The following is a 52,386-nucleotide window of genomic DNA, read 5'->3' as shown; positions in this document are numbered from 1 at the left end:
ACAACACCAAGTTGGGCAGGAGTGTTGATCTGCTGGAGGGCAGGAAAGCTCTACAGAGAGATCTTGACAGACTGGATCGATGGGCTTGGGGGCACCGGTATGAGGTTCAATAATGTGAACCAAGTGCTGGGTCCTGAACTTGGGTCACAACCACCCCATGCAGCACTACAGGCTGGGGGAAGAGTGGCTTGAGAGCTGCTCAGCAGAAAGGGACTGGGGGCTGCTGATTGACAGCCAGTGGATATGAGCCAGCAGCATGCCCAGGTGGCTGGCCAAGAAGGCCTCTGGCATCCTGTCCTGAATCAGGAATATTGTGGCCAGCAGGACCAGGGAAATGATTGTCCCGCTTTACTCAGCACTGGTAAGGCCACACTTCAAATCCCGTGTTGAGTTTTGGGTCCCTCAACTACAGGAAGACATTGAGGTGCTGGAACATGTCCAGACAAGGGCAGTGGAGCTGGTGAAGGGTCTGGAGCACAAGTCTCCTGAGGAGTTGAGGCTGTTTAGCCTGGAGAAAAGGAGGCTTAGGAAGGACCTCATTGCTCTTTACAACTACCTGAAACAAGGTCACAGTGAGGTGGTGGTCGGTCTTTTCTGCCATGTCTCAAGTGCAAGGATGAGTGGAAATGAACCTTCTCCACCAAGGGAGATTCAGATTAGGTATTAGAAAAAATACATTCACTGCAAGACTGGTTAGGCCTTGGAATAAGTTGTCTAGGGAGATGGTGGAGTCAGTCTCTGAAAGTGTTCAAGAGGTAACTGGATGTGGCACTTGGGGATCTGATTTAGGGGTGATTATGGTAGTGTTAGGTTGATACTTGGACTAGATAATCTTGAAGATCTTTCCCAACCTTGATGATTCTGTGATTCTCCCCCTCCTCACCACTGCCAGGTCTCAGAGGTTAGAAGGAAGAGTGTGTTTCCTCACAGGAAACTTCTTGTCTGACTCTACTGGAGATGCTGGAACCCACAGTGCTTAGAGCTGCCTTTGGAACTTGTGAAAGGGAAAAATAAGACCCCTTTCTTCTGCCATCTTTCTAGAGTTAGAGGAATTTCTCAGAAAGTTAAAGCAGTTTGGTATCACAAATTAATCATCCTTTTCTGCCAAATTGAAATGGAATACTCCATGTTTCTTCTGGCATTTCCTTCACCACCATAGAAAACATCCACCTAGCCGTGCTGTCGAAAAGCCTTTGTGCTGAACATCTCCTTCAGTACAAAGGCCCAAGCTCAGACTGCTTTACTGTACCTGGTTTGGGAATACCCATCTCAGGGGGTTATGAGTATTTTCTTCAAACATTTGACATACTGTGCTGCATGACCTTCTCCTCAGCAAGAAACCATCTGTATGGTCAAGGTGGACCCACTGCTGTTATTCACAAGTAGAACATGTTTGCCCTGGAAGGTATAAGATAGAGAAACTTCAGATGTAAAATTCTTCTTCATTAACTGGTGAAGCTGGGCAGACACGATCATCCAAAGAACATGGAGCGGCTCTCAAGGACTGTTTGTGATGCTTAGTGGGAGATGCTGATGTGAAACAGCTGGAAGACCATTCAGAAAGACAAGGCAGTGACCCATCAACTGACTCAAAAGTATTGCACATGGCAGACATGGGCCTTCCACTGGTGGCTATCTGTTTAGTCTTACTGACAGTTTGTTTCTGTGGGGGAAGAGAGTCTTCCAACTCACTGCAAAATCCATTAAGGGCAGAGTATGCAGAAACCACAGACAGGTCTGAGAAGGACAGCTTCATCCCTGTATCCACATCAGTCTCTTGGGCACCCTCCAAGTCATCAATGTTAAGTTTGGGGCTGCATTTCCATGTTTTTAACCTGGTTGCAGTTGACCCAGTATTTAAAAAATGAAATGGTTCACTGAAATGAAATGTCTCTGATGCTGAAGAGGAGTTCACTGTGGGCAAGCAGAACAGAGACTTGCTTCGTTGAAATGACCATGAAATGCTGGAGGCACTGCTGGATCTGCGTGTGAAGTCTCCTCCATCACTATCTCTCAAGTCCTGCTGGGAGAAACCAACATAATGACCAAGGCCGTTCGCATGATGTACCTTGTTTTGAGCCATTTCTTGTGCCTGTTCAGAGACAGATCGGTGGCTCTGAGAAGGAAAGGCTGGCAGAGTGGTGAAGTGGGAATCTGTTGACACAGATGGATACTGTTGCTTGTTCTGCTTTGCAGACTTCCTACACCAACTGCGTGCTTGCTGCAGACGGGAGAGGGAGAAAAGAAGATCACATTAATACAGAATTGGCAGGTTTACAACCATAAAGTCTCCGTTGCTGGGTTGTTACTACAAATAATTACGGAGCAGACTTCAGTCAGTATGCTTGCAGCAAATGTTTCACTTCAATAACAAAGAGAAACCACCCTGCCAAAATCCCAAATATTTACATAACGAGCCTTGAAGACAACAAGAATAAATGCTAGAGAAGCTCTGCCTTGGGGTCTGAATTACGCTAGCTTTAAATTCTCACTTCTATTGACTTGTTCAGATTCATTCATATTCTGTCTTCCAACATTACTGCCTTAGTGGACAGGTGAAGAACAAAAATGAAGAAATGGAAGATGTATGTTACCATAATTATAATTTCTCATTTCTTCCTTACTGTGTTCTTTTTGTCTTCCCCTCCGAAACACCAAAAAAGCCTTCATCAAAAAGCTCATTCTCTGTCTCCTCAACAGAAATGTACTACTTCTTTCAAATTTTTCTAGTTTTCTCTTTCACATCTGGTTAGCTGAGGAATGTGCCCTAGAACCCACTTGCTCTGTTAACTAGCTCTTAATGACATTTTGCACAGACATGTAATTTGCTTGCAGACACCTAGACTGAAGACCTAAACTGATGATTATGATCTGAATCTGGACCTGAATCTCAGTCCTAGGACAGTATTTGAACAAGAGAAGCAGCTGTGACAAATGGGGAGCCAATATCCTTCTCCACAAGTAGCTGGAGGTCAGGTGACCTTCCTATAGTATTAGACACTGACATGTGTGGGAACTGAACTGTGCTCAAGCAATCAGAAGGTTTTTCATCATCCCATTTGTTTCAGTGAGGCTTTCAAATAATTGCCTTTCAAAAAGTTTAATTTAAATTTTTCTTACTGGAATTTCTCACATAATACAAAATGCTTGATCTCTGTTACAAAAGGGACAGAAACTAATGAGACAAAGTGCAAGATCATACTCTTGAAAATAAACAATAATCTCAGATATGGGACTTGTCAGTTGGAAACAACAGAAGAGAGAGAAAGAACTCAGTGTCCTCCTGATCACTATGTGTTACTAAAGTGACCACGCTGTGACAACATGACATGGGGCAGTCTCAAATGAGTTAAAAAAGTCTTAATGCACTATGGACAACACTGCTAAGGCCTCATCCAGAATGCTGCACATGACTCAAATCATGCCTATGTGAAAAAGAATAAACTTGAAATAATAAAAATAGAGCCACAGGAAAAAAAATACAATGAACTATCTATTAAAAAACTGAACCACAAACTAATAAAAGGTTTCTAATAACAACAGAAGGGGAAGAGTCTTCTGGGGCAAATAATGGATAAAGAGTGAGCTTGTTCATTTTAGCAAAGAGATTATATGACATGACAGAAAGGCCTGAGACCTGGCAACAAAGACGGTCTTTTGTATCCCCTGTCTCTAAAAAACTCCATACATCACTGCTTTTAACATCTTGCTTGTGCACATCACATTGTCTTAGTGACCTAGATCTGTCCAAACCATCTTCTAGTTTTTCCTGAAGCAATGTCAGAGGCCAAAAAGGATCTTCACATCTGCAAAAACTGTTTTGCTCATTCAAGATCACTTATCTAGAGATTTATAGGACAGTCAAGCAATAAAAATTCACTTAGATGTTGTAGATGAATATGTATGTATATGTACACATATATACATATATGTTATATATATGTCTCTGTGAGGAAGTATGTTATTCATAACCTATGTCTGGTTAATATAATAAGCTGTTTTCCTTAATGCCATAAACAATTAAATGAATTAGTTAAGAAATTAAGAAATTGAGTATAAATTAATCAAATAAAATGAATCAATTGTCAAAAAAACATTAGCCAGAAATCACTTTAGACCTCTACACACAACATTATTTTATTTATGCAATAAACCAGCCAATTTGTTTAAAAATTACTCAGCAAGATAAAAGGCTTCTGTCCATGAAGAAAATATTAGCTGCCTCTTAAAGGAAGACAATTTTTGGATAACCCAGAAATAAGAATATGACATGCTGAAAGTACACAACCAGATCACTGCACTCTTTTAATGGGTTTGTCCAAGAAAACACTCCTCATTATATTTTGTTTGCATTAACCAAAGGTACTACTTTTTGTTTCTCTGCAGTAGCTCTGTTATCAGATATGCTACATGAACTCAATGACCCTGCTTGGTGAATCAACAGAAGCAGTTCCAGAACACTTCTACCTCCAGGACAGAAAATCATGGATTGCCTCACCATGGCTTGTTTTTATGCTATTCTTGAGATTTTGTAGACTTAGTTGATAATTTGGCAGATCAAGCATCCAAAGAAACGATGATTCACTGGCAACAACTCAGACAAAACTGCACCTGAAAACATAAGGCTTTTGGGAACAGATCTGTACGTGCACTGTGGAGAGTTCTGTGGGCAGTACAAAAGCCATGCCTTTACCTTGTGCAGACCATACCACCTGTCTACATGTATATAAGGCAAAGCCCGCAGGCGTCCTGAGTAGAATTTAGTTGTCTAGTTAATACAGCCAATGGAGTATGGAGAGCAATTCAGCTTTCCCTGAAGAAATTCTTGTGTCTGGGTTAGCTGAATTGCTTTCTATGTCCTTGGGCTGCACTAAGTACATACCCACCAACTACAGTGAGAACACAGATTGTAGCTGACACAAAAATACCTGAAGGTAGACATCAATTTTAGGTGTCTATGTTCTGACGCTGAACCAAATCCTGCAGAGATGACTCCTGTGTGTTTATTTTTTAGTGTATAGAGGAGGCATTTTGCACACTATTAAAAGTCTCATCTTTAGGTGATGGCAATAATTTCTTATTTATTGACACAACTTCCAACATGTGTTCCAAAGAAGAAGGAATTTAATTTGGTCTCTCAGGTCACCACTATCAAGAGATAGTTGGTCCAGTTCAGTTGTGTGATTGTGTGTATCTGCTGTATCCTGCCTGGCTGGCAAACACATACACAGGCCATTCCATATCAGGGATGTCAGTGCCTGGGAACATTTCTGGGCATATGAAATTTATTAATACAGGTAAAATCTTAAGCATTTTGGGAGTAAAGCATGGATACAAGAACAGATTGCTTTGAGCTCTTTTTATTATTTCCAAACCCTCCAGTTTAAATCAGCTTGTGTTAGTTCTGGATTGTAGATATGCAACACAATGACTAGAGGTGCAACCGAATTTCCAGGACTCCGAAGGATGCTAACCTCAGGCATTACCTAAGAGGATGTGAACCAGAGGGCGATACCAGGCTAAATGGATAAGGTGAATTAAAAAATCCCTGCTAGAAACCTTGCCTTCATGTAGGAAATTTCTAACTGAAATGCAGATAAAAAGTGAAGACTCAAAAGAAAGGCGAAATGCACTTCTAAGTGGCAGCACTTAGAAGGGGCAATCCGACCCAAATAGGTTTAAGTATCTGGCCTAAAACTAACAAGAAAATCTACTTTAGGTAAGACATTAGTTTTAGTTTTGTTATTTTAAATTTTTTTCCCTAGCTCTTTTAATGTTTCTGTGGTCAGATAGAGGCATTACATTTTATACAAGGTATTTGCTGTTAATCCTGATAATGGGTCACAGGTTCTGGTCAAGCCTGGTTGGCCTGGCAGGAGGTAACGGTGGATCAGTGAGGAGAAGGGGGCAAGTACAGCCTGGCTTAGGATGGCTGCCTGTAGGGCAGGTCAAATGACATCATTAACACAGCTTATTTCTGAACAGCTCTGTTTATAGGAGAAATTGTTTACCTCAATAATTTTTTTTAGATCAGTTAAGATTTAGAAGACTTATTTTCCCATGCTGATCTTCTTCATATGGACATAAAAAAGAAAGTAATAGGGGGTATTATTTTCATACTTTCATATTAAAGCAATACAACTGAAGACTTTCCTGGCTGTGAGAATACCAGGCTGCACAACTGTACTACAGGTAGTGCGTCACAAGCACCACCTCATAAAATACTAGTGAAAAAAGATTACAGGCTAATCCTATATCGTAGAGAACTGGATTACATGGACTAATAAGACTTTTCTATATCTACATTCTCTAACTTGTCAGAGATCATAGAGAGGATTCAATGATTTAGCCAGGATTAAAACTCAGGCAAGACTAGTTCCTAGCCCTGTGCCAAGGCCATTTGACTGTGCTCCCTTGTGCCACCCTGGCACAGCACACCGAGTGCTGCATGCAGTCTGTGCATTCATGTGATTGCTCCTCTTTAGTTTTTTGAGGCTTCTTCCACCTCCTTAAGCCTGCCATTTGGCTTTGGGAGCAGTTGTACATTCTTTAATTTTGTGAATTCTTTTCAAGTCCTCATCTTCAGCCTTCTCACAGCTTGCTCTCAGCAGTGCTTGTTACCTCTCTGCATCCCAGCAGAACCATGCCTGGTAAAGCCACACTGCCTGCAACAGGCACAAGTGCCACAGAGATGCCAGAGAGGGACTCAGTCATCTGAAAGGACAAAGAGACAATCCAAAATGACACGTTGATTTGACTGAAGTTCCAAAGTGACACGTTGGTTTTGGCTGAAATTCCAAATACAGGGAGATAGATTTGTCAGACCTTGCCACAAAGATGCACTACAAACCCGGCCATTGACTGCACAGATTAGCTCTCTAACAGAACAGATTTTTTCATCAGGCGCTAATCTGCTGCTCATTTATAATCTCTGCACAAATCTTTGTGAAGCCTGGAGGGATTTAGAGTCTGTGTTTTCCAAGGGTCTGCAGAAGAATTTCAGGATGGATATCCCTAAATGCAATAAATAACTTGTGGCAAACCTTGCAAAAATGCACTTTCGCCTTGGGCTGCCTGGACCTAACAAAAAAAAAAAATCAGTGAGTGTTCCTGAAGTCTATTTTAAGTTATCTGCTTTTTAAGAAAGCAGATAGAGATCTCCTTAAGTATTATCTGCATTAAAAACTGCCAGCAAGACTCTGCTGAGGTCAGGACCCAGCCAGCACAGCAATGACATCACCATCTCGAGTCCAGATTTTGCCTGCCTTGCTCCACAGGAGTGCGATGGTGTTTGTTTAATTGTATTAAAACTGGTGGAATTGATCCAGGAAAAAAATCAACACCAGAAAAAATGGCAGAGGTAAGTCTTCAGTATCATCATGACATGTCTTACTTGAAAGTAAGACTTGAAAAATGTATTTAGAAGCACAGGTTATCAAAAGGCAAAGTACACAAATTTAATTTAAAATAGAACATGTACGAAAAGTAGCTTGTAGTGTGTTTACAAGACTAAGAAAGGTGGATGCTTTGTAACACAAGATATATTCACTCTCAAGAGTTTTTCCTGGATGTACAGAGTCATAAGAGATCCTAGTATGCCATGAAACATAATTGAACTAATGCAAAAAAATAAAGTACCTTAGGTTGAAGAAAAAAACCTAAAAAAATTGACTGATTCACTATGCCCACCCACAAGCACGTCATTAGCATTAAGAGATCCAAATACGTATGTCAGAAAAGTGAAAGGAAAAATAGAGTAAAAAAAATTTAAAAATAGGAGGCTAGTATTAGACTTACAGATTAATTAGATCAGCTTAAGGCACCTCCCTTGACTGAGTCAATTTTGGCTCCAAAAGTCTGTCCTTTTCACCAGTTGCTAAAGAAACTAAAAGTAATTTTTGCAAAAGTGCCCTGTACACATCCTTGCTTGTCCTAAGAGTCATAGAATGGTTTGCATTAGAAGAGACCTTAAAGATTGCCTAGTTCCAAGCCCCCACACCATGGGCGGGGACACCTTCCTACTACACCAGATTGCTCAAACCCCCATCCAAACTGGCCTTGAACACTTCCAGAGATGGGGCATCAACAACTCCTCTGGGGAACCTGCTCCAGTGGATGCTTTTTCTTGTCATTCTTCCTCTCTGTGTTCAGTTCTGCTCTATCTGCCCTATTAATTCAAGGGAGCTTGAAGCTCTTCTCTCACCTCCATTTTCCTTCCTGCACACTAAGCTGTTCTCGGTAAAAGTGTCCCTTTTTTGCCAGTTTTCATCTTTTTGCGTTCTCTGATTCTGGTTTAGCTGTTCTTCTTTCTCTTTTCTACTTACCTGTAGTGACTCCAGACTGTTAGTAGTGTGACTGTGTTTTCTTTCCTTTACCTCCCAGAATCTGCTTTTGATAATGGTTTGAGTAACACAGATTACATGATTTGACTGCATTTAAGACTACATGTGTACACTTATTGTCCAATCTGACTTTTTGTTAATAATTTCAAAACTCATGCAGCCATTTTCTACAGAGCCTGTTGACACTTCAGGCAGACAAAAGCACTTCAGTTTTCCGAATACTAAATAGCTGTATGCTTCCATAAGGGGTATGACAGAGGTGCCATAAAGCCCAAGGCCCACACCTAAAATGGTAGCAGATTTGACTAATGCTCCTAGAATTCTTACAAGTTTTATCAGGGTCATATAAATGCTGGATGACCATCAAGACACCTAAACTGGAAAGGAGGGGAAGGAGAGGGAACACTGCTTTGTGGCAGACCCAGCTGAGGTCTGGAAGGGTTTGGTGGATCAACTGAAGTAAATACAACCATGACCACACTGATCTGAGTCCTAAACTTATATGGAAAATTAAGTGGACCCTGAGCCTCCAAGATTTGCCTCTCCTTAGCCAAGATAAGCTTGAGAGGCAGACCATTCCTCATGCTGCAGAGGAGAGCTAAATGTCTCTTTTAGTCTCAGTTGGCGCTGGAAGAGGAAAAGCTCTGTCCAAACCTCATATCTGGTCATTATTTTGACCTCATCAGGTCAGTAAGACACATCCATGCTGCCCATGTATCTAAGAAAAGGTATTTTCTGCATTGTCTGAGTCCTCTTGACCCTGTTCCATGCTTCAGTTATGGCCTGTCTTTGGCACTCTGTAAGAAAGCACTACTTCTTCTCCTCAAATACATGATTATACCACTTCTCAACCCAAGATTACATTTGCCCAGTACAGATAAGAACATTAATTCAGCAAATCAGCAAAAAAAAAAATCCCTCTATCTAGAAGCAGTGATAAGTTAACATTTGCACTATTGTTTCAAGCGATGCTTTATAAAGCAACACTAGGCAGAAAACAGAGAATCCATAAACTGCATAGGTTCATTAGCACAATAACTGGCTTACAATGACAGATCTGACTATTTTGTTTCAGGCAGAACTACCACAGACTGGTAACAAACTATATATTTCTTAGGACTTTTACTAGTCCTGGCAATGTTGCTTACTTTTTGGTGCTGAAGAGGATTAAGGGGAGCAGATTCAGCAAGAAATTGGTTATTACATGGTGAATCAGATGTCTCATCCTAAGTGTTTGATCTATGCTCCTATTTCCTAGGGAGACTGTCTGGCATTTCAGGAAGGCACAGCCTTCTTGTAGGTCCTGAGTCTAACCTGGCTGGACGTCTTTCCTGGGTGGCTCAGGTACCCTTTGGAATATAAAAAAGCAGTATGCTTAAGTGCTGAGTCACTACCTAGGTGAAATACTCATATATGCTGTTGTCCACCTTCCTCCTGAATAAGTCTGCATGTTCCACCTCACGCAGAGTAGCTAGGAAATCCTGCCAAAATATTATTTTACTTTTCCTACCCTACCCAAAGCTATTCTCATAATTTAAAGAAGCCATCTGTGCATTTTCTTCTCTCCACTCACTACCCTTGCTTTGCAAACACACATGGCCAAGACAGTCCGATCACTTATTAACCTTTCCTGCTTCCCATGTTGCACTGCCAGGAGTACAAGTTGATTAGCACTTCAACTGTCTCTGTGTGGATTATGCCCAGAGGCAGCCAGGAATCTGGACAATACCTACAAATCTGACAGCATATTCAGTATACTGGTCTGTGGTGGATTCTTAACTACATTATTTACATATTCTTCCCACTGCTCTGACAAGAGCTCCCCAGAGTTCCTGCTTCTGGGCTCAGCAGCAGTGAAACAGTGTGGGTGTCTTTCCGTGGGATGCAATCATGTTCTTAAGCCCTGCTCCTGCAACAGCCAACTGAAGCTTACCCTTTTACCTCATCTGGTACATAGGTGCACCCTTGAAGCTAATTTGCCAACATGGAAAAGCTACTGTGACAAAATAATTCTGAAGGGCTTCCTTACAAATGAAGGAATGGTTTCTGTGGCATTAAACAGATTTATTTCACCCATGAATAACTTTGTTTTCTCTTGCACTGACTTTATCTAAGCCCCTTGATAATTGCATTTGCAAAATGGATTAAGAACATGGATCAATCTATCTGGTAAGTATCCAAGTCCCTGTAAGGACACTAAGAAAAACATGGAGGTCATATCTTGTCAGCCTAATTATGAACGTATATTCAAACTTCAAATACTGCCTGCAATTTAATAGGGATGCAAATCTACCATTTTTGGTATAATTTTAATTTTAATCCATAAAAAGGTGTGGTATCTGTATAAAGTAAACAAAAATTTCTGATGATTACTAAGTACCAACAGATGTGCAGACTGAAAGATACTGTGAAGTCATTGTTTGAGTTCATATAACTGGAAAGAAGAGAAAGTTATCACCAATGCTGTGGCATGGATAATATTATTAATAGCAGCTCTCTGTAAGAAGTCAAAATGTAGTCCTGTCAGTTTCAAAGGTAGATACTATAACTGCTATGAATTTAGAATGAATTAAAAGAATATAAGGAGTTCATGGATCACAAAATCCAGTGTTTCCTACCACCTATGATCCATCATTTCCTTCTCTCTAAATGACAATCTCACCTTAAATTAAGTTGCTAACTGCTTGCTCCTGCTGGGTGGCTGTTATGTAGTTAGCCACCAGTTATCTACAACTACCAACTAAAATCTATTTATTGACAGTTTTTTGTTCTTGTGACAGAACAATCATTTAGTGAAACAGCCTTTTCCTGTTCCTGCTGTTTACCTTAGCTATTTTCCAAACACAGTCCGAGCTCCCTTTAGACTTACTTTGGCTACGCTTGCAGGTACCTAAGTACAAAGAGGAGGTACCTAAGTGGAGCTGTAGAGCTCCACTTCTGATTGTATAGACTTGCTCGAAACCCATATACCAGGACCTTGTTTGCATGAGTTTATGACTGTGTAAGTTAGATCTAAAGTCTCTGTTTTCCTTCCATGTTGCATATATTAAACTTCTTTTGCTTCAGCACAATTCCAATGTGATAAATTCCATTTCTGTAACTTCATTCCTGTTTGCCATTTTGCCCTCTTGGTCAGAATCATCAACCTCATCAAAAACAGAAATGAAAGGTATTTGCACCTGGAGGCCACACTTAGCAGGCTTTTACTCTTTTCTTTTGATACATATTGCTAAAATCTTGGTTTGATTTTTCTTTGCATGGTTTACCTCGGTCTGCTGCTCACAAAGTCTTGCTTTACCTGTGTACTGTACTACCTGACATCTGCTACTTCTCAAAATTTGGTTTTAAATCAAAAGCCTTATTTAGAAGTCCTATTTTGTTTTTACCCTTTCCTTCAATTTACTTGAAACCAGAGTAAGATCCCATAAATCAAAGTTGTATTACACAGCAGAAACCTTCTGAGAAAGAACATGGAAAACGGGACATAGGTGAGTATGGTTGCTGTGCATAACTTTCGTGATGACTCTAGTCAGCTTCAGTTTACAAGTTATCTCAGACTAACACCGCTATGCCTACAGTGCAATCAGTAACCCCAACAAATTGGTTACTATCCTGCCAGGGTGGGAAAAGAGCCTGCCCTCCTCAGCCTTATATGTGTTATTCAGCTCTGGCATGAGGTTTATCTGAGGGTGGCATCTGCAAAGCAGCATTGAAAGGTTTCAGTACCACTTGGATGTGACTCACCAGGGCACAGATGCCCTGTGTACCTCGATTTTCAGTCCCAGGAGCTACAAACACCGAGGTACTGTGCTACAGGGGTTGCACACACCTCTCAGTGTGTGCTGGGAGGTCTGTATGGTGGAAGGATGTCATCCCCAGTGCTTCTTCCACGAGAAACAAGGTCAGACAACTGGACAAGTCACATGAATGCAATTCACTCAAAAAAACCACCCTTTGAAATCTGAACAACAGTCTTTTAAAGGCGAGGGTCTGAGCTACTTGATTTGAATGAAAGCAGTACAAGAATGCACATTAACCTGGCTCTGAATTGCCAGAGATACCATCTCTGCAGGGCAGGCAGCTCTTAAGAGCTTGCTGCTTGTTATCCTTTTATCTCTCTTGGATGGGATGTAGTGAAGCAGAGCATGCTGATACATTGCCCAGATACGCTGCCTACAGATGTCGTAACAAACAAACTCTTTCAGGATTTGGTTATGAGCATTTGAGATTAGTTCAAAAACAGTCTTTGGGAACGTCTCTCTTAGGCTGCTCTTCAGGGTGCATTTCTTTTCCTTTATCACCTCTCTTTTCATTTTGATAATCACTGTGCAAAAGAGAGATGCAGTATGTCACCCAGTGATGCTAGACTACAATGAGCACCACCAGGAATCCTGCTTGTCTTCCATAAAAATCTCGTAACTATTTTAAAACTCCCTGTCAGTTCTGTGCCGGTATTTCTTATAAAACTGCACTCAACAGCCATCATTCCTCCAGTCAGGCTCATAATTCCTTCTCTTTTCATTTTTTAAAACAGCTAACTCATCTCATAACACTCTAAGCATAAACTGAAGTTGACTGATATCTGGATAGTATCAGTCACTGCTTTTCTGATTAGTTACACACATAGCAAGGGGTTTCAAATTCTTTGTTTAGCAGTACTTCCTGGCTCTTTCTCCTACGATAGAGCTAAAAAAATAAAAAGGGCAATTTTTCTGTCTGTCATTGCACGTTAAGCTTTCCTGCACAAATCCAAGAAATGTGGTTCTGTTTCCCTGTATACGGAACTTACCTGCAAAAGGATCCTATTTCCATCATGGTCTTCTGTCTGCCACCTGCCTTCACTGATGGGGCTGCAAGGGTTGGGCAAGAGAGGCACAAGTTGCCCCACATCTTTGACTCTGAACTCCAGCACTGCTGACTCTGTTGTCATTGGCACCTGGCCCTTTGGAAGTTTTTTTAAAGAAAACTGAATGTCTATTTCCATGTTAGAATAGACAGGAAAAACACAAAAGTCTGCTTTTTTCTGACACACTGGTCTTTTCAGTATTAACTCATACAATTTCAGAATGTCCACAAAGTTTTCATATCTGCAGTATATGGTGAAGCGGATCATTTCTTTGCCATAGTGCACTGGGCGAATGGCCCACAGAGGAGTGTCCGGAGCCAAAGTGTAAAAGTCTTGGCTGCATGGCATGTAAGGGAGGAATTTCCCATGCATTAGCTCTGTGTGGTGGTAATGCCAAGGTGGCCGCTGAAAGGTTTCATGGAGCTGCAAGATTGGTTCTTCTCCATATTCCTCCTGCACAAACAGAATGACGGCAAGGGCTGGCTGAGAAACACCAGCCTTCACTTGCTTCCTGTGCTTCCCGGGCACTCGTCTTTCTGAGACTCGAAACAGCTGGAGGTCTGGATGGATCCAGGCTAGAAGCTTATCAATGGCTTGCTGAAGAGTCTTGGATTCACCTGGGTCTGTGATAATATGTACACTAACAAGGAATGGGTCTTGTATTCCTTCCACAGACAGTTCACCTGAAATATATAAAAAAAATCCTTTTAAGATTTGTAACCAAGTTGTCAACATTTAGGTGATTCTTAAAGGAGAAACAGTCTACTCAGTCACAGAGGGCTTCATTTTTTTTCATCTCTCTCAAGCTTGCCTGTAGCAAACAAAAAAAAATGCACAGATACAGCAACCAAGAACATAATGGAAGGCAGGGAAGTTTCATCAAGGTTTTTTATAAGATTAAGGAAGACTCATAAAAGCAGGAAGCACAAAAAAATTGCTCTTAGGGTAAAAAGAAACCTTTAGTTAGCCTTGGCAATGTTCACAGGGGCCCTATCTGTTGTTTGTCCCTGAAAACATTTTGATAGCTCAGAAGAGCAATGGCAGGTTGGAGGGCTGGGAAGAAATTGTTACTTCTGTTCTGCTGGAGTTGCATGCCAATAAAGATGCATGTGCATGGTGATCCAAGACAGTTTAATAAATTAGTCATGTAACCTTCATATTTTTGCTGAAATGGTTCCCCTTGTGTGGTGTTCTGAAACCACCTCCATGTCTGAGATCCTGAGCCTGGGCACAAAGCCTAAATGTGTGAAACCTTAGAAAGGCTTCCCAAGCTTTTAATTGTGCAGACCACATTTAATAGGGGGGTTGTCTCAAAGGCTATTTCCCCTCCTATTAGCAATCAGTACAAACCTCTCCCTCCTCCCTCCTGGCATCAGAATAACATTCTTGTGATACTTCACCAATTGCTTTAATGGAAAAGCAGCTTTATACGCGTAGTGTATTTTAGTTGTCTTTCAATACAGAATAGCTGTAAGACCCAGAGACAATCTAGATGCAACTGCATAGCTTTCCAGACAGAGACGACTGGTAAACATACCACTAGGCTCAATTTGAAGCTGCAGAAAGTATGGTATGCAGAGTAAAAGAGCAAGCATGCATCTTGCCTAGGGGAGATATAAAAAAATCAAATAAGTAATCAAAAATACAACTAAAGCAGAGTTCTTGTATCCCTGTGTGAAATGGGTGATGTGGAGTGACTGTGTCAGACCACTAATGGAAGAAAAAAACTGAAGCAAAAAGAAAACCTGTGTCAGTATGTGGCAAGAGCTTTTGCTGTGGCAATCCTTACTATTACGTAATTCTTTGAGATATCTCATGTGGGTAGTCACAGTGAGGAAGTAAAACAAAGAGGGGTATGGGGGGAGGTCCTCTCATGGTCCTCTACATGGGACAGCAGGACAGGAAGGAAAACAAATTGCAGAGGACAGTGATCTAATAAAACCTAAAAGAAATTAATCACCATAGCTACACAGTCATTCATTTTCTAAGACCGGAATAGAAGATGTTCAGCTCTTTTCTCTCTCTGATTCCTTTGTTACACAAATGCTATCAAAGCCTGCAAAAAGGGACAAGCTTGATATTTATGCATATAAATGACTACAGCTCTGAAAGAAGCCTGGGCACAACAGTGTGAAGCAGAGAGTCATCGTAGCTGCTGCCTTCTTGCTCTGCACTGAAAAAAATCCTGAGCACGGCTTTTCTGCCCTCCTGTTTCTCAGCATAGTGCATGGACACTGAATGGCTAAGGCACTTTTCAAAAGTGGAGCCTTATGGGAACCAGTGCCAGCATTAGTATTCTGCAGTCATCGCTGCCTGTGCCCATCAACACCAGATGCTTGCAGAGCCAGCCTCAGAGGCACAGCACAAAGCCATCGTGAGGAGCTGGGGTTATACATAGAATAGGGCAAATCATCTTTTTTTTTGAGCTAGAAGCAAGTAAGCTGAAGGGGAAAAAGTGTAACAGATCAAGAGAGAAAGAGCTTCAGTTCTGTTTTATGTTATGCTTTTACTGCAATGCTTTTACACCTTTCATTATGTGGCTTCTGTGCTTCTAAAATGGCAGCCCTTTCTAGTTGGGTAAGAAAAAGAGAAACTTTAGAAAAGCAAAAATACGAGGCAAGAAGAAACTTTCCCTGACCTGACTTCAAGTTGCAAATTGTTTCTATGTTACTAACAAGTCTTTTCGCTTCATCTGACAAGGAAGGAGGGGAAACAACACCATTTCTCATGACACAGTTCAATTTGCCCCTGGCAAATTGTTACAGAAGCAAATGAAAGCTCTGCATATGTATTAGCCTTCCTGTGTTACTAGTTAATCCCACAGAAAATATCAAAATGCTGAGGCATCTATTTGAAAATAAGCTTCACAGTTCTCATAGCTGTTACATTTTTCCCCCTTCCTATGACAGAAGGGTATTAGTTCTCTTTGAGTTGGCAAATCGCTAACTTTGCTAAGAGGTAATTACTACCAGGATTGAGAGAGTATTTTACACTTCTGAACTTTTCACTCCTGTGTTAGGTAGTATTAACCACTCATGAGAGGTTAAAGCAGTCAGCCCAAATGCTGTGGGGCTGTCACACCCGATGTCTTAAAGCTGGAAGTGGAAGGTGGCCTGGTATTTTATGATTGAGCTTTGTATGGGTTCTTCTCTATGTATTATTTTTATTTTCTTGCTGATCTGATACTGCTGAGCAGAGATAAAAGAAAGTCCTGCAAAGCTGAATGGCAGTCTTGCCCTGTGGTTCTTCCTTCCCTCCTCTCTCTGCCCAGAAACCACAACCTTATAATGAGAAAGACAATCTGACAAGAAGCTGTCTGTCTGTGGCAGCTATCTAATTTTGGTAGGACTTCTCTGAAATTGAAACTCCTTCACCTGGGGACAGACAAGACAGGTACCTGTTGCCTAAATCTCCTGCTGTGGGCCTGGAGAGAGGCAGTACCTCTGAAAAACCTGTGGAGGATGGTTTGCTTTCTTCATTCTTTTCCTCCCCCCTCCCTCTGTAGGGAACAGCAGCGCCTGCAGAGGACAACCTTTCTGATATCCAGAGCTGTCCAGCCCTTCCCTGGCCAGAGGTGCCTAGTTGGATGGCCATGGAAACAAGGACTGGTAAAAAGTGTAGGGAACAGGTCTTAGGAGGAGTAGTTGATGGGATGGAGCTGGAGTTTTTTAGCCTGGATAAAAGGAGGCTCTCTACAACTACCTGAAAGGAGGTTGTAGCAAGGCAGGGGTTGGTCTCTTCTCCCAGGTAACAAGCAATAGGATAAGAAGAAATGACCACAAGTTGCACCGGTGGAGGCTTGGATTAGATATTAGGAACAATTTCTTCACCAAAAGCATTGTCAAGCTTTGGAACAGGCTGCAAGAGAAGTGGTTGAGTCCCCATCCCTGGAGGTATCGAAAGAAAAGATGTGTAGATGTGGCATTTAGGGACATGGTTTAGTGGTGGACTTGGCAGTGCTGGGTTAATGGTTGGACTCAATGATCTTATAGACCTCTTCCAACCTACATGTTTATATGATTCTATGATCTGGTAATACAAATACCCATGGGTGAAGTGGGAAGCAATGGATTAAGTGCTCTGCTCCCTTACGGTGGGTTGAGGGGGCAGCCACCATCCCTGAGAGATACCAAAGACACTCATATATCTGGTAACACTGTTGTTGCTGCAACTGGCCAGAAAGGCAGGGCTCCTGGCCCAAAGCAGGCACAAGTGAGTGTAACATCAGGTCAGCAAACCCAGCAGCTGAGAAGCAGCTAGACCCGTCTGCAAATATGGGGAATGGGAGCTAACAATCCTTCTTCCTGGAATACACAGCCATTTAACATTAAAACCACACAAGAGACAAAATGTCTCTAGAGTTTTCTTCCATGCCACCTGCAAAACCTAGGTTAGAAAAATCTCCTGCTTTCATTTGGTTTTTTTCGCCCTGGTTCTTTTGAACAGATTGCTCCAGCAAAACTCTGGCTAAGACCTGGCAGTCTGGTCCCTCTTTTATACCATGACAGACCCAGGTTGCATTTCCCCTGGAGCTGCCCTGAACAAAGATCAGTCCTTCTAGGAGCAGCCTTCAAACCCTTTTTTGTTTCAGGAGAAGTCACCTTCAGCAGTCTTGATGAGATCTGATTTTTCAGGCTTCTCCAGCGGACTAAACTCAGCCCAGAGCAGAGCTTAGGAAGGATTTGAAGTACCTCTCTCCCTGAAATGTCTCCCCTAAACCTTCTGGTAAAACAAGGTACGAACCTAAAGACCTTTCTGTCTCATCAGGAGGTATTTAATGAAGAGTTACCTAGAAAGTTAGGCAAACCTGGTAAGTATGTGAGCTAGGACTGAGTTTGTAAAAAAGAAAGATTTTAGGCAGACTGGTTCCTGGCCCCAGTTTGTGCACAGGAAAAAGCACATCCAGACTTTGGCAGACATTTTCAATTTTGTAGCCACCTATACTTTCAATCTTCTAGTCAGGAAATATCAAACTTAAAAATACTTGACTTTTTTTTTTGCTGGCCTGCAATATTGCATTGAGAATCTGGACACTGGAACACTAACTTCCATTTTTCCATTGCAGCATGCTGCTTCATGGGAACCAACACCTGAACATCCCTTATTTTGTACAGACCAGATTCTTTCAGTGCTACATCAAGCAGTAAGATTTCAAGTTTCATTTGACTAAATTGCACAATGCAGTACCAGAGATGTAAATCAGGCAATGAGAGGGTCAGAGTGCATGTGCCAAGCTTCTGAACTGCAACTCCCATCCAGCAGTACTTCATTATTAGGATGTAACTGCTATCAGGAAGTAATGAAATAATTCAAAATTGAACATTACAGATCAGTGTATTTTTTCTCATTGTTAATCAATCAAAATATTTCAACTGTGGGAATGTAAAAGAACCCCAAACACTGTATAAAGAATGTCAGAAAAAAAGCACTATATTATTTCCAATTGAAATTTCCCAGGGCTTCTGTTGCACAAAAAATGTCCATATTTTCCTATTTCAATCATATTTCAAAACACAAAGAAATGTCAAAATGGTAGCATTTCTCAGGATCTTCACTTTTTAACTGAGTTCAAGGCAAGACTGACCATTTTATGTGTACTAATTGAAAGGCATGAGCAGACACAAAGACAGAGGCTATTTTCATAAACAAGAAGCATCACTTTATGGGTAGCTGCAACAGAAGCAGTAACTGGACACCTCTGGCAGCAGAACCCACTGTTAGGTCATGCTCTGATGAATTATGCAGCATCAATAATCTTTTGAATAAGCAGAATGTGACAGATTCACCAGCTTCTCCATTCTCCTTCCCTGCTGTTTAATAGCATCTGACAAATGCAGGACTGCCAGATAATGTGCTTCTCAACATGCCCTGCTTTGCACACCACCTCAAACTCATGAAGGATGTTTAGAAACAAGAAGAAAGGGGACACAGTGCCAAGAGCAGAAACCTCTTTCACATTCCCCTCAGAGCTGCCTTTTCCTGAGGAGCTGCAGTTGAGTGTTCTGCAATGGAGACAACAGTGTCAGAATGCTCACTCCTCCATCTGTACTAAGGTAGTATAGACAATGCACAGCAGACCAGCATACAGGCAAACATAGCAAAATGGTCAGTCTGCTCCTTCAGTTGCTGTACAACTACAACAACAACAGAACAAAAATAAAGCTCAAAATTTAAGCCCATTATCTGTCTGATGGAGATAAAATGCCTTCTCTGACACATTAATATGAACAGTCTTAGGAGGCGTCATTGCCCCTAGTGTGCAGCATGCAACCAACCCTGAAGGAATGAATCTTATAAAAAACTGAAGAGTAATGCCCACAGTCACCCTGCATGACCAAGCAAAGATAATGTAGATGGTGCAGCTACTGCTGAAATTCCCCACTGTGCTACAGCTCCTGTGAATTATTATTCCTCTCCAACAAGTTACCTTCCCCAGACCTGCCTAAGGGTAACTTTGCATGATCAACTTAAACTGCTGTTGAAAGGGGCCATCTCACTTCACTTCCCTTTCTTCACCTTCCATGAATTTCTGCCCACTCCCTTCTGTTGGCTTGAGCATTTGTGTAGCTACACATCCTACACTGATCATGCAACAGCACTGATGCTCACTCTCCCATTTGCAGTCATATGGTCTTTGGTGCCAAGATTTCTGTCTCAGCCTCTTCAGAGCCATATGGCCCCCATCTTCTTTACAGGAATCACAATTATTGTGGTGCAGAGTCATCCTAGGAAAGTTAGGTACCTGAAAGATGTCCCTCCAAGCAGGAGGCTGGCTGGACTGGGCTCCCTTGGGAGTCCAAAGTGAGAGACAGAATCAAACCTTCAGATAAGGCCCATCACTCTCCAGTGTACACACTTCCATCTTGGATGTCTCATCTATGCAGCTAAAATGGAGGCTAAGTTGTGGGCCTATGTGCATATCTTGAAGACCATTCTTGTTCTAATATCTTATCTTATTGTATGTCTTGTCAACATCTGAGGAGTGTTTTTGTGATAAGTGTTGGAAGAAAATCTCTTGAACTATGTGATTACCTTATCTTCCATTACATCCTCCAAACCCAACTTCTTTGGCTCCTTTAGTCAGGCTGCTGACTGTTCATAGGAAGGCAAAGAGTCAGAGTCACTCCTTAGGTCACAGATATGTTCTCAGTGCCCATTCTGCTCATCTCTTCATTCACAGTACTCCAGCTTTGTCACTTACCCCTAACTACCTGTCAGCCAGGAAACAGTTCATGCTTGGTATAAAGCAATGTGTGTGTTGCCTGTGGGCTCACTGTCCAGCTGCAGGCTAGGAAAAGAGCTAACCTGAACTCACATTAGAGTCTGTTTTCTCCATGGAGACTAAAGTTTGCCCCACTGCCTTTCATTCAGTTCCAATGAAACCTGTAGGAATTCAGTGTCTCTGTGAAGAAAGGTGATGCATGTTCACATCACGTTTCCCTTCAGAAACAGGCTAAAAATAAAGGGATGAGACTGTCACATTGTGTTTCTGGCTGTGTAACCCCATGTCTCCAGCCCACAGCCTTCTTCCTGTGCCTGTGTATTCGACCTAGGCTTTATGGAGCCTATACGCATGTCAAAGCAGAGGTTTCGCTTAGGGTATATTAAGCATCCAGCAAAAAAAAAGACTCCAAACTGAGAAGATGGTGCATGGGATCTTCATGCAGACAAACTTAGGAACCTACAGTGGGTGTGTTCACACCATGGTTACAAGGAAGCAAACTGCTTGGCAATTCCTCATGAACACCCCCCAATATGAGGCTTTTTCTGCCAACACTGCGGTCTTTTCCATGAGCTCCTTTATTCTTGCTGCCTGGTGTTTTCTTCCCTCAGAATATGCTGCTGGCACCTTATATTACAATGGCAAGAGCAGTATTAGAAAAATAAGAATTTCAATTTAAAAAGCCAACAACCTTATCATCTACTTAGCCTTTGGAGAGCACTGAAACCCTGAGTACTCTCCTCAACCAGAGATAAAGCTAACTTGCTGAAAAGCAAGAACCACAAAATGGTGGTGTACTCTACAGATATTCTCCTGGATGTAAACTGCTGTAATTTCCCCTCTTCCCTCCCACACAGTTCACCACAATTTGCGAGCTGTTTTGGTGTCTCAGTCTGCACATGTATCCATGCCAAAAACAGATTCAGAAGATTTGGCATCTTCACACTGTCTTTCCTGTTGCAGCTGTCTTCACTCAAAAGCCACAATCTACCTCCATTTGCCTATCTAGGGCCTAAATGGCTTCATCACGCAGAGATTAATTCTCACAGGAGACACAACACCCACAAGAGAAACAGCAAGGTAAATTTATTTTGATATCCTGAAAAGTATTCCTGATCTGTGGAAAACAGCTGGCAATTGCCATTCTGTGTCATTCAGGAACATAGAAGAAAGTGTAATCAGAGAGTCCTGAGCGGGGAACTGAAGCACCACAGTCAGCTGCTGCTTGGAGGATTTGCCCCAGTGAGTTTGGGGATGCACCAAGGAACCTGCACCATTGGGTAAAACATGGGACTTCATGTAACAACCTATACTGCTGCTAAATTCAGTCCAGTGGAGAAATAATGGGAGGTGCATTAATTATAAATGCTCAACTATGAAAATAATTTTATTGTTATTTTATATTGTATGTAGAATTAAAAAGAAAAAAAATCGCCTCACTTTTTAGGAGGGGGAGGGGAGAGAAAAGGGCCTGAAAGTGAAACAAAGGAAGCAGTATTCCAAATGGCTGCAGATTTCCCCTTTAGAAAAGTTTTGCAAAGATGTATGTCCTTCCCAATTATAAAATCTTCCTAAAGAAAGACAGGGATCATTGTACTTGGCAAGAACCCAGACACCGATCTTTGGTATAAATACCAGATTCTGTACAGAGTTGCAATGTGTAGTAATTCAGTAAAACTCCCATCAGCAACCACCAGTAAATCAAAAGCTTTACAAACTCCATCCAACACCACATTTTTTAAAGTCCTTTGATTATAGGCATTGTGTTTTCTTAAAATTCAACTCCTATGTAAAGCTGAAATTTTCAAAAATATGGTTTTTATAAAAGGGCAGAAAGAACACTGCCTTAAAAAGAACCCCAAGAAACACTGTACACTTGAGCAGCTAACAGATTCGGTCCAACAATGAGCTCCATACCGCACACAATGTACTCTAGTTAACTGAGAGTGTGATTTTATGATGGGCTTAAAACAATTTAAGACTTTACTGCTGGCACTCGTCCCCCTACTATTCCCAGCTAAGTGTTTCCAGGGCTTCCACGTGTCAGGTCTAGATGCAAGTTGAAAGAGCTTGCTGAACATACTGAAAAGAAGCCCTCAGACAAGGAGTAATAAGGATTGTGTCTTCTGGTGACAGTCAGAAAACTGGTTTTGCTAAAAATGTTAATTTTCAGGCAGACTTCTGCCTTTAATCAGTTTGCGCTTTTGCACAGATCTTCCTGATATCACAAAGAGGCGGCAGATAAAAGCCAGACAGCAGGCAGAAGCCACAAAAAACCATCCACACTCAAGACATGTCTAAAGAAAATATGGGATCAAATCCCAAGGCATGGTCAAGCATTGCCTACTTTTGTGTCTCTACAGACAATGAATAATATTAACATTACAGCAAAGGACCTATTTGGACTTGATTGTAGTGGAAAAAGCTTGCATCTCATAAACCTTTCAGCTGGCATCAGTGTGTGGCTCAAAATATCTACTTCATATCATTTGATGGAAAAGGGAAGCAGGAATAGAAGGGATGCTTTGTTGTCAGTGCTCATGCTGGTCCCACATGGTGGAAGCCAGGAGTCACCCAGTAAACATTTTACGAACCTTTTAGAAATTACAATTTTTTTTTCCTGAACTACTAATCAACAAGTATGTTGTACCAACAAATACAAGGTATGTAGAAGACATTACTGCCCTAGAATTGGGCATGCATCGATTACCAATTGTCCCAGCTCTCCTGCGAGCTTGCATAAATAAACGTTACTTATTTATTTTTGAAAGTTCCAATTAAAGGAAATACACCACGATAATGTGCTATGGCCATAAAATGAGGAAACTTGTGGTTGACATTGTCCAAAAAGTGTACATTTAGTAGAAATTGCCTTAATAGCTTCAGCCTTCACAAGTGTTTTGTTATTTGACTCAGTGACTCAGATGACTTTTCCTGTTCTACCCCAACAGTGCCTCTGAGTCAGAAGTTGCCATGGGACAGATTTATGTTTTTAGCTTCCCTCTTTGGGCTTTAACAATAATTTCCAGATCATTCTCATCACTGTACCAGCTGAACTCAGAATGCCAAGATCTTTCCTGCAACCCATTTCTCAGGGTAAAACACCCATTAAATGGCTGCCTAGCTCCTTGTGGTTTTCTGGGACAGCAGCAGTAACACTTCCACAGAGGGAAATTTAACCCACATTACCAAATGATCCAATTTAACTTTCTCTGAAATATTTCCTGTAAGTTTTTACTAGAACTGCATGGCACTCAATAGCTCAGTCTATCAAAGATTTCCTATGTTTCTGAATTATTCTTGGTAATAAAAAAAGAGGATATATTTGGTTATATGGTTTTGATTATGACTATGTGCACTTAAAAAAGGAGCTAAAAACCATCAGATTGTCATCTATACACATTATTCTTTTATAATAATCAGTTTTCATTTGCTGTATCTATATGATAGGAAAAAACCTCTGACTAGGTATGGTCAGAAAAGACTATACAAAACAACTGAAAACAATTTTTGATAGCTCTGGTCCAGTAACTGTTTAGGGTACACATATGCCCCCTTGATACAGAAATCCCAAGCTAACACTAAGCCAGTAGGAAGCAATTTAACCATGGGACACACAGCTTGGTGCATGCTAAATAATCCACAAGAGTGAAACTCTGAATTTTAAAGAAAACAGAGATATATGGGTTATTCCAAGTTGTACCAATTCAAACAGGAACTTCAGTCATTACAAGGAGAATGGCATGTCTGTGCTCAATCACACATCTGGCATGCAAAAATCAAATCTAGGTTTGATTTCAAGTTACACATTCTTTTGTGCATGCCCTTACGCAAGACTGTACCTCATCTCCAGAGATACTTTACAACCTTAACTTTCTGTGGTTCACTACTACATTTTACTATCCTGTATGCAAGTATTTGGTCCTTCACCATGGTGGAATTTGATGACAAGCAGCTACATAAAGACATTTTGCACAGCCAAAGACTGCTAGGTGGCAGGTAACACACTTTCCTTCTTCACCCATCCACAGTGGGAATCAGCATTGTTCTTTACACCTGGCAGTATAACACAGGCCTGGCAAGATATGCAGAAGATGTATTTTATTTCACAGATGTATCTTACACAGGAGCTGACACTTCAGATTTCACTACTATATAGAACACCTGAATCTGAAACACTGACAGATGCTGCAGGCTAAGACTCTACATGATTTGGGTCCAATTTCCTCTTGCATTTTTTGTCATACTTTAATTAGTCTTCATTTTATAATAACACCTTCTGGAAATGCAGCATAATGCTGGCAAGCCCACTGTAAATTATTTTTACTGTTGTATTTAATAGAGCTCATTTCCAGCCATTGTAAAAGCATCTCAGTTCTCTATGGAAATAAGATTCAATATATACTACAGTATATCTTTGTATAGCAATAAAAGAACACAATTATATCCTTACACTCATTAAATCACATTGTTTGGAGAAACAGCCTTAGAAAATATTCAGTCCAGCAGTGCCTAGGTCAAAATTAGTTCGAACTAACCTAAATAAAACTAGGCTACCATATTATGCAATTCAAATTTTGTGACAGATTTTTCAAAGCCCTGATCAAACCCATTCCTGCTTCTTGTTAGTTTTTATCATCTTTAACAGTTCATTGAAGACAGACAGAGTTTGAAATTATACAAAAGTGACAGGAAGCCTTTTCTCTGGATGCTCTTGCTACAAGGCATCTTGTGGTGGTTTGTCTCTGGCTCGACACTGAGTGCCCATCAAAGTCGCTCTGTCCCCCCCCCCCCCCCATCCCCCACCCCACCCCACCCCCATCCCCCACCCCCATCAGCTGGGCAGGGAAGAGAAAATGGAATGAAAGGTTTATGAGTTAAGATCAGTCACCAACTACTGTCACAAGCAAAAATGACTTGATTTTGGGAAATTAGTTGAATTGACTACCAATCCAAGTAAAAGTGGTATAATGAGAAGTAAAACAAACCTCAAAAACATCTCTCCCCACTCCTTCCTCTTTCCTGGACTTAACTTTATTCTTCATTCTCCCCCTCCTCCCCTCCAGTAGCTCAGAGGAATGGAAAATGGGGGTTACAGTCAGTTCATCACATCATTTCTGCTGCTGCTTCCTCCCCAGGGAGAGCTGTCCTTCCCCTGTGTGGGATCCCTCCCACGGCAGACACTGCTCCCTGAACTTCTCCAACATGAGTCCTTCCCACATGCTGCAGCTCATGAACTGCTTCAATGTGGGTCCCTCTTCACAGGGTGCAGTTCTTCGGGAACAGACTGGTGGGGCCCCCATAGGGTCACAAGTCCTCTCAGCAAACCTGCTCCAGTGTGGGTTCCTCTCTCCAAAGCTCTGCAGGTTCTGGCAGGAGCCTTCTCTAGTCAGGACTTCCCACAGGGTCACAGCCCAGGGAGCTGATGCAGGTGACACTGACGAAATGTTGACCAAACATTGACCAAATCTCAAAAAAAAATCTGAATTTATACTAGCATAGCATAGTATCAGACAGAAAATTGTTTAAAAAGAAACATGCTCAGTAACCCACGTATTTTAAATCTGCCAAATCAAACTTTCTTGTGCTTCATTTTTAGAATCAGAAAGTGGGTGAAATTCCATGGGTTAGGAACATGGATATGTGCAACATAGAAATAACATTTTAATATCCCAGCTCTTAGGTTTGCCACTGAAGAATATGAACAACCTAAAAACACCTCAGAAGGACTCAACTGTTTCCTAGTCACTAAAAGAAAGGCAGAGGAGCAGGGGAAGGTGTATTATCAGCTTCCCAACTGCAAAGCAAGTGAGCGACAAGCCCTTTACCTCACTGAGGATCACAACGTGAACTACTTCATGCCATTTCAAATGCACTAACTCTTCCACCAACTTGCATCTTATCCCATAGGACCATTTTTATGTTTCATTTACCAACTTAACTGGTATACAAATGCGTATCCAGGCTAGCTAAACAAAAAAACCAGCAAATAAAGTCAATTCCACCATTATTTTCCAAGACAACCTGGTTATATTTGCTCCAGAGCTGACCAGATAGGGAGTATTTCAAATCATAGAATCATTAAGTTTACAAAATACCTTTAAGATCACCCCGTCCAATCACTAACCCACCACTGCCATGTTCACCTGTAAACCATATCACCCCCAGGGGCCACATCCACATGTCTTTGTAACATTTCTAGGGATGGTGACCCCACCACTTCCCTGGGCAGGCTGTTCCAATGACTGACCACACTTTCAGTGAAGAAATTTTTCCCAATATTTAACACAGACTTCCTCTGGTGCCATTTGAGGCATTTCCTCTCATCTTTTGTGAATACTAAAAATCACAAAAGTCATGCTTCAAAATGTCCACTTCTGGTTTGCGTCTTTCTGAAGAGCCATTATCATAAAACGCAAAGATTATGAAGAGGAGGTAATAAGCAGCCCCCATCAAAACCCCTCCTCCCTGGCCAAAAATCATCCCTGAAACACATAGCTCAAAGCAATCAGAAGATAATTAAAATGATGATGTACAGAGAATGTTGCTTATTTATCCAACCAACACTAGTTAATTATTTCTTTGTGATTCCAACTGTCTGTATCCATATGCCAACTATGGTCTTTATATTTTGGTATTAAGCTCTTTGGGTAAAGGTCTCTTCTGTGGGTGTAAAGTGCCTAGCATAATTCTCTCTCATATAGGATTAGGGATCCCTAATGGTAACTGAAAACCACAATTGAATAGGTAATTCAAAATATGAGAAAAAGAAGGTTGAGGTATTTCCTAGATTAATGAAGAGCACACCAATAGGCAAAATATCTTAAGACAAAGCACATTTCCTCCTAAAGAACAAAGGGAAAAATGACTATACACCAGAATTCAGAAAAAGATAAGTAGAATTTCACTGAAATCACACTGCTAAACCTTTGAAAGCTGTAATACTTCAAAATGTAGCATCCAGCAGACAGATTTGAGTGGCTTTTTTTCTCTACTCAATAAGAAAAGGCAAAATGGCACACAGTCATCCTGACAACAGCCAGAGCCCACAAGGCAGATAGTTGCTGCATTTTTTTGCAGAAATACCCACATTCTGGAAATTTTGGTACTCTTCGCCAAATTACTTCCTGTACAAAACCACAAACGCCAGATGAATGCTGCCAGCGAAAAGCATTTTTTTGGTTATTTGAAGCTGGGACACAAAGGCAAAGAGGAAAAGAAATGAGAAGTCACTGAAGACCCAAGGTCCAACCCATCCACGAGGCAGCCTTTGAATGGCTGAAGTGATACACGATACCTGCTGCCACATGCTTAGGGGAAAAAAGCACTGGAAATAAACACATGTACAGAATGATTCTTCCACTCTTGTATAGCAGCCAATGAGATTCTACTTCTCATCTGAGGGGTGCAGGGTTCCTGTACACCTTTGCACTGATGCAAAGTCCTGCAGTTTGCTCGTCTGTTGTGATATAGGCAGCCATAGGCAATTCACATGGTAAATATTTCTTAAGCTTTTCATGGCTTGTCTGTGGAAAACTGTTGTCCAGTGGACTTCATCCAGTAATTTAAAAGATTATTCATTTATTAAAGACTGAAATCAGAGCCTCACTGGTACAACCAAGTAAGACCCCTGCAAAACCAAATCAGCCTGTAATCCCTATGGTTTAGATAAACTCCAGTTCTTTAGAACAGGAGCTTCAGATGAAGCAGCTGTAGATAATGGAGATTGTTTGCTTCTTAATTTACAACAGCTTGCTTCATGACAATGTTAGGGCCTAACATCATCATTGTCTAGACTGCTTTCTGTACTGCAAATATCACTTGTTGAATCTTTATCCCAAAGAAATTAGAAGGTTCAACCATCTTTTACTCCCAGTCTCTCTCTCCCTATATTTTTTCTTTAAATGCATTATGTACTCACTGACTACCAGCCTCTGACATGAAAATATTTCTGTTTTACTGGAATTCTTTTATGTGCTACTCTTGCACTGTTTGACCAAACCAAAACCACAAAACCACTCAAAGGGCTACTTGTGAAGCTGTATCAGTATAATTTTCCTTGGAAGCAGAAAAGAGAAAGCAGACTGGCCTTTCTCCTGAACTTCTGTGTCTTTGCTGAAATGATATCTTCTTGTACTGACAAATTACTGGTGTTGAAACACAACTGCAATCCCCACACATATACTGGACAGCGTGGCTAGTGAGACACTGAGATGACCACAGCAACATGACACACTATAGTTGCCACGCAACAAAAAAATTCCCTCGGAAACAGCTCATTTAATTAAAAATACTTAAAATGTAATTTGTTACCTTTATTTGCAAATGTGCAGCAATCATGCAAAGTTGGTAAGGAATCCAAACTAAACTTTTAAATGAGTTCACTTACAGCTTGTCTTCTGAACTTGTCTGCCTCTATTAGGCAAATAATTAGGAGTCATCACCCAAAAAGAGGAAGAAGTTGGCAGTGTATTCCCCAAGCCATCATCCAAAATGGTGAGCTGAGGGAGTGGTGGGGCACACATCTGGTGTAACCAGTCAAACCCAATATGCTTTTACTATCACAGAGAAGTTGACTGCCTGGATTTTGGCTCTCAATCATTAAAAAAATTATGTCTGAGAGTGGGAATCCAGAAATCTATTTAAACAACAGAGTTTTGGAATAAGTAGCACTAAATTCTCTCCTTCTCAGACACACTCACACTCACATACACTCTGAGCAGCTGGAGGAAAGACAGTAAGTTCCCTGCTAGTCATATCAGCTCAGGAGCCAGACATTACAAAACCTGTCTGATCCAGCTCTTGTTGAAATCAATAAAAACCCTTCGCTGGAGACCATAGGAGATAGAAAATAACCTTCTCCATTCTTCAGCCAGAATGTGTGAATGAGAAAAAACTGACAGCTTTCTTCCCCTCTGATTTTCATGGTGTTTGTCATCTATGAATTTTTGATGTGCTTGCTTGGCAGAAATAAAGCTCATGTCTATGTGTGAATCACTTTGCACTTTGACAAGAAAGAGATACTAGTAGCCATGCATGGATAAGCATTATTGCATTTCAAAGTGCTGCAGATGCAGTATGTCCTACAACTAAGGAAATGGTGGGAGTGAGTAGAAAGGGGACTGAAAAAGTGCTCCTTGTTCCTTAAAAAAAAATTGACATTTTGCATTAGGGAAAAATAAATGAAAAATAATCCAGACACCAAAATTCATCTTCTATCAGTTGGAGAACCTGAAATTCACCTGGCTATTGTAAATATCTAGAAAGATTTTGACACTTACTAGAACACCTAGAACACCTACCATCCTTGAAATCAAAGAAAAACTTGCTCTGAAGTGCTTCGTTGGCATCAGCTTACAAAAAACATTCAATTATTCCTGCGTTCCCCAGCTCTAATGACATTCATCACTGCAAACTCCTTGGGCTGGCGGGCCCATTCATACTGGTCACACACCGTCTACAGATTTTGTTCTTATGTTCCCTTGCATTCTAGTGGGCTCCAACGTTTATAACTTTACACATGGCATGTTTTCAGTCATAAATATTTAATCAGTTTAATTCTATACTGTTTCTAGACACAGATCCAAGAAGAGAAGGAAGGAGGGCTTCACTGTGTCAAACCGAACTCCGTAAGAAACACCAGGTTGATGTTAACAATTATTAGCAAGCAGAAAAATAAAAACCACAAGAATCTGTCTTAAAAAAATCTCGAAGTTATACTCACTGCTGGTAGAGGACATACGGCTGTATTCAGACCTGCAAGACAAAGATTTTAGTTAGAAAATTACATCAGAAAGAGATGATGAAAAAATTATTAAACATACCACACACTGCATATTAAAAAAGTTCAATGCCCACTTAGCATTATTTTTGTGCTAAGAGAATAACTGGAAAGGGTTGTGAACACTGATAAAGAAAAACTGGCATCTCACATGAATTTTGAAAACATGCAAGCAAAGTGAGTAAAACAATAAGGGTTTTATCTAGGGCATTCATGCTACTTTAGTTGCTAAAATTACAGGTTAGAAGACTCTCCATAAGGAAAAAACAGTCTGCTTCAGATACAGGTTAGGACTAGAAGGCTACTAGACTTGGAGACAGCTCCTCACCTTCCTCACTTTATGATCTCTAAATGCTGCTCTGCAGATTATCTTTTTTTTGTTTGTTTTTTTGTTTGTTTGTTTGTTTTGGTTTTGGTTTTTGTTTGGTTGGGGTTTGGTTTTTTTAAAAGACCTCCATTTGAAAAGCAGAATTTTCATAGTTCTTTGGTTGCAAATGGCAGGGGAAAAAACCCAACAGTGCCAAAATATAAACATTTAGATGACAAAGCTTTTTGCTCTGGGAAACGATTTTCCTCTTCAAGACATCTCTCAATAAAACCGTACACCCACTGGTTGTAGTTCAGTGCATACTGGATTATCCATGAGCACCTTAGACCACTTAAGTATTTTGAGCAACAGTGTTATTAATTTTTCAGCTGCATTAACCTCAAACTCCTGAAAACTGCATGCTGGGCTGATAAAAACATAGCCCATTTATGTCCTGAAGATTCAGAAACACTAAGGTAAAGAAAATATGCCATCACTGAATATTTTAAAAAAATTAAAAATCCACTTCTGAGACCCTATCTGTGACTTCTGAGTGTTTGGGTTTGGGGTTCAGAGTCACACAGTCCCACTTGTAGGGTCCCCAAAACACATTCCACTCACCAGAGCACTCTGCCACAACTAACACTTTGCTCGTATGCACTGCAGTGCCCGGAAAATAACATGCAAAGTGCTCGGGGAGCTGTAACACAGTCTTTGGATTCAAACCTAAATGCCTTTTTTATATAACTAACTGCAGCAAGTTTGCAACATTGCTATTAGTTAAGGAAACCATATGAGCCTTGACTACCAATATATTTGTGTGGAAGTAGATACCATCTAAGCATACTCTCAGGATGCCTTCATACTCCAGGCTCTCAGGCATCCAAGGGAATAACGAACATCAATCCCACCTATCTATAGTATCTGCTTTTGGTTTTAATATGGACATATCTCTGCTGAAGAAACAAAGCAATTACAATCACCCTCATATTTCACAGCCCTGAGCATACCACTCCTTTATTCTGCAGATCAGATGCCAAGACTGTTGGTTTAGGTGAGAAAGACCATGGAGAACTACCCCCAAGTCTTTTTGCCAATCCTGCTGGATCAGTGCAAGATGACCAATGAAATCTGAATTTTTCATAATACTCATGAAAAGAGATCCACCAATATCACCAGTTACCATGAGGTTATCCTAGGTTTTGGAAAAGATCTGGGCAATGCTGAGGAGAGAGCTGCTGAGACCACAGGACTAGGTCATCAGTAGCCACTGTCAGTCACACCAAAAATACCTATTATACAGCACCTTCTTCATGAATTAAGTGCTATCCCTCAACCAATATCTCCCCAGGACCTTTGTGTAGCTGGGAAAGGCAAGGGTAGTAATGACATTGTTTTCCAGCACCAGTTTAAACACCAAATTGAGGTATTTTCATATCTTTCTTCTAGTCTGTGCAAAGTAGCGAGCTGGTGGTAACCCACAGCAGATTGGCTCCCTGATCATCAAAACTTCACACCATTCATACATTTTAGTACACAAAGAGATCACGGTTCATTTGCTACAAGTTACTTAGTTCTCTTATTAATTAGTATTCTACCTTCGATTGGTTAAAAGATTCTCTCGCTTCTCAGCCTAATTATTCTGCATGCTCAATCTTTCTCTGCTTTTGAGTCACTGTGTTTCTTCTTCACTGGGCTATGAGTCCATGGCCACAATCTCCTCCTGCAGGAATTATCTTCTACCCAATTAGAGCTGATTTCTGCACAGTTGCTGAGTTGGCTTTGTTAGTTTTCTTTGTTATCTTGGGAGTTCTGCCAAATGTCCTTGTGGATCATAAATTCTGCATTCTTTGTGCCCACTATCAGCAGTAAATCCCTCGCCCCAAGCTTTACTGAGCTCCTCCTAGATCAGAGATCACTGAAGCATATCAAGCCCTAAACCTCAACAAGTCAATTCTACCCACAGGTAATTTATCTTTTTAACACATAAACATGAGCAGAGAAGGAGACCTTTTTCCTCCTGCTGGGCAATATACACATCACTTGTCCAGCTCTGGGCAGGAATCAAGGTGAAGTGAACCCTGGAGTTGGCTAAGGTGCTATACAACTGCAGGCTATACAACTGCATAGTATTTTCAGCAGCAAGTCACGTCAGTGTTATTTGGCACCATGTATATTTGGAAGGGTGTGAAAACTGTGTAACATGTCGCTCTTCATAACCCTAGAGGCAAGCAATATACATGCAGCTGCCTCCAAGCATCCCAAGCAAGGATTCATGTACTCTGCACTTCTGTTTGAAAACAGCCTGGGGCTGTCCTTCAGTGTATCTGTGTTCAGCAGTTGGCAGCTAATTCAAAATGAATCTGCACTGCTTGTGTTTCAGATAGAAGCAAGACAACGTTTTGTCTTTGGCTTACTGCAAATAGTAGCAGCATTCCATTACTTCACACTGTTATTTTATTATCCCAAGGTGCTGCAGGCACATTATAGGACATGGAGAATTAATCAGTCCTGAGGGAGAAGCGGTCTATGTACATACAGGACTTGAAAAATGAGACGAGGAAAAATAAAAAGATGGGGAATGAAAAAGGAGGAGACAACAGTGTGCTTGGAGACTAATTGCACAGACATATTTTAATAGACTTTAGAATTGTGTTGGGTGTTGGTTTTTTTTAATAATTCTAATATGGTTCAAGCTGATATTTAATTCATGTTTGTTGCATAACTGACATACACATAATTAAAAAAGGATAATTAAGCTCAGAGGCTTATGTCAACCTCAGATACAGAAATGAGGACTGTACCCTCCCTAAGCTGCCTTCACTGTCAATAAGAAGAGGGGTCTGAAGTATGTGTCTCTCTAGCTATTGTCTAGTGAAGAAGACTACAGAAGCCACATTCCTAATGTGGGCCCCTTGGTCACATGTCTAAAACCAAATGGGATGAATATGAGTTTCTCTGTGTGCTCCCAGGGGCAACCTGAATCACCTTTTGTCTTCCCCCCAACTCTTTTCTTTGACTTTTATCTAGTCCTTGAGAACAAAAATAACAGTATTAGTAAAATCCTTAATATTTTGAAAACATTATCACAAACCATTCAGATTCATGGCATGCTTTGGTAAGTGGTTTACAAACTTTTTTTTATTATAGTCAGCTATGTAGGACACTAAATTCTGAAGTTAGTATTAAGTCTTCCAAGGTTTTTAGATTGGTATGTACAACAAACATTCCCTTTGATAAAATCACACATTAGAAAAATTAAATACTGAAATAAACATTTCCTGGGGCATATAGGCTCTCTGGACATCAAACTACTTTGTTCCTTCCCAATCCTGTTTTAAACATCACAAGTATCAGCTTCTACTGGTTCCTTTGGAAAAGGATTTTCCCAACAGGCTAACTCAAGAGTAAAGCCCTCATGGGCTTTAATGGTGACCGACTGCAGCCATAGTGGGGCTCAGAGGTTCCCGGCTAATTACATGGTCTCACAGCAAACTATTTCCTCTGAGAGATGTTAGATTATAAATAAAAGGAAAGAGACATTCAGGACAGAAATTCAACAGACAGAGGACTGTTCTTTTAATGAGAAAAAAATATCAAAAAGGGTGTTGAAACTGTGTGAGGTACTGAAAAGGAAGGTTCATTCATAGATCAGTCAAAAAACACATCAGTCTTCAAAGAATTTCTCCTCAATGATCATCCCACCAGCAAAGAGGAGCTGTGAAGATATGAAGAGACATTAATATAGGAAAGCAGAAGCTTGAGATAAAGCTGAGACCTCAGTTCCCATTAGCACCAATGAAGGATCACAACTGTGTGCTACCAGAGAGGGTAAAAGCATCAGGAGCACAAAAGATCCTGAGCAATCCTGTGAGATCTGTGTGCACTGCTAGTTGCTGATTAGTGATACAGAGAAAATACCCAAGACAGGGAAGCATCCCGGTGCATACCAGTCAGTAGCTGCTAGTGCAGCTTGCAGTTACTGAGTAGAATCATAGAATCATAGAATCATAGAATCGATTGGGTTGGAAAAGACCTCCAAGATCATCGAGTCCAACCCCTGGTCCAACTCTAGTCCATTTACTAGATCATAGCACTCAGTGCCACGTCCAATCTGCGTTTAAAAATCTCTAGGGATGGTGAATCCACCACCTCTCTGGGCAGCCCATTCCAACGCCTGATTACTCTCTCTGTAAAGAATTTTTTTCTGATATCCAACTTAAATTTCCCCTGGCAGAGCTTGAGCCCGTGCCCCCTTGTCCTATTGCTGAGTGCCTGGGAGAAGAGACCAGCCCCCACCTGGCTATAACTTCCCTTCAGGTAGTTATAGACAGTGATGAGGTCACCTCTGAGCCTCCTCTTCTCCAGGCTAAACAATCCCAGCTCCCTCAGCCTCTCCCCACAGGGCTTGTGCTCCAGTCCCTTCACCAGCCTTGTTGCTCTTCTCTGGACCCGCTCCAGCACCTCAATATCCTTTCTGAACTGAGGGGCCCAGAACTGAACACAGTACTCAAGGTGTGGCCTCACCAACGCAGAGTACTGGGGAAGGATCACTGCCCTGGTCCTGCTGGCCACGCTATTTTTGATACAGGACAGGATCCCATTGGCCTTCTTGGCCACCTGGGCACACTGTTGGCTCATGTTGAGCTTCCTGTCAATTAGTACTCCAAGATCCCTTTCTGCCTGGCTGCTCTCCAGCCACTCTGTGCCCAGCCTGTAGCACTGCAGGGGGGTGTTATGGCCAAAGTGCAGGACCCGGCACTTGGCCTTATTGAACTTCATCCCATTGGAATCAGCCCATCTCTCAAGTCTATCCAGATCCCTCTGCAGAGCCCTCCTGCCTTCCAGCAGATCAACACTCCCTCCCAGCTTGCTGTCATCAGCAGGGTATATGAGTAGGGTATATGAACACACTAAACCTGTTTCTTTGGGTAAGAAACATTGCTATATTACAGCTCTGAATTACACAAGCAATGTAGCTACACCAGCATTGTTCTGTGAATGGGTTCGTTTGGCACAGTGATCATCTGTGGCACAGCATCACCTTAACACAGCTACAACACTGACAGCTACGGTAATAGACAAATATTACCAAGAGAGCTGACTGGGACTGATGCCAACCACCACAATACCATCTGCACCTGTACCATTAAAACCTCTTGCCTTCCAAAACATACTGGCAAGTGGTCTGCTGGGAATGATCCCTGAACTATGGTAATGTGGCAAAACAAGTCCCTGGCCCGCAGTAAAACAGACTCAGGAATGACATTGGAGAGAGTTAGATGGCCCCATCCAAACAGGTGCCATCAACCATCTTAAGTATTCAACAATATGGACAACTCTGTCCTGCTGCTCAGGGACACTCCTATGTGCTGTTTAATGCACTGGGATGGCTGGAACGAAGGTTTCTGAACTGTCCAGCACTTCCACAAGGCAGTCTGCTGTGTGCAACAAACAGGTCTCAAGTCATTGTAACATTCAACACCCCAATATGCCCATGGTCTCCATTGCCAGGGCTCCTTAATCCACCACCCTGAAATTAAATAGCTCAGAGTTTACAACCTCTTCTGCTGTTTGCATCCTTTGCTTGCCTAGGACTGACGGAATGGCATCTGCTAGATTCACATTTCCCATGCCTTCTCTTGTTGCATATTTCACTGTTTCATATTAAGAGCTGTATTTAACAGGTTTTTTGCCATGTCTCCCTCATAAAGTGCTTCATAGAGCACAGGAGAGTATCTTAAAGCAGTTAAAGCCCTGTGTATAAGTTAGAAGATTTGGCTTTGTAGCTCCATCTTGGGTTTCTTCACACCAAATTGCTGTAGGTCGGATTACAATCTGCTGCAATAATACCAGTCCAGTGCAAATCTATTACCTTCACTGTACTTCTACTTGTGTAACTGAGATGACAAATGGAATAACTCAGACCCACTAGCCTCAAAACTCCATGCTCTGGATTTCTAATAGAGTGATAAAGTCAGATGGTGGATTCCCATAATGCAGCTCTAACCACTATACTCAGGAGCTTACTATCAACAGTAATGTTATCATCATCATCATCATCATCATCATCTAAGGATGACAGGTTGTTTGCAATCTTCCAAAGGGCACCTGATGAGGCAGGACCACTCTGTGCTTTAGTAAGCACAACTGCTTGTGCATCCCGCTGACCACTCATTCACAAAGCACTTCCAGACGGACAGGTCAGGACTCAGGTGGCATGTATCTACACATCCAAAGTTGGGCCAGTCATCCTCCTGAGGTCCTGGTTCTCTTAATCAAAACCAGAAAAAGCCTAATTTATACCAAGCATCAGACGTTCACACAGTTATAGTTAGCTAAGGTGAACCTCACTGCTTGCTGAGACCTAGCCATCAGGGTTGTCAGCACAGAGGTCATGGCCACCAGAACATGATTTAAAGTCTGTTTCAATCCTGCTTTCAGTGCCTAGTCCCAGTGTAAGGCACTAGCAGGTATGCCTGCCCTAAGGTTCAACCAAACAGCTTCACTCCAGTGAGTAAATCTGGTTAGAAATGGTGCCTCAACCCCAATGTTTGACAAACAGCTCAGTTTCACACTATTCGAATGTCAAATCAGAGACAAGTTGAGTATCATAACATATTTTGACTGATGGGCCTCTATAAAGTGAAAGGCTCGGCAAAAACCCAAAGAAGTCCCAAGGTAAAAATAGGCCTTGAAAAAAAAACAGGCCTTAGCTTGTGTTCCTGAGAGTTTCTCACAGGTGGATGAACTATGTGACAAGAAAGTGATAGGTCATTTTGAAAGTCTACCATACAGATAACAAAGTTGTAAGTGTTGAATTCCTTTAAGCTAGAAACATGAGACATGAAAATAATCTCTCATCCCAACCATTCAACAACTATCCATCTGATAATTTAAGCAATCCATTCTGACTGAGGACACATATGAATTACAGTACTCTTACCTTGAAGTAAAATATTACCTTTCTTTTTATATAGGTTGTCTTGTCTTCTACTAACAGTTGTATTTTCTGCTTTAGAATCTCACACATTTTACAGAACTGCAACAAATAAAGGACTTTTCATCTGGTTAAGAGATAAATTAACAGAGGCTCAAATAACTTGTGTTTTGGACAGGATCACACATGCAGCTAGTAAGAGCCATAAGGAAAACCAACAAACAAGTACAGCACAGTCAAAAAATCAACATAATCTCTGCAAAATTAATTTGAGGAATAAAACCACAGAAGAAAATGTAAAGGACTGTGAATATCAACTCTAACCAGAAAGTAACTGAAATATGTAGAAAAGTTGCAAATTCAAGTAAATTAAAAGTTGTAACTTCTCAAAACTTTAGACAACTTTAAAGTGAGGAAAAAACCCTACATGTTTAGGCAAACTTTGAGACAATCAGTAAGCTAATGATTGAAGTGCAAACCTTGTAAGACATTGGCTCTTACAGCTGTCTAAGTGAACAAGTAAATTTCTGCTGGGAATTGTAACATATGCTGTAACATGCACTAATGCCAGCTATCTCACTGAAGTGTTATGCTCAGTTAATGCTTGCTTAATGTATGCTTAATGTATGCTTGATAAACAGGGGACAGCATTCCTGTAGAAGCAATCCTTGAACAGAACTAACATTATCAAATAAAAAGTTCAGGAATAAAAAAATCAAGAACTTCAGATCTGAGACACTACCCATTTTCCATATTCACATTGTGTCACTTGTGATATCTGTCTTGAATACAGTGAAGGCAGCTGATGCTTTGCATTTGATATGAATGGCAGAAGAATCTGTCTCATTGGTTCAAAATTAGGCATGCTTAACAACTTCAAAAATTGTCTTAGTTTGTTGTCTTGGGTGTTTTAGCCCCCAAAACCCGTTGCTCTGCTATTGAGAGTAAATACAGTGGAATAACCACATTTGCATGCCTTGTAAAATGAATAAAATTTTAAAATTCAGATTTCTACAATTAATTTTAAGTAACTTACTCCTATTTTTTTCTTGCTTGTTTGCTTTTCTCTCCCAGTTAACTACAGTTGTGTAAATGTATGTATTTGTCCTCCCTTCAATATCTTTCTTCCACTTGTTTTTCCTCTCTGTTTGGGTTCTAATAAAAGACCAAAGACGGACTATTCTCTTCCTAAAGTGTCAGGTTTTATAGCACAAATCCACTAAACCTATTAGCAGAGAAAGCGCTGTCATCCATACTTCCGGGCTAAAAGTTTTCAGTAGCAGATAAAATAAGGTTTTTATACTAAACCCTCCCAGAATATGTTTCCTGAGAAGATACAATTTGTACAGGCAAAGCTTCTCACGCCATGGATGGACAAACAATTTCAAATCTCATTAATAAATAGCCAATATAAACTAATTGGCTTATATGTTCTATACCCTTTATTTAGAGACTTGGCAACAACAGCTCAATCCATTCTTATTGGATTCAGGAACTCAAAATATGCTATTTTTGTTCAGCAGACTCGTTGCCAACCCTATTTACCAGGGCAAATACAGCAGGAGGAAGATATTTTCCAAAGGATTAGGAAAATGAAGTCTTCAAATCGTAATTGATCTTGCCGTTAGCACAGAGTTTTTCCTACTTTTGTGGTTGGCAATCACAACAAAACCTTAAGCAACATATGCCCTGTGGGGTACTTGATATGTTCAATTTGTTTAGCTGCTGTAAGCAGCTTCAGCAGCACAGGATCCGTAGAAGACCTCACACATCATTACAATCATTGAGATGACAAGGGCTTGCAGTGCCTGGATTTACTACAGTCACTATCCACAATTGTACCCTGGGTGACAGAAAGGAAGCACTCGAAGCAAAACTGTTACTGAATTACTCTGACAGTTGTTACTCCTTATATTTTCAGAGCATGATGGCTATACTTCAAAATAGTTAATGAATTTTGTTTTAACCATTGAGTAATTGGAGAAAATGGAAAACAGCGCAATTTAGCAATAGCTGTGATGGGACTGAGATAAAGCAAATAGCGGATCTTCTGGTAAGAGGAAAAAGCAAGTGCTGCGAACAGTTGGTTTGGTAAGAAAGCTGAAACATAAACATTGTGAAAGAGACATACGCAAAGTGTTTATCAGAGTTACATAGCTGCTAAACAGAACTAAAAATAATAATTGAAATGCAGAGACCCATTGCTTTTCAAAATAAACGCCAGTGCAAAGCACTGCAGTTATTGCCACATGTCATTGTTCAAATTCCTCACAGAGACCCTTTCACCAACCTATAGCTTCCAGTGTCAAGCATGGGGCAGAGATGCTTAATGAAATCATCAGACTTAGCACCTCCTCAACACCAGGCACAGGCAGCTGCCATGCTGGTCACTGAGGTCTAAAGGCTTATGCTGCCAGCTGGGTCAAATCCTTCCAAGTGCCTGTCCCAAGGAAACCCGGGGTTTTCTATCCCAGAGAAACACAGCAAATTAAGAGTGACTTGGCCCATCCAGGATTTTTTAAACTTTGAACCAGCCATGAGTTTTTACTGATTACTTTGTCCTCCTGCTACCCCGGTTCCCCAAAGCAGACTAACCAATATCTGGAAAAGAGGGCTGGATTTATAACTTAAAGTTCATGTCACATGACTTTCACCCTTAGGTGTGCCCACAATACAAGGATATGGAAAAAGTCCTTAACTTCTCGGACTACAAAAGAGATAAAAAACCTTATTTGAACTAATAACTGGATGTATGAACAGGATTACCATATTCCATTTTCACCTTTTTTTGTTTTTCACTTGTAATATTGCTACTTGAGTTTGGGCGCTCTCAACATCACTGTGCAAAGAATTAACTTTACAGTTTTGCAACAGTCAGGCCAAAGGAGATTCTCCAAGCTCCTTGACTCATGTAAAACAAGAGAGACCAAGAAGGGAGGACACTGAAGACTCAGGAAAGAACAGCCTTAATAGGAGCATGCAACCTCCTTTTGCCCATCTGGAGCCAGAGAAGGAGCAAAAGCTCAGTGTCATGCCTGACAAGATGCCATGGCAGCAGCATGTTGGTCAGGCTGGAAAGCATTTCCCCCTCCCTCCCACAGAGATGGGCTGAAGGTGCAAGCTAAATGGTGCGCTCCGTGGATCGTCCTTGTGACTCCATGAACTTAGGAGAAGCAATCCACTAACAAACACAGAACATCTCTGGCAGCACAGTCATGAAATCAGAAAAAAAAGTCTTTCTCCTCATCTCTGATATGACTACTAGAAAAGTTTACAGCACTTCATAGGCTAGCACGCTGAGTATCATAACAAGTACCATGACAACAGCAACCCAATTTCAGGGTGCCTACAAAACTAACTTGATTTCGTAGGTGGCTCTCTACTGGTTCTGAGGAGTAAGCTGTCTCTGCCTGATGCTGTCTGGGTGTCACTGCCCGAAGCACAGCACAGATAGCTGGGCATCCTTCCAGACTATCATCTGCACTGTTGCTGGGATAGAGGGATGGTCCGGCACCAAGCCCTAACCAGTGCGTGTACAGTCCGCAGGGCCCCCACCGCTGAGGCAGCACAATGTGATTTGGAGCTCAAACCTAAAGCCCATGCCCGGATCTCTCCGTGCCTTCCTGCCGTTGTGTAGCAGGAGGGCGGAGGGACCTTTTCCCTGCTCCACCGAAGGGGTACGCGAACTCCCCGGGACTGCCCCGGCAGGGTGATGTCCCGCGGCCGGCGCGCTCCCCGTGGGTCACAGCGAAGCGCCAGCCCCGGGATGGGAGGAGAGCAGAAAAGGCAAGGCAAGGCAAGGAGAGCCGGCGCTGAGCGGGACGCTACCGGGGCGCAGGCCCCCGCTGGAGCAGGGCGGCTGCGCCCGCGACACGAACTCCCCGCCCGAACCCAGCACCAGCCCCTCCGCTGCCGGGACGCGCTCGGCGACGGCTGCCGGCAATAAGTGCAGCCCCGCCGCGCCTCCGGGCCGGGGGCAGGTGAGACCCCCCGCACTCACCCGCCCGTCTCCGCTCCCGAGTCCACGCAGTCGTCCTCGCCGCCGGGCTGCTTGTCCATGGCGGCGGCGCGGCGGGAGTTGCGCGCCGTCCGTTCCTCCCTACCCTGCCGCGGGAAGCGGCACTGCCGCGCCCGCCTCTGCCGCCGCCACCGTGTGCGAGAGGCAGTGCCCGGCCCCACCGGGGGTCGGGGCCGCTCCTCCGGCCCGGCCTCCCCCTGCCCTCCCCTTCCCTCCCCGCCCCGCTGCCACCGCCCTCCCGCCGCCCGCTGCCAGGGGACGAGAGCGCCCGGCTCTCCCGGTCTCATCGAGACAGCCCCGTCCCGCAGGCAAGACTTTTCATCCACGCGTGTCGACGGGACACCGGCTTTAGGGGCTCGTATTTCGGAAACTACTTCAGCACCTCCTCTCTATCCCTGTAGTGTTTCCACTTGAAAGACGGGCTAAAGGTGCGGCGCCCCATACCCAGTGAGGTTAAGAGAGGCTGTTGGATGTATGGACGTCCTCACTGTCCATCCGGTTTTGGAACATTCTCTGTTACCGCCTTTTAATTTGAAGTCCTTCACTGTGCTGAGCTTTCTCCAGTCTTCCTCAGTGCTGCCTGGCACCTGCTCGTTACATCGAATGGAACCATATTAAAATTCCACACCAAAACGGGCAGGGGATGTTTTCCAATCGCATGAGGGTTTCTGTAAGGATGTAAAAGAAGCATTTTGAATGCTGCCTATGAAGAAATGCTGATGTAGGAAAGCTGACTGGTAATATCAGTAACATGGGAGTGCAGGGGAAAGTTGTGGGTGAGCTACTATATTCTGTTCATATCATGTGTGCCTGCTTGTTTTGTATTTGGAGGTGAACACCTCTCTCTCCATCCCTTACATAAATACAAATATTCACTCATATAGGTGGAACCAAGATCTTGCTCAGCCAAACAAACAAACCAAAAACAGACAAAAACTCAAACCAACAAACAAACAAAAATCCACTCAGCCGTTCAGACTGTGGTAGATTTTACAAGAGGAGGGGGCAGAACTGATTTGTTATCTTTTCTCTGCAAGCTGGGAGACCTGCTCTTTCTGTCTTCTGAATCAGGCTTAAGCAGGAAACCGTGATGGAGTGCTACATGTTCCCCACAGTCTAGATATTGTGGGACGATTAAATCTACCCCACAAATGGAAACCTCTTCCATTAATGCGTTGTGGAAAATGCTTTGAAGAGTGGGAATTTTCTCTTCAAAAATCTCTTAACAACTACAAAATTTCTAGCAGCTGCAGATGGCCACTTGCAGAAAGTGATCAGAAGTAAAGTAAGTTTTTTAATAAAAAATATTTTCTTCTACCTTTTATTATTTGTGCCTTACAAAAAGGAAGAAAAATAGTGAAAATCTTGACATTTAAGACAAAATTGACCAGAATATAAAAATATACCACACAAAGCAATCTTTCATTGGCAGAAGAAGTGCTCAACTGATTTTGTTTGCCACCAGTACTTTATGTTTATCTCTGTATTGCATGGCATTGCTATCCCTAATTTCAAGCTTGCCTGTGATCTGTCAAATTGTTTATAGTAGCACAAATAGTGACATCTAACATTGTTTAACAGAATGTAGTTCATTCTACATTCATAGTTCATTGTCACTCATAGTTTATAGTCCCAGTTCTCTAAAATAATCTGAACGTGAGAAGGACCATTGTGAAATCAGAAGAAAAGGAAACACCTTGGGAAGAGCTGTCAGGGTGTTCTTGGCATATTGCAGGAACAAGTGGATACTATGAAACTGATGAATTCCTTCTGCTTTATCATGAGGAGACGCTGAACTCATGTGCTGTCTTGTGGCCTCTCAGCATCACAGAAGGTCAGCCCACTGTGTGTCTCCAGAGATCTTTAGAGGAAACTTTCAGTCTCTACTATCCGTCAAGAATTAGAAAAATATCATAACATAAGAAAGTCAGTATTTGATCTGTTTTGACTGTGTGGATAGGTTTGCATGCATGTCACTTTGAAAGCAGATAAATTATTTCTCATTTTATGTGGAGGATTTCACATTAACATTCTCATAAATATAAAGCTTTAGGTATGGAATAAGTCCCCTTAGTTACAATCCCTCTTCCATCCTTCCTCCAGCAAGTTGTTAAAAGCTAGTTTGGACAAAAGGCTATAAATAGGGCTTGTACAGAACAGCCCTGTACAGTCACCTACATATTAATTCAGAACATATGAAGACAAACTCTTCTATGCTTTGTGACTGGTAAACTGCTATCCAAAACAATTAACTCACAAAGTTTAATTCATACAATTTCTTTTAGGACTGGGACCAAAATGCTATGCCTGTCTGGTACCCACCTTGCTAATATTTGAATCATCATGCTCAGGTAGGAGGCATTAATGTATTTTCAGATATAGGATGTAATTAAAAGAATCTCCCAAGGCTAGAGAGAGGCAAAACTGAGGCAAATTTAGTATATCTTGATTCACAGCTTGGGCCTCTGTTTTGGGTAAATATTTTATTCTCCATCACTGCAATGGCTGTGGATGACCCTGAGCCCCATAAAGAAGGTACCAGTAGTCTCTGTTACCAGGATTGGACAGACCTGGATGTCTCTCTGATTCTTAGTGTACACACATGCATTTATTTAGCTAGTGCAACTGTGCTTAAAAACAGGTCACTTCCATTTGCTTTTAGGAGTGAATTTGAAGTGAAATAAATGGACTCTAGGCACTGTTGAACTGATTTAAGGTGTAACCAAACCTCCTTAAATATTTAGAAATAGGTTTAGTTAAATTGATACATTTCTGTATATAAAATTTTAGGTGGTCAGCTAATAGATCTTTTCCATCTCTGACATTTATTATTCTAGTTAGTTGTGTTTAAACACTGGCGTATGAAGGGATCTGGAATAGATTTTATGCTGCATTTAAGATTAATTTATTCCATCTGTCCCAGGGAGGGAAAAAAGAAACATTCAAAGGAAATATATAATTAAGATAGTAAGTAAAGCTACCGCAAACTGTAGGTTCTCTTATTTATATATTTGCCCCATTTCACTCTGTTTTATTCTGGTCTTTCACATAATTATGGTGAAAAGGAGACTTCTCTGCATTAAATTCCAAGCATTTCAGAGATTTTAATGAATGAGGTGTGAAGCCCTGGCCTTTACTTATGTTTTCTCTGTTACCTGTGCTTCACATTAGGTCCTCGGTAGAGTTTCTTGAAAAAAGTTTTAATTGTTTTCTTATGAGGCTGTGATGTCAGTTAAAGATAATAGTGAAAACATTTCTAGGTTAAATTTCCTCAAATTTCAAGCCTTTCATTTAATAGCACTGGACACAAGAAGACACAAAAGTATCAGGAGACGTCTTCAAAGATGTCAAAAAAAGTAAATCACTCTCTTGTCAAAACCAAATGCTGAGGACATGAAATTAGTGTTAGTTCTGCTGCCAGCTCTCTTGCTCCTAGTTGCCTAGATCTGAAAAAGGACAATAGGACTTAAGGTACTTGAAAGAGAATGTAAGGCCGATTTTTATGACTCTGTTCAAATCTGTTATCATGGTAAGTCGCACACAGTGACTAATTAGGAGATGTCTACCTTTCAAAGAAAACTTCAAGTGTATCTGGTACTGTATGTGCAAGTTGCACAAGGTTAACAATTTTTGCTTTTATTAGCAAAATCAAGAATTGTCAAACTGCAACCTCAAGTTGCTATAATCTCTGTAATTGCAGAAGCAAATGCAGGCAGCAGAACCTCCTCCTCATCCGTCACATAGTGGTCTTAGGGGCCGAGAACACAGTGCAGGGGAGCGATAGCCTTGAGCTGAAGAAAGGCCAATTGGAAAGCTGAAAGGTGAACCACATCGGATCATACATGGGCTAAAACAGAAGAGGAAGCAAAACCTTCCATTTCCCTGATGAATCCACACTTGGAATCCAATTTCAGTATCTTTTCTGCTCCCTGAGTTCTGCCTGCTGGGGTATCATCTTTCCTGCACCAGCTCTGAGGATGGAATATGAGCAAAAGAGTGCAGTGAGGTAGGGAGAGAGGAGAAAAATATGTCCCTTTTCATGTAACTGAAATTCTGATGGGGGAAAAAGCACTCAGTTCTGTTCTTTTCATGCAACGTTTGGGGTCTCTCCCTTTTTCTGCGCAATTCCAAGAGAAAAGGGGACAGATGTCACTGCAGTTTCTTCTTGCATTGTGCTATAAATTAGAGAGTTCTCTTAGTTTTTGAGAGACAGACCAAGAACCTATGTTAGCAGAGGATTCAGTACAAAAGACAAAGAAATAAGGAAGATGCTAAAGGATGGGATTTTTCATTCCCAGCTAAAGCTTTTCAAATCGTGCTGTCTCCACCCTCTGCTACCTGACTCTGGAGGAGGAATCTCAACACTAATAAGGGGTTCTGGATTTCATTCCTTGGCAGTTTCTATCCTACTCTGGGTGCTGCAGTGATGAACTTCTCAGTTTACAGAATCTGGCATTTATAGAAAAGATTTTTTCCTTTAATTGTCCCAGTGGAAATTAGAAGTCTGTAGGTCAAGGCTTTGTTAACATTCACTAGTGGACTTAAGACGCTGGGTTGTGGTTTTAAAAAAAATGAGACAATTGCAGTTTTGGAAGGAGGAGGAGAATTATGGCTTGGCATGGGGTTCAGTCTTCATGCTAGGTCAGCCCTAGCAGCCCTGACTTTCAGACTGGTAAATGTTGCCAAAATATTTGTGGCAGTTTCTCACATAGACTGTTGGGTTGTTGGGATTTGGAAGGGTTATGATGAGGTCAGTTTCATTTGTGGTAGGTCTCAAGCCAGACACCCAACCTCCTAAAATTCTACAATTCTGAGGTAAAATACAGCTATGCAATAAAAAGCTGTTTCTTCAAAGCACTGACACAAGGGTTTTTAGTGAAGTTTAAGGGAACTTGGTTCCCAGGTCCCACTCTTTTAAATTTTGTTTGAAAACCATAGCACACACACTTGTACCACAGTTCATGGTACAGTACAGCAAGTAGGTATTTTATAAGCAAATTGCTCTTTTTTACTTGAATTCTAGTATATTAATATTTTTATGAAAAAATTCTAACACTGTAACAACTGCTATAAAACCTTGACTATTTGGAATCCTTTTCTGTATCATCCTGAATTCCAGAACTCAGTGGGAGTACAAGGGGAAGCAGAGCTGCACCCCATCTGTGTGCAAGCCTCTGGCTGGACACTTGACCAAGCTGGGTGATGGAAAATCCTTTCTAGGGGAAGTAAGTCAAGGTGACTCTGTATTGTGACTCACATTGTAAAGATGCCCTTCAGGCAGATTTTTCCAGTTGATGTTATTGGTGGTTTGCTGCCTGTAGGTGCCAGGATCAACTCCCAGGCCTGGACTTTAGGAAAGTGGCTCTGTGCCAGTCAGTACTGAATCAGTCCCCAGGCTCTGTGAGTGGACTGATCAGTACTAACTTCCTAGATAAGGTGTAAGAAGTGAGCCTTTGCTCCAAACTTTGACCCAGTCCTTACTGGTGTGAGGGAACCTAGAAGAGTTCAGCACTAGTTTGGACAGATGGAAAACCTGATGTACAAGAGCTATATGCCACAGTTGTGTGAAGGGATGTGGAGGTCATGCAGCTGAATTCACCTGTTTCTGGTCACCAGCTGGTGGTGTTACACTGCATCTCTTCTTTGGTGCCCTGCAAGAGAGAGCACCAGCACAATCCAAACAAGGCCATCTCTACCTCCTCTGGACTGGAGAGGTGCTTTCAAGGTATCAGTGGCTGGATAAAGTCCTACAAATCTGCACATATTTCCAGGTACACTGAGCCCACTGGGCCATAGACTACTCTGATCTGTGCAGATTGATGGGACAGAGTATATAGTTCCCTTCTGTGGAGTTGTTGACATAGGGAGGCAATGCATGAGCCAGAGTATGAGTTTATTGATGCTAAAATGTTTGCTTCGTTTCACTGTTGATAGAAGTGCTAAGAGTGTATATTGTCACTCTTCTGTTAAGGCACAGTGAAAATGTTTCAGTTGACACATTTTATGGAGTGCTAGGCAGTGTCATGGGGTGCCACATGTGTGAAAAGTATATCAGGAAAACAAACAGTGGACTTGGTGTCACTTTTACAAAGTCAGTGAGACAGTTCTAGCCTCTGGTGAGCATCCGGAACCCTTCACATGTACTTAGTGAATGATTATCATATTCACAAAAACATTCCTATATCAGTAGCCATGGCAACTCCTACTAAATAAAGTTTTTCATTAAATAGTGTGCTTTACAAGGCAAATACAATGTTTATTTTCGAGGACCAATCCTGTACCTGTTGGTGTTCAAAGAGGAAGGATTAAACCCCTATGGCAGCAGCAGAAAATATTACAGTAGCTTTTACATGCAGACTCTTCTGAAGGTGAAAATGATCTTCAATTTTTTTCCTTTTCATCTGATCATGAGAGTGAAAAAATTTCACTCTGGAAAGTAGCTACATTTAAAACACTGTTTGATCTCCAAGAGAAATTTTATTTCTTAGTTGTTCTACCACATTTTAAAAAATCCAGTTTCGAATTACCTGTGATACACCTTTTTTATCACAAGATTGGCAGTCAGATGGTTCTGTTAGGTTTAAATATTTTTAGTAAAACTTTTCATCCAGTAGCTGTGAATTTTAGCAACTGATTTATCAAAGGAACAGCAGTAAAGCCTGTTTTATGCATAATCTAAACAATGGTAAACATAGTGAAGTAGATGAAGAAATAAAACGGTTTTTGCCAGAAGATATTTGATTCTGTTTCCACTTCTGACATCTGTAAGCAATATCTACTGATGTAGAGGGAGGTGTTAAAGTCTCATTTGCTCTGGCTGATGTAGGAGCTCCTGTGTCCAGTGGCTTCATACAGGCTTCACTTTCCCCTTCTACGTCAGACTGAGGCTAAGACTATTTCATTCCTTGTATCATGTCAGGAGCAACCTTGTATATATATGATCTACCTGTGCTAATATTAGAAGGCAATGATTGCAAATGAATTGTGAGTCATGAGTGCTTTGTTTTAGAGGCATCATTGCTGATGATCAGTGTGGGGATGGGCAGGTGTGAGAGAGAAATGGTACTTGATATAAATGTGTGCTTGTGGATGTCCAATCCCCAGAAATGTTCTGGGCCAGGTTGCATGAGGCTTTGAGCAAACTGTGGAAGGTGTCCCTGCCCGTGGCAGTGGGGTTGAAACTAGGTGATCTTTAAGGTCCTTTCCAACCCGATACTTTCAATGATTCTATGATTCTACTAAAAACTGGCAAGGAATTAAAGCAGAGTCTTTTGCAGGAATCACAGAAAGAAAATCATTAGGACTTAAATAAAAACACTCTGTTCCTAAAAAATGGGCTAGGCAGTTTTTTAACGTCCTATCAGAGCAGGCAAATTATTTAAAGAATGTAAACCTTCCTAGTTTTCTGGTTCATCCATTTGTACCATGGTGGGCTTTTCTGAGAGCTTATGGATGAAATTAAAGGTCTCAACTAAACCTGCGAGCTACATCATTCAGTGACCCACAGAGCCAGGGCATCTGTCCTAGTTCAGCAGGAGGGACCAGCTAACCCTGTGTGGGGGTGATCAAAGCTGTGTATTCTACCCCCTCTATTCATTCCCCAAGCTCAATGGGCCATTAGCAGCAGCTGCCCAGGGAGCCATTATCACCTTCACACCCAGCCTGAGGGGGGCGGAGCTGCTAATGGGCCATCAACAGTTCAACACCTCCTGGCTCCCAGAGTTAATCACCCATTGTGTGAGTCCCCGCCCAGGGGGAGGGACTGGGTGCTCCCTGAGGGTACATAAGTGGTGGGTAAGAAGACCTCAGGAACTTCTTGCCGGATCCAGAGCAGCAGCAGGACCTTCACAGGAGGAGATCACTGCTCTCGCCCAGACCACAGCCCTCGCCTGCATCAACAGGTTTTTTCTTTTCCTTTTGCTCTGGACTGGGGGGAACCACAGGGGTCTCAGCACAAGGGCAAGACAAACCCCCTTGGGTTTGTGCCCCAGGACACTGGGTTATACTGCTGGGGTTTTGTGAGTTGAAAGAAATTTCCCTTTTGTGTTAGTGTTGTTATTGTAATATTATTATTAAATTTTAGCTCTGACTTATAATCTCGCTCGTGGTGAGTTCATTTCCCCTGCTGGTTCACCTTTAAACCAGCACATCTTTTGGCGCCCAACGTGGGGCAACGAGAGAGAAGTCAGAATTACAATTTCCTTTTGTGTATTTGGATACAGAAACTCCCTGACTACCATGTTGCTTGATGTATTCATGTGGATGGTGTATCTGGGCCTGTTCATATTTCGACACATGGGGAACCAGGTGCCTATTTTGACGCTCTCTTTAATACCAAGGAGAAGGATCAAAATTGCTTTATTAATATACTATGTTTATGTTGTCATAACATCAGAAGCAGTGAATTTCATTGTGAATGTATATTCAGTCTGGTGTGCCTGTCCTGGTTTGGGTTGTTACCTCTGGGGTCTCATTAAAAATAGCACCCAGACTGTGGGGAAAACAGGCGGAGATGGTTACTTCCACCTTTTCACCTTTGCTACAACAATCATTGAAAATATTGAGCTTCCTTTTGATGTTAGGGACAGCATAATCTTACTGTTAGTGCTGTTAGTGTTGCTTTGTCTCCTGTGTACTGTATACACCATGTTTAGGGTCAGAACTGGGCTTTCTAAGGAGACTTGCTGGAGGCCTGCCCTGGGAGCGGATGATGTTGAGTGGCACGGGAAGTGGGAAGATATGGGCCAGTATTTGGAGACCTTCTCTCCTCAAATGATCTGGAAATTCACCCCAGAACAACTGCAGGACCCTGCCAAAATGCTAAGCTATGTGAAAGAAAGATGCTCTGGTAGTCCCAGAGATGTGCAACTCACAGCAAGCTTCTGGGCCCTGGCCACTGCCTACTGCACACTGCTTGGTGTGGTACAGCATCATCAGGAGGAGGAGAAAAGGAGCAAATCCACAGGCACCATGTCCACCCAAACCATGGCTGAGCCAGAGAGGAAGAGAGATACATCAACCAGCACCATGTCCACCCAGACCATCGCTGAGCCAGAGAGGAAGAGAGATACATCAACCAGCACCATGTCCACCCAGACCATCGCTGAGCCAGAGAGGAAGAGAGATACATCAACCAGCACCATGTCCACCCAGACCATCGCTGAGCCAGAGAGGAAGAGAGATACATCAACCAGCACCATGTCCACCCAGACCATCGCTGAGCCAGAGAGGAAGAGAGATACATCAACCAGCACCATGTCCACCCAGACCATCGCTGAGCCAGAGAGGAAGAGAGATACATCAACCAGCACCATGTCCACCCAGACCATCGCTGAGCCAGAGAGGAAGAGAGATACATCAACCAGCACCATGTCCACCCAGACCATCGCTGAGCCAGAGAGGAAGAGAGATACATCAACCAGCACCATGTCCACCCAGACCATGGAGGAGTCGGAAGGACAACAGAAACCAATAGCAGTTACCCCTGTCCAGAAAAGAAAATCAAAGACTAAATCAGTTTGTATAGTGCATGACGAGGAAGAGTCAGGACCTTCACCTCAAGCAGAAGAAATGGAGCCAGAAATAATCACCCGGTCCCTATCCCTGGGAGAGCTGCGTGAGCTCCGGAGAGAGTTCACACGACAGGCAAATGAGTCCATCTTGACCTGGCTGCTTCGAATCTGGGATGCTGCAGCCAATGATACAATTCTAGATGGGAGTGAGGCAAGGCAGCTGGGATCCCTTTCTCGAGATGTTGTCATTGATCAGGGCATTGGAAAGAGACAGGAAACTCTCAGCCTCTGGCGGCGACTGTTGTCAAGCATGAGGGAGCGATATCTTTGTAAGGAGGACCTCCACGTACAGCAAGGACAGTGGAACACGATGGAACAAGGTGTCCGGTGCTTAAGGGAATTAGCCGTGCTGGAGATAATCTTTTCAGAGGATGAGAGATTCCCTAAAAGTCCAGATGGTGTCCAGTGCACATCCCAGATGTGGTTAAAATTTGCACGACTTGGGCCAGAAATGTATTCTCGCTACCTTGCAACATTGCAGTGGAGAGAGGGAGAAGACAAGGTGGGCGCACTGGTCAGCAAACTCAGGATTTATGAAAATACTGTCACTGCTCCATTACGAGCCCACGTCTCAGCTGTGGAAACAAAACTGGCTGAGCTGGAAGAGAAGATTAAGGAAGGACTCTTCCATATCTCTCCAGAGCAAACGAGAGTCTCTGCCATCAGAAGCAGGCGTCTTCCAGCTAAGGAGAAAGGGTACACTCCACGCGGCAATCTGTGGTTTTACCTCCATGAGCATAGAGAAGATATGAGGAAGTGGGATGGGAAACCCACCTCTTCCTTAGGAGCTTGGGTATGTGAACTGCAAAGAGGCACAACTAACACAGGGAATTCTTCAAGCTTGAAGGCTGCTCCGGTCTCTCGTGGGCAAGGCTCCAGACAGTATAGGAATGATGTTATGCCCGATCGTCTTGAAGGAACCTCCCGGTCATATTCACAGGGAGAGCGCAGTGAATACCATGACCAGAACTAGGGGGGCCCTGCCTCTAGCCAGGTAGAGGAGAGGGACAATCAGGTTTATTGGACTGTGTGGATTCGGTGGCCTGGCACATCAGACCCACAGAAATACAAAGCTTTAGTGGACACTGGTGCACAATGCACGTTGATGCCATCAGGATATGTCGGGGCAGAATCTATCTCTATTTCTGGGGTGACAGGGGGATCCCAACAGCTGACTGTACTGGAAGCTGAAGTCAGCTTGACTGGGAAGGAATGACATAGACACCCCATTGTGACTGGTCCAGAAGCCCCATGTATCCTTGGCATAGACTACCTGAGGAGTGGGTATTTCAAAGACCCAAAGGGACTGCGTTGGGCCTTTGGCATAGCTGCTGTGGAGACAGAGGAAATCAGACAGC

At 42.1% G+C, this 52,386-nt stretch overlaps 1 protein-coding gene across 1 annotated transcript; it reads right to left on the bottom strand.

The window, feature by feature from the left end:
- Positions 1-704: 704 nt before the first annotated feature.
- FAM124A (family with sequence similarity 124 member A) lies at positions 705-41,514 on the bottom strand. The gene is made up of 4 exons (XM_071570916.1): positions 41,439-41,514; positions 30,135-30,166; positions 13,132-13,871; positions 705-2,221 (listed from the first exon to the last, which is right to left on the bottom strand). Exons 1-4 carry the CDS (start codon positions 41,495-41,497, stop codon positions 1,424-1,426), a joined length of 1,629 nt encoding a protein of 542 aa, XP_071427017.1. The 5' UTR covers positions 41,498-41,514; the 3' UTR covers positions 705-1,423.
- Between the last annotated feature and the right edge of the window lie 10,872 nt (positions 41,515-52,386).

Source organism: Pithys albifrons, chromosome 1 (genome assembly GCF_047495875.1).
Source record: "Pithys albifrons albifrons isolate INPA30051 chromosome 1, PitAlb_v1, whole genome shotgun sequence".
NCBI classification, from domain to species: domain Eukaryota; kingdom Metazoa; phylum Chordata; class Aves; order Passeriformes; family Thamnophilidae; genus Pithys; species Pithys albifrons.
The sequence above is the reverse complement of the archived record's forward strand: the minus strand, read 5'-3'. Positions and strand labels throughout refer to the sequence as shown.

What these genes read in the sequence shown, in the direction of transcription:
- FAM124A (XM_071570916.1), bottom strand. Translation starts at nt 41,497, where the DNA reads ATGGACAAGCAGCCCGGCGGCGAGGACGACTGCGTGGACTCGGGAGCG. An exon ending in CCGTATGTCCTCTACCAGCA is followed by an intron (nt 13,872 to 30,134) that starts GTGAGTATAACT and finishes TATATATTTCAG; the next exon opens with GTGAACTGTCTGTGGAAGGA. An exon ending in GAAATAGGATCCTTTTGCAG is followed by an intron (nt 2,222 to 13,131) that starts GTAAGTTCCGTA and finishes TCCCGTCTGCAG; the next exon opens with CAAGCACGCAGTTGGTGTAG.